This window comes from Heterodontus francisci, chromosome 3 (genome assembly GCF_036365525.1).
Source record: "Heterodontus francisci isolate sHetFra1 chromosome 3, sHetFra1.hap1, whole genome shotgun sequence".
Lineage (NCBI taxonomy): Eukaryota > Metazoa > Chordata > Chondrichthyes > Heterodontiformes > Heterodontidae > Heterodontus > Heterodontus francisci.
This window is the reverse complement of record NC_090373.1, coordinates 169,197,059-169,268,948: the sequence shown is the minus strand read 5'-3', so window position 1 is coordinate 169,268,948 and position 71,890 is coordinate 169,197,059. Positions and strand designations below refer to the sequence as shown.

At 44.7% G+C, this 71,890-nt stretch overlaps 1 protein-coding gene across 1 annotated transcript; it reads left to right on the top strand.

Annotated features, from left to right (window-relative positions):
- Positions 1-11,603: 11,603 nt before the first annotated feature.
- LOC137353298 (myelin and lymphocyte protein-like) lies at positions 11,604-39,106 on the top strand. Its single transcript, XM_068019421.1, has 4 exons — positions 11,604-11,690; positions 19,438-19,605; positions 30,855-30,977; positions 39,029-39,106. Exons 1-4 carry the CDS (start codon positions 11,604-11,606, stop codon positions 39,104-39,106), a joined length of 456 nt encoding a protein of 151 aa, XP_067875522.1.
- The last annotated feature ends 32,784 nt before the right edge of the window (positions 39,107-71,890 follow it).

Here is a 71,890-nt window from a genome sequence, read left to right as displayed (position 1 = left end):
TGTTCCTTGTATAATCACAGTTGTCTCGTGCACACAGTTAACACATCCAGAGGGAGAAAAACAATTTTAACACTATGAACTCTGGTAACCCTTTACTTCCCACAGCAGTCCCTCCTCATGGCCTCTGGACAGATTGTATGTGATCCAGGTGGGCACAACCTGCTAGTGGAATTCTCAGCCACAGGGTTGTCCAGGGATCCTGCTGGACTCCTGTGGGTGTTAAATCCTTTATAATTTGGAATTCTCTTCCAGCTTTATTGGTCATCCTCGTGATGTCCAGCTAGGCTCAGAATATGGTGAATTGAATCATATGCTATAAATGTCGTCTAGGTTTGCCTTCTCTGGAGGTGGTTTTGGGAAGGTTGATACTGGGGCGTATCCCCGGCTGGACATCATTACCATCTGCAAAGCTTGTGAAATTATTATGGACTCAACCGTAACTACTACCACGGAATTGCCACCTATAGGTCTTAAAGTGTTACATGTGCACACTATGTAATGTTGTGAATTGGTACAGCACTCATCTGTATTCATGGGCAAGGTTCCATCAGTCCCATTCACCACATATCCATATGATCCTGTAAACCGTGGCACGGAGTCAACTCCACCTTGTCCCCTTTATTCCCTATACCCAGTTGATCCTGGTCGTCACGTGGGATTGAAGTCCTCTTAATTCAGGCTCAGGCTGAGTGTTTGGGATATCGGATTTCAAGAGAGCCACCCTCCAGCTTAATCCACAGATACAGTTAATGGTTTAGTACAAAGAGGAGGAACTCAGTCCTTTCTTTAACTATCAATTTACTTTATTCACGTTGTTGTACAATGTAAGAATAAGGCTTATACACTTAGTTAGACAAAAGCATACAACTCCCACTGAGTTATATAGTTAATAACAAAACTAGCTAGAATTCATAAGCACACCCACTAGGTTCCTCTGACCTTTCCCTGACCTAGTCACAGAATACAAAGGATATTACCCGAAAAAGGGAGAGTTAATGCTGGCCAGGCGTTCCGTTCTCTCTCTCTCTTCTATGTCGTCGCCGCGTCGCTCACGCAGGGTCTTCTGTTTCCACGATGGTTGATCTCCGGAGTTTTCGCTGGCTCTATGCCCAAAAAGCTCTATTCTTATCCTCACTCTTATCTCTCCAAATCTGAGCTGTGTCTTTCCGGTTGGCTTAAGCTTGCTCACCTCATTCACAGCTTCTCTTAATTGGCCCAGGCCCAAAGACCGTGTCCAAATAAGGCCCTTTTCCTGTGATCGATCCTTTGTCTTGTCTCATAAAGTAACTAGTTCAAACTGGTTTTTACCAGCACAGGCCAGTGTCCGAGCTCCAGGTTACTACAGGTCAAACAATCCCAGCAGTTTGTAACTGATTCTGTGTTTCTTGCAGCCCCTGGCTAACAATCCTACTCTATACACCCATTCATCTTGGACCATCCCCAGAGATTCAGCTTTATACCCTCCCGAATAAGTGCCATTCTTAGTGCCGTCTGGCATTATCTGGCATTATAAATTTGAATATACCATTCTCCCCATCACGTGTTGGTTGAGTCACCAATAGTTCCCTCCTTCCTGCTTCCAGATTAATTACACCCTTAAAAAACTCTAATAACTTTGTCAAATACAATTTCCCTTTTGTAAAGCTATGTTGGCTTTGTCTGCTCATACTATGATTTTCTAAGTTAGTGGTTAAGACTTCCTTAATAATAGATTTCAACATTTTCCCAATGGACTGATGTCAGACTAACTGGCCTGCAGTTCCCTGTTTTCTCTCTCCCTGTTTTGAATAGTGATGTTACATTTGCTAACTTCTAATCCACTGGGACTCTTCTGGAATCTAGGGAATTTTGGAAAATCATAACCAGTGCATCCACAATCTTTGCAGCTACTTCTTTTAGAGTCCTAGGATGTAGGCCATCGGGTCCTGTGGAGTTGTCAGCTTTTAGTCCCTTAAGTTTTAGTTCCTTAAGTTTTTCCAATACTTTTTCTCTGTGATATTAATTGCCGTAAGTTCCTCACTCTTATTAGCCCCTTGGTTATTCTCTATTTCTGGTATGTAATTTGGGTCTTCTACTGTGAAGACAGATACAAAATATTTCTTCAATGTCTCTGCCATTTCCTCGTTCCCCATGATAATTTCTCCTTTCTCTGCCACTAAGATACCAGCATTTCCTTGAGCTACTCTCCTCCTTTTTATATACTTGTAAAATCATTTTCAATCTGTTTTCATATTCCTAGCTTGTTTACTTTCATATTTGAATTTTTCTTTTTTATCAACTTTTTGGGATCTTTTTCTGGTTTCGAAAGCACTCCGAATCTTCTGTTTTACTACTATTCTTTGCAACATTATAACCCTCTTCTTTTAATCCAATACTACCCTTAACTTCCCTAGAAAGCCATGGATGGATCTTTCTCACTGAGTTTTTGTTTTTGATGGAATGTATTTTTGTGGAACATTTTGAATTGTTTCTTCAAATGTCTCCCACTGTTTATTTATCACCATACCCTTTAGTATATTTACCCAATCGACCGGCTCTTGCCTCATACCGATGTGATTGGCTTTGATTATGTCCAAGATTCTTGTTTGGTACTGGAGTATGTCACTTTCAGACTTCATATGAAACTCAGTTGTATTATGATCACTTTTTCCCAGAGGATCCTTAACAATGAGATTACTAATTAAATCTGCTTGATTGCACAATCCCAGATCTAAAATAGCTTTTTCCCTCGTTGCTCCTAACACTTGTTGTTCCAGGAAACTGTCACGAAAGCATTCTACAAATTCATCTTCCAGACAACCTTTGCAAAATTGATTTGTCCCATCTATATGAAGATTAAAATCCCCCAATTACAACATTATCTTTGTTACAAGTTCCAATTATTTCTTGCTTAATGCTATGTCCAATTATAATTACTGTTGGAGGCATATAACCACTGTTTTCTGACACTTTATATCCCTAGGGCTGGATTTTACAGGCCCCCCCCGAAGTCAGACGTTGTGGCGGGGTGGGGCGGGGGGTGCGGGAAAATGGCTCCAGCAGAGGCACACCATGGGCCTCGACACTGGGAAGGCCCGGCCCCATATTGCTGGCGGTAGCGAGGCCTCATGGCGGGACCCTCGCCCCTTGGTGATGGGAGCCAAATCTAAGTATTTAAATCAATGTCAATTAATGAACAAATGTCCTACCCACTCCTGCCATCCGTCCCCCTCCAGATATTGGTGCTGGTGACCGCCAGTCCTGCACCTTCGGATGTCCGTCCGGAGATCCGAGGCAGGGCATTGGTGGGAAGGGGAGAGCAGGTAACTTTCTCTATGCTGGAAATGTGGGGAGCGAGGTCAAATTCCTCTGATTGGTTTAGGGGATGGTGGGAAGGGGTAAAGTGCATAGTTTGTGACCTTTGTGGGGAGGGGAAGGTCAAGTGAACAAGGTAGTATTTCAGAGAGAGAGAGGGCAAGGAATCAATTATATGGCTGTTGGCGGGGTACTAGAAACATTTATTTAATTTTTCCTCCTCGGTCATTTAAATGAACTGCCATGTTTGCCAGCGAAGCTTGGCCCGTGCGTGTGGGCCGCCATTGTTTACGCCCACCACTGTGGACAGCGGCGGCAACATAAATTTGAGGGCCTAACCTCCACCCATTCTACTTCCTGATCTTCTGAACCAAGATTCTTTCTCACTACTGTCCTTATGTCATCCTTTACTATGAGACCTACTCCTCCTCCATTTCCATTCCGTTGGACTTTTCAAAATGTTGTGTACCCTGGAATATTAATTTCCAACCTTGGTCATCTTGCAACCATTGGACTGTAATGGTGGTTAGATCTAAACCATTTATGTCTATTTGTGCCACTAGTTCATCTATATTATTGTGAATGCTTTGCGCATTCAGATAAAGAGCCTTTAATTTTATTTTACTACTATTCTTTGCATGGGCCTTATTTGCTGATACACTACTACCATTAAACGCTGTATCGCTAACTGTCCTACTCTGCTTGTCTTCACGCAAATCGTTACAGTGCTCTATTGCCTCAACTTTTGTCTTTAGATTTCTAAATCTCCCTTAAGCTGTCTCCTCCCCCTTTTTCATTTAAAGTCCTATCCACAGCCCTAGTTATATGATTTGCCAGGACACTGATCCCAACCTGGTTTAAGTGGAACCCATCCCAACGGAACCTCTTTCCAGAGTACTGGTGCCAGTGCCCCATGAATGGGAACCCCTTCTTCCAACACCAAACTTTGAACCACGCGTTTAATTCTCTAATCTGCTTGACCCTATGCCAGTTGGCACTTGGCTCAACTAACATCCAGAGATTATTACCTTCGAGATATTGTGTTTTAATTTGGTATATCCTCTCAGTTCTGATCAACATGAATCTTTTTTTCACATTCTCCAGTGCCTCTATATCCTTTTTATAATATCAAGGACATAACTATGCACAGTATTGCAAATATAGTCTAACTAAGGTTCTATACAAGTTTAATGTAACTTCCTTGCTTTTCAATTCTCTCCCCCTAGTTGTTATAAATGCTGAACCTTGTAACATGACTATGTTTTGAAAATTATGATTTTTAAAAGCTCCAGAAGTCTGGAATGTCAGGTGACCTCACCTCCACTCTGTAAAAGGAGAAGATAGAAATTTTGGTTACCAGGACAACAGAAAACACAGATCAAAGATTTTCTTTTGAAACGCAGACACTTTTGGGTCATAAAACAAGGAGTAATTCAGAAGATGTAAATGTACCAGGCAGCTGTGAACAGCTGGGAAAAGTGAATGGCCCAAGTGGCTTTGTAAAACCAGACTTCTGGACTCTGCATTTTTGAGCAGTACAATAAGCTATTTGCTGATGATGCTGCTTTAACATCTCACACTGAAGAGTGCCTGCAGAGTCTCATCGACAGGTTTGCGGCTGCCTGCAATGAATTTGGCCTAACCATCAGCCTCAAGAAAACGAACATCATGGGGTTGGACGTCAGAAATGCTCCATCCATCAATATTGGCGACCACGCTCTGGAAGTGGTTCAAGAGTTCACCTACCTAGGCTCAACTATCACCAGTAACCTGTCTCTCGATGCAGAAATCAACAAGCGCATGGGAAAGGCTTCCACTGCTATGTCCAGACTGGCCAAGAGAGTGTGGGAAAATGGCACACTGACACGGAACACAAAAGTCCGAGTGTATCAGGCCTGTGTCCTCAGTACCTTGCTCTATGGCAGCGAGGCCTGGACAACGTATGTCAGCCAAGAGCGACGTCTCAATTCATTCCATCTTCGCTGCCTCCGGAGAATACTTGGCATCAGGTGGCAGGACCGTATCTCCAACACAGAAGTCCTCGAGGCGGCCAACATCCCCAGCTTGTACACACTACTGAGTCAGCGGCGCTTGAGATGGCTTGGCCATGTGAGCCGCATGGAAGATGGCAGGATCCCCAAAGACACATTGTAGAGCGAGCTCGCCACTGGTATCAGACCCACCGGTCGTCCATGTCTCCACTTTAAAGACGTCTGCAAATGCGACATGAAGTCCTGTGACATTGATCACAAGTCGTGGGAGTCAGTTGCCAGCGTTCGCCAGAGCTGGCGGGCAGCCATAAAGACGGGGCTAAAATGTGGCGAGTCGAAGCGACTTAGTAGTTGGCAGGAAAAAAGACAGAGGCGCAAGGGGAGAGCCAACTGTGCAACAGCCCCGACAAACACATTTCTCTGCAGCACCTGCGGAAGAGCCTGTCACTCTAGAATTGGCCTTTATAGCCACTCCAGGCACTGCTTCACAAACCACTGACCACCTCCAGGCGCGTATCCATTGTCTCTCGAGATAAGGAGGCCAAAGAAGAAGAAACAATAAGCTATTGACTTTTGAGTCCAGATAAATTTAACAGACTTTCTGAAGGCAGACAAGCTGTAAGAGAAGAAACCAACTGTTGTGGCCTCAAGGCAGGCTGCAAGAAGGGAACTTAGCCGTTGCAGCCTCACAGCAGGCTGTAAGAAAGGAAGACAACCAGCAGTGGCAGCTCGAGAGAGGAGAGAGGGAACACGTACTCTCGGAAGCCTGATACAGCAAAATACTGCGAAGACTCAAATCTCTTTGAAAGTTGAAGCTTGTGGAGAAGTAGAAGACCAGCAGGATCACCAGGAAATGACTTATTCACTGATGTCCAAGTCGGAAGTGCTTGGAGAAGTGAGTGGAGAGGACATTGATTTTTGGAATAATCTGGGAGATCCAACCCATTGCAACTGGGAGGAGTTTGGGACTTCGGCAAAGGGATTTCGCCATCAAAAAGGACTGTGTAACTTATAAGTGTGGTGTAAGGTTTTCAAGTATTTTAATGAGTAAAGAAAATACCTTTCTTTGTAACTTGGGGTATCAGCTACTTGCAAAGTACTATTTGGTTAATGAGGATTTCTTTTAGTTTCATTGTTATAATAAGTCTTAAAACATGTAATCTTGTGCAATTCTTGAAATTAGTCTGGGGGCTTCATAGCTCATATATTTGACATTAATGATCTCACTGAGGTCATAACACTGGTAAAGAACCCTAGTGTTTGCTTTGTCTTTTTAATGGCCTTTTTACGTGTGTCGCTACTTTTAGTGATTTGTGTATCTGTACCCCTAGATCGCTTTGCTGCTTGACACCATTTAGAGTCTTCGGGTGAAATATTTTGACCTTAGTCCCTGCCGGTACGGCAGAACCATTTTAGGGTCATGAACCCGACTGCCTGATTTGCACACCTTGACGTTCCCTGATCAATCAGAGAGGAGCATTGGGATGACTCACCTAATGCAGCAATGAAGGATCTCTCTTTAAAGGGAGCTTGGCAGGACTCACAATGGCAGCAGCATTTTCAGGAAAACTTCAGTGTGAGGGAGGAAAGAGCTGCAGCATGGACAGAAGATGTGGAAAGGTTGCAACCTGCTTCATGGACTCATCCCTGGAGGTGATGATTGATGCAGTGATAGCACGGAGAGAAGTCCCCTTTCTTGAGGATGGCAGGAGGAGGCTAGCTAGCAGGCTAAGTTGCTGAGACAGTCAGTGGAAGTGTGGTGCCAAAGAGCTGGATTCGGTGCTGGAAAATGTTGCATGAGGTTCGGCAAGGTGAGTGTCCTGTAACTCTTAGCTGGAAGCCATCACTCTCTCACCTCACTAGCAGTCTTCTGCACAGCATTCCTCTTACTGACACACCTTACTGTCACACACATCCCTTTCTCTCCAGCCTGCTCTTCAAATCTCCAACTCAATTGACAATACTCACACTCACCCTCATCCTATTGCCCTCTCTCTGCCATTCCTCACAGCCACCCTCCTCAAATATGTCCCCTCCATCCTCAGCAATCAGTTCACTCCTCATACTCCTAACTCTCGGCCTTTTCTCATTACAGGAGAAGAGAGTCAATAATTCCAGGTAGAGGGAGTGAAACGGGGATGGAACTGCAGGCATGGTCACCCTGATATCGATGGAGGAGGATGTCATGGATATTGGCAGGGTGGCACCAGTACAGGCTGTTATCGATGTGGAGATAGGGGTGGCTCAGACACCTGGGGCAGGATTTTCCCTGTGGGCTTTGGACCCCTATGTCAGGGTCAAATGGGGTCACAACCCTGCATTGTTTGAAACAGTCACCCAGCAGTGATTTTCCCCGAATTGGCCAATTAGTGGCCAATGGTGGGCTTGCTGTCCAATGAAGGATAGTGTGTGGGCTCTCGAAGCTGGAGGGCCAATGGGAGACCCTCGAGCACTGAAGGCGCAGCAGCTTGCAATTCAGGTATGAGAGAGAGAGAGGACTCCTCCATTTTGACGCACACACTCTCCAACTTATTAAACTTTACATTAAAAAAAATGTCTTTAGCAGCTGGACCACCATCGTGGCGGGGGAACCCTTTCACATTGTGGCCTGTGGCTGCAGCTGAGACACAACAGGCAGGTGGGGCATCAAAGCCATCTTGAAGTGCTGCTGCCCCTTCCCCAACAGTCTGCCAGGGGGAGGCTGCCTACCAGCAGCTGGCCTAGTCCCCAACTACTCTGGAGACTGGGAGGCCAACTGGAATGTTCCAGTCGGCCTCTGACAATAGCCTTTAAAGAGCCTTAATTGGCTATCCACCTCCACTGGCCCTGAAAATCAGAGGGCTGGCATGTCTTTAGTCCCAGCAGCACCACTAGGAGTGGGGTTGGGGATTTCTGGGGCCAATCAGGCAGGTACGGGCAAGGGGCTGGGGTGGGGTGGGGGGGGGGGGGGTGGGTGCAGTGGGGAGGTGTGTGTGTCAATCGCAAGGGCATTAGGACCTTACAGCAGGACAGCACTTACCACTTGGGGGGACTCTCTGTGGGCACAGAGTGCCTGATCAGAAGGGACCCCCCCCACTGAGGCTACCCGGTTTAACTGGGTGGCCTCCCCAGATGGCGGTGACTATCTGACGCTGGCAAAATACCAGAGGTGGCGGGAAGAGGGCCTCAATTGACCCAGGGGCAGGCAGGTCACTTGCTACCTCCCCGCAGCTGGCAAAATACCACGGCACCCTCTGCCATCCACTTGATTTTACATCCCCCACCTCCCAGTCTACTCCCGGAGGTTTCAGTGGTGGGGGTGGGGGGTAAAAGTCTTGCCCATATGTGAGCAAGAGTAGGTGCTGGAGACAGGGACAGCTGTGGAGAGTCCCCATTGGCGGGTGAAGAACACTCCAAACTCTGCTCAGCTGGACACAGATGCTGAGCCTTGGGTGTCATAAACTAAATGGTTACTAGTGGAACAGCAACAGATAATGTGAGTGCATCTGTCAGAATTTCCAGACGCGGTGCGCAACCTTGCACAGAAAATGGAGGAGTCTATCTCTGGAATGAATGCAGTTATGGCTCAGACATTTGAACTGATGACCACCTCCATTGAAAGAGTGGTCAACCTCATGAAGAGTCATACACAGCATGTTATTGAGTGCACGCTGGCTCACCCCAATGGCCTGCACACAATGGTTGTCAGTTTTCACAACATGGATCAAAGCTTTGCCTTGGTTGCTGAATGCCACACTCAAATGCAGCCAAGTGTTCTCCTGCTCTTGTTTATTAGGAATGTGCAGGTGGGTCATGAGAGGGAAGATGGAGAAAGGGCTGATGGCAGTGGGGCTCTTCCCAAGATTCCCCCACTTTATGGTCCTCACCTTCGCCCCTGTAATAGAGCTGCATACGCTGTGTCCCTGCCCCAATGACTGAGACTACCCCTGCACAGAATCAGGTGGGGTAGTCTTTGGCGGGGCTCTCACAGGCTCCAAAACCCAGAAGATGTCCTCCATGGGCATCTCGTGTCAGAGCAGGGGAACGAGCAGCCTGCCTCCAGCTCTGCTGAAGCTACAGGTGTAGCACCATATAGATGCAATAGAAAACGTGTGAGGAAAAGGTCTTAGTTGCACAAAGGGAATCACTTGGGTGCTTATTACAATGTTAGTGTCGCATTGATGCTCATTATTTGAATGAAAGAAAGAGTTTTTGTGAATTACTTATTGTCATGGCCTCAACTTTTCTAGATCCTCCATTGACCCTTATGGTTGATGTCACAGGACTTCATGTCGCATTTGCAGACGTCTTTAAAGTGGAGGCATGGACAACCGTAGGGTCTGATACCAGTGACGAGCTCGCTGTACAATGTGTCCTTGGAGATCCTGCCATCTTCCATGCGGCTCACATGGCCAAGCCATCTCAAGCGCTGCTGGCTCAGTATGGTGTATATGCTGGGGATGTTGGCCGCCTCGGGGACTTCTGCATTGGAGGTACGGTCCTGCCACCTGATGTCAAGGATTCTCCGGAGGCAGTGAAGATGGAATGAGTTGAGACGTCGCTCTTGGCTGACATACGTTGTCCAGGCCTCGCTGCCGTAGAGCAAGGTACTGAGGACACAGGCTTGAAACACTTGGACTTCTGTGTTCCGTGTCAGAAAAGTCCGAGTGTGCAAAATTAAAGCACATGGCATGGATTGAGAATTGGTTGACAGACAGGAAACAGAGAGTAGGAATAAACGGGTCTTTTTCTGGGTGGCAGGCAGTTACTGTTGGGGTACCGCAGGGATCAGTGCTTAGGCCCCAGCTATTCACAATATATGACTTGGGTTAGGGAACTAAATGTAACATTTCCAAGTTTGCAGATGACACAAAGCTGTGGGGGTGGAATGTGAGCTGTGAGGAGGATGCAAAGAGGTTCCAATGTGATTTGGACAAGTTGGGTGAGTGGGCAAATGCATGGCAGATGCAGTATAACATGGATAAATGTGAGGTTATCCACTTTGGTTGTAAAAACAGAAAGGCAGAGTATTATCTGAATGGTGATAGATTGGGAAAGGGGGAGGTGCAACGAGCCCTGGGTGTCCTTGTACACCAGTCACTGAAGACAAGCATTCAGGTGCAGCAAGCAGTTAGGAAGGTGATTGGTATTTTGGCCTTCACTGCAAGAGGATTTGAGTACAGGAGCAAGGATGTCTTACTGCAGTTATACAGGGCCTTGGTGAGACCACATCTGGAGTATTGTGTGCAGTTTTGGTCTCCTTATCTGAGGAAGGATGTTCTTGTCTTGGAGGGAGTGCAAAGAAGATTTACTAGGCTGATTCCTGGGATGGCAGGATTGACGTATGAGGAGAGATTGAGTCGGCTAGGCCTATATTCACTAGAGTTTAGAAGAATGAGAGGGGATGTCATAGAAACCTATAAAATTCTCACAGGACTAGACAGGCTAGATGCAGGGAGGATGTTCCTGACGACTGGGGAGTCTAGAACCAGGGGTCACAGTCTCAGGATACGGGGTCTGCCATTTAGAATCGAGATGAAATTTCTTCACTCAGAGGGTGTTGAACCTGTGGAATTCTCTACCACAGAAGGCAGTGGAGGCCAAGTCATTAAATATATTCAGGAAGGAGATAGATATATTTCTTAATGCCAAAGGGATCAAGGGATATGGGGATCAAGGGATCAAGGAACAGGGTACTGAACTAGATGATCAGCCATGATCATAATGAATGGCGGAGCAGGCCCGAAGGGCCGAATGGCCCACTCCTGCTCCTATTTTCTATGTTTCGATGTTTCTATGAAGGAGGTTACAGAGGTAGGGAGGGGTATGGCCATGAGGGGATTTGAAAACAAGGATCAGAATTTTAAAATCAAGGTGTTACTGGACTGGGAGCCAATGTAGGTCAGTGAGAACAGCAGTGCTGGGTAAATAGGACATGGCACGAGTTAGGATACGGGCTGCAGAGTTTTGGATGAGCTCAAGTTTATGGAATGTGGAAGATGGGAAACCCACTAGGAGAGCACTGGAATAGTCAAGGTTAGAGGTAATAAAGGCATGAATGAGGATAAATGAAACAGCAGGTGAGGGAATACTCACCTCCGAAACATTTAGCACAATCATTCTCTCTGTTTCTCCTCTGCAGACTCACCTGAGAGGAAGCATTGGTGCAATTAAGATAAGATGGGAGTGTAAAGGGCTAGGTCTGATTGACACACCTTCAAGAGATTCCTAGTATATAAGTCTTGATAACTCTGGTTTATAACTTCAGAGTGTCACTTAACTGCGCTTGTACGCACCAGGCAATCGTTTTTGCATCTTCTTGTGGGCTACAGTAACACCATGTCAGCTGCAGCTTCAGGTAGTCCCATACCATCTGGGTGGAAAGTGTTTACGACATTTCCAGAGTTCCTGATGATAGGTGAATTTGTGAGTAACATTGCATTATTTTATTAAGTTGTTGCTGAAAATGTGTTTCTTTGTTCATTCTCTAATTGCTGTGTGTCTTTGCCTTGATCCTTGGTATTCCAATATGGACAGACAGTATGTAATGGTTAACTGGGGCTCATAAAGCAGAGAATTTCATCAAACAGTGTGGAAAAAATGAGAAGCATCAAGAAAATCGAAAGAGACAAAGGAACACCAGAACAGTGGAGAAGAATAGACAGAGAGAAGGGGATAAAAATGACCGAGATCAAAAAAACATGCACACAAAAGGGACATTCTGATCAAAAGGAGAGGGACAGAGGGGTAGAGAAAGAGGGGAAAGAAAAAGGAAGGAAAGAAGAGAGCCAAGGAAAGAGAGAGAGAAGGGAGAGAGAGAAGGGAGATAAAGAAACAAGAGGGGGCGGGGGGGTGGGGGGTGGAGAGAACATAGAATCACAGAATGGTTACAGCACAGAAGGAGACCATTTGGCCTGTTGTGTCTGAGCCAGTTCTCTGCAAGAGCAACTCAACTAGTCCCATTCTCCTGCCTTTTCTCTGTAGCCCTGTCAACATTTTCCCTTCAGTAAATTATACAGTTCTCTTTTGAAGGCCTTGATTGAATCTGCCTCCACCACACTCTCAGTCAGTGCATTTCAGACCCTGACAACTTGTTGCCCTAAAAAATTTTCCTCATGTCGCCATTGCTTCTTTTGCCAATCACCGAAAATTGGCATCCTCTGGAAAAAATTTTAAGAAAAAATCATTAGATTTAGAATGAATCTTCTGCGTGTATTTTGGTTCAAGATAGTCAAACGTGCCAAACTTTTAGTTTAAGATAAAAGAACTACAAAAAAAGTTAAATTATAATTAAAATTAACTGTGCTGAGTCATTGATCCTTTCATCAATGGGAACAGTTTCTCCCTATCTACTCTGTCCAGACCCCTCATGCTTTTGAACATCTCTGACAAATCTCCTCTTAATCTTCTCTTTTCAAGGACAGCCCAGCTTCTCCAACCTATCCACAGAACTGAAGTTCTTCATCCCTGGAACCATTCTCGTCAATCATTTCTGCAACCTGTCTAATGCCTTAACATCCTTCCTAAAGTTTGGTGCCAGAATTGGACACAATACTCCAGTTGACATGTAGAGGGAGAAAAAGGATAGAGAAGTGGACAGACAGAGAGAGAGAGAGAGAGAGACAGTGAGAGAGGAGTGACAGCAGAGGAATATAGGGAATTACAATAGAACGGGGGAATGGATAGCGAAGGGGTAGGATCTTAGCTTTGTGCAATCATGTAAGATGGGTGATAATGAGTTGACTGCCCTTTCTACATCTCTCCTGATTTTTATTTCTATTGCAGACGCATATCGAATGAAAAAAAAATACTGAAGAAAGGGCAGTTTAAAATTGGAACAATGCTGTTAAAAAGGCAAATTATTCCAAATAAAATAAACTAAATATAATTTATTGAACATAAATGTTTACCAGGTATTCCTGTACTCTCCCAACTAATCTGCATATGCTCAGTTTAGGTGTGACAGAGAAAAAAGCTGTTTTTTCTGCTGTTAGTGGTCACTGCAACAGGTTACTGATGCATCGCAGTTCTGCAGATTGCAAACAGCAGGGGTCGACGACATGCCCATATATGGACACCATGGTAACAATTTTGGGGTCCATGACTGGTAATTTTTGGAATGTGAAATTTCCCATTGGCTTCTTTTTTCCAGACAAGTCCGACTTAAAAAGTTCACAGCCGTCACTTTCACAGCTGACAGGTGCTGGGAGCAGAGTCCGCTGCTTCCAAATGCAGGACAACTTGGTGGTTTTCCGACGGGCACCAATTTTTTTTAAAAAGCCCGCCGAAAACTCCAAACTTGTCCTGAGTTTGGAAGCTGCTGTTCCCGATCCTAGCACCTGTCAGTCGTTAAAGTGACAGCAGTTAATTTTTTTTATAAATGCACCAATCACAAAACTGCTCCGGGGAGAGTTCCCATTCTCTGCAACTATCAGAAAGAGAGAGGAAAGAGAGGGAGGGAGAGAGAGAGAGAGAGGGGAGAGAGAGGGAGAGAGAGAGAGGGATGGGAGAGAGAGGGAGAGAGAGAGGGAGAGAAAGGGGGGCAGAGAGAGAGAGGGGAGAGAGATAGAGGGGAGAGAGGGGAGAGGGAGAGGAGAGAGAGGGGAGAGAGAGGGGAGAGAGAGGGGAGAAAGAGGGGAGAAAGAGGGGAGAAAGAGGGGAGAAAGAGGGGAGAAAGAGGGGAGAAAGAGGGAGAGGGAGGGGAGAGAGAGAGGGAAGAGAGAGAGGGGAGAGAGAGATGGAGGGGAGAGAGAGAAGGGGGAGAGAGAAGGGGGAGAGACAGCGAGGGAGATAGGGGAAGAGAGAGAGATGGGGAGAGGAAGGGGAGAGAGAGGAAAAATAGAGGGGAGAGAGAGAGGGAAAGAGAGAGAGGGGAGAAAGAGGGAGAGGGAGAGAGGGAGAGAAAGAGGGAAGAGGGAGGGGGAGAGAGAGAGGGGGGAGAGAGAAAGGAGAGAGAGGGAGAGTGGGGAGAGAGGGAGATCAAGGGCAAGGGAGACAGAGGGGGAGGGAGGAGAAGGGGAGAGAGAGGGAGGGAGGGGGAGAGAGAGGGGGAGGGAGAGAGAGAGGGGAAAGGGGGAGAGGAATGGACACAGAAGGGGGAAAAGAGAGAGGGGAGTGAGAGAAGGGAGAGAGAGGGGGACAGGGGAATGGAGAAAGAGAGAGGAGAGTGGGGGGAGGGGTGAGGGAGGAGAGCGAGGGAATGGGAAAGAGGGGCGAGAGAGAGGGGAGAGAGAGAGAGGGAGAGAGGGTGACGTGGACACAGGGAGGGGAGACAGAGGGAGAGATAGGATAGTGAGGGAGGGGGGAGAGAGAGAAGGGGGGAGAGAGAGGGGGGAGATGGATGGACACCGATTTTGAGGGTGAGGGCATCGATTTTGCCGCCTGTTCAATTAGAGCATTACCACTTTAAGATCGTGATGCATTAGTTTTGCAGCTGAGGAGCAGGGCTGGGACACGGAAATCATCCGGGCATCGAGTTCTCGACCCTGATTTGAAAATTCAGTTCCTTTTTTCTGCGGGAAGTATCATCCTTTGCATGAGGCTTTTGCTTTTTTATACATTCAGTATCGGCCATGGAGGTCTGCAGTAATATAAAAGAGTTGGGGTAAATTTATCTTTGAGCTATTGTGTAAATCAGGCGATATCGGACTAGTCCCTAGTTATGCATCTCTCCAATGATTTGAAATGTAAACCAGGAGAGATGTATAATGGTTGGCTCAAAGTCAAACATCGACTTCCTCCTCCATGCCTGCTTCTATATATCCATATATATATATTTATATATATGGGACGATGTTGCTGTTTATTGCAGTGGTGGATCACACAGATTGCTTCTTTGGTGTTGTCACTTGGTTGGTACTCTTGTATGAACCTTGTTTAGTTCTGGTGGACCAGCTTGGACATCACTAAATCTAGTTGTACGCCCAAGATTTCAATGAATGCTGTTGAGTAAGGATATGAACCTATAGGATGTGTATAAGGTGATATCTTTTCCAGTTTGTGCATGTGTGAGATTGTGGCTGATTGGAATGATGACAGCACTCCTTGGCTTCGAATTCACATTATGAAATAAAATACATTTTCTGAAAGAAAACAGATTTTTTTTTTTAAGAATCCTAGAGCCTCTGTTGGTATTTTAGGTTTTGCACTTGTTAATAGTGAAATTGTTGCTGTATTCATACTCATACTTAACAGACAGGAAGCAGAGAGTAGGGATAAATGGGGCATTTTCAATTTAGCAGGCTGTGAAAAGTTGAGTGCCACAGGGCCTCAACTATTTGCCGTCTATATTAATGACTTAGACAAAGAGACCAAAAGTAATGTATCTAAGTTTGTTGACGATACAGAGCTAGGTAGGAATGTAAGTTGTGAGGACACAAAGAGGCTGCAAAGAGATATAGACAGACTAATTAAGTTGGCAACAAGCTGGCAGATGGAGTATAATGTGCGGAAATGTGAAGTTATTCACTTTGGTAATAAGAATAGAAAAGCAGAATATTTTTCAAAAGGTGTAAAAACGTGTAAATGTTGATGTTCAGAGACACTTGGGTGTACTTGTACAGGGAACACAGAAAGATAGTATGCAGATATAACAAGCAATTAGGAAGGCAAGTGGCATGTTGGCCTTTATTGCAAGGGCATTGGAGTACAACAATAAGGAAGCCTTGCGACAATTGTGCGGGGCTTTGGTGAAACCACACCTGGAATACTGTGTGCAGTTTTGGTCTCTATATTTAAGGAAGGATATACTTGCATTGAAGGCATCACAGAAAAGGTTGATTAGATTGGTACCTGGGATGAGAGGGTTGTCCTATGATGACAGGCTGAGTCATAGAGTTATACAGCACAGAAACTGGCCTTTTGGCCCACCGTGTCCGTGCTGGCCATCAAGCCTATCTATTCTAATCCCATTTTCCAGCACTTGGCCCATAGCCTTGTATGCTATGGCGTTTCAAGTGCTCATCTAAATACTTAAATGTCGTGAGGGTTCCTGCCTCTACCACCCCTTCAGGCAATGAGTTCCAGATTCAAACCACCCTCTGGGTGAAACATTTTCTCCTCAAATCTCCTCTAAACCTCCTGCCTCTTACCTTAAATGTATGCCCCCCGGTTACTGACATCTCCACTAAAGGAAAAAGTTTCTTCCTATGTACCCTATCTATGCTCCTCATAATTTTATATACCTCAATCATATCTCCCCTCAGCCTTCTCTGCTCTAAGGAAAACATCCCTAGCCTTTCCAGTCTCTCTTCATAAATGAAATGCTCCAGCCCAGGCAACATCCCGGTGAATCTCCTCTGCACCCTCTCCAGTGCAATCACATCTTTCCTATAGTGTGGTGCCCAGAACTGTACACAGTTCTCCAGCTGTGGCCTAACCAATGTTTTATACAGCTCCACCATAACCTGTCTGCTCTCATATTCTATGCCTCAGCTAATAAAGGCAAGTATCCCATATGTCTTCCTAACACCTTATCTAACTGTGCTGCTGCCTTCAGTGATTTATGGACAAGTACACCAAGGTCCCTTTGACCCTCTGTACTTCCTAGGGTCCTACCATCCATTGTATATTCCCTTGCCTTGTTAGTCCTCTCAAAATGCATCACCTCACACTTCTCAGGATTAAATTCCATTTGCCACTGCTCTACCCATCTTACCAGCCCATCTATATCATCCTGTAATCTAAGGCTTTCCTCCTCACTATTAACGACACCACCAATTTTCGTGTCATCAGCAAACTTACTGATCATACCTCCCATATTCTCGTCTAAATCATTAATGTACACTACAAACAGCAAGGGTCCTAGCACCGATCCCTGTGGTACACCACTGGTCACAGGCTTCCAATTGCAAAAACAACCCTCGACCATTACCCTCTGCATCCTGCCACTAAGCCAATTTTGGATCCAATTTGCCAAATTGCCCTGGATCCCATGGGATCTTAACTTCTTAAACAATCCCCCACGCGGGATCTTATCAAAAGCCTTACTGAAGTCCATGTAAACTACATCAACTACTTTACCCTTATCTACACGCCTAGTCACCTCCTCGAAAAATTCAATCAAGTTTGTTAGACATGATCTCCCTCTAACAAAGCCATGCTGACTATCCTTGATTAACCCCCTGCCTCTCCAAGTGGAAAGTAATCCTGCCCCTCAGAATTTTTTCCAATAGTTTCCCTGCCACTGATGTTAGACTCACTGGCCTGTAATTACCTGGTTTATCCAGGCTACCCTTCTTGAATAATGATACCACATTCACTGTCCTCCAGTCCTGGCACTGCTCCTGTGGCCAGAGAGGATTTGAAATTTTGTGCCAGAGCCCCTGCAGTCTCCTCCCTTACCTCACATAGCAGCCTGGGCCTGGGGATTTATCCACTTTTAAGCCCGCTAAAACCACTAGTACCTCCTCCCTTTCAATGCTAATTTTTTCAAGTATATCACAATGCCCCTCCCTGATTGCTACACCTACATCGTTCTCCATAGCGAACACAGATGAAAAGTTATCATTTAAAACCTCACTTTTGTCCTCCGGCTCCACACACTGATTGTCACTTTGGTCCTTAATGGGCCCTACTCTTTCCCTGGTTATCCTCTTGTCCTTAATATACTTATAAAATGCCTTAGGATTTTCCTTTATCTTGTCTGCCAGTGTTTTTTCATGCCCCCTCTTCGCTCTCCTAATTACTTTTTTAAGTACCTCACTACACTTCCTATACTCCTCTAGGGCCTCCGCTGTTTTCAGCCCTCTGAATCTGCCTCCCTTTTTTTCCTTATCCAATCCTCTATATCCCTTGACATCCAGGGTTCCCTGAACTTATTGTTCCTACCCTTCACCGTTACGGGAACATGTTGGCCCTGAACTCTCACTATTTTCTTTTTGAATGACTCCCACTGGTCTAATGTAGACTTTCCTACAGGTAGCTGCTCCCAGTCCACTTTGGCCAGATCCTGTTTTATCATATTGAAATTGGCCTTCCCCCCAATTCAGTACCTTTATTTTCGGTCCATCTTTGTCCTTTTCCATAACTACCTTAAATCTTACAGAGTTATGGTCACTATTCCTGAAATGCGCCCCCACTGACTCTTCTACCACATGTCCAGCTTCATTCCCTAGGATTAGGTCCAGTAATGCCCCTTTTCTTGTCGGACTTTCTACGTGCTGGCTCAAGAAGCTCTCCTGCATGCCCTTTAAGAATTCTGCCCTCTTTAAGCCTTTTGCACTAAGACTATCCCAGTTGATATTGGGGAAGTTGGAATCCCCCACTATTATTACCCTATTATTTTTACACCTCTCTGAGATTTGCCCACATATCTGCTCCTCTATCTCTCCCTGACTGTTTGGAGGCCTGTAGTAAACTCCTAGCCAAGTGATTGCCCCCCTTTTTGTTTTTAAGTTCTACCCATATGCCCTCATCTGAGGAACTTTCTAAGATATCATCCCTCCTTACTGCAGTAATTGACTCCTTGATCAACAGTGCAATGCCACCTCATCTCTTACACCCATCTCTGTCACACCTGAGGATTCTATACCCTGGAATATTGAGCTGCCAGTCCTGTCCCTCCCTCAACCATGTCTCTGTGATAGCAATAATAGTAAATCTATGCGCTCTGGAATTCAGAAGAATGAGAGGTGATGTAATTTAAATATACAATATTCTGATGGGACTTGATAGGGTAGACACAGGGAGGTTTTTCCCCCTGGCTGGAAAATCTTGAACATGGGGGCACAGTCTCAGGATAAGCAGCTGATCATTTAGGACTGAGATGAGGAGGAAATTCTTCATTCAAAGGGTTGTGAATCTTTGGAATTATCTACCTCAGAAGGTTGTGGATGCTCCATTGTTGAATATATTTAAGGCTGAGATAGACAGATTTCTGGTCTCTCAGGGAATTAAGGGATATGGAGAGCAGGCAGGAAAGTGGAGTTGAGGCCGAGGATCAGTCATGATCGTATTGAGTGGCAGAGCAGACCCGAGGGACCATATGGTCTACTCCTGCTCCTATTTCTTATGTTCTTATCCATTGCCCATCAATTAAGTAAAACAATGGGTATTGAGTGCTCTGAATCACTCGTCAGAGGGTATTATGAGTGAATCACATGGTATGGAGTCACATATAGGCTAGACCTGGCTAGAGGTTTTATATCTAACTTTTTTGTATTTGCCTTTTTAGGTTTTTGGTGGTCTAGTTTGGATCCTTGTGGCTTCTACTAAAATTCCAATTTCAGACCTTCAAGGCTGGTTGATGTTTGTTTCCGTCTTCTGCTTTAGTATAACTACATTGCTGTTCATACTATACATGATTGGAGTTCAGAAGAATTCATCTGGGTGGACTGCAGTGGTACGTATGTGACCTTCTAGGAAATCCATATTACACAGCAGAATAGTCTGTTCATTTTTTCTTTCCATAATGGAAAAAATTGGGAGAGATGTACAGAATAGACTGTCGACATGCTATTATATACTATTGTACAATTTCAAGAACTACCCCACTGGGTGAAGAGGTGTATTTTAACTCCCAGCATGTTTTGGCCAGGTCAGGTGGAGTTGGGTGGGGGGGTGAGATGGTGGTGAGTTGGGGAACAAGGTGAAGGCGGGTGCAAAACTTAACACCTAGCCCAAAATTCAGGCTGATATGTTATAACTGCTGGGTCTGAACTTCATGCTGCCAATGGGTGGGAGCAGAAGATCAGTGGCCAGAGGTGGTCACAGCAATAAAATAAAAGCAAAGTACTGCGGATGATGGAAATCTGAAATAAAAACAAGAAATGCTGGAAATACTCAGCAGGTCTGGCAGCATCTGTGAAGAGAGAAGCAGAGTTAACATTTCAGGTCAGTGACCCTTCTTCAGAACTGACAAATATCAGAAATGTAAAAGGTTTTAAGCAAGTAAAGCGGGGGGTGGGGCAAGAAATAAAAAAAGAGAAGGTGTTGATAGGACAAGGTCACAGAGAATAACTGACCAGAAGGTTATGGAACAAAGGCAAATGGTATGTTAATGGTGTGCTGAAAGACAAGGCGTTAGTGCAGAGAGGGTGTGAATTGACTGTAAAGCACAAAGCACTCCAAGCACAAACATAAAAAAAAAACACAGAAACAGTGGGTAGGCACAGTAGAAACAAATTAAACAAACTAAAAAAAGAACTAAAATGAAGTAACCAAAGAAAAAAGAAAAAAGAAAAAAAGACTAAACATAAAAAGGCGGGTGTGGCACAGATGCACATGAGTAAGGTGGTGTTTAACTTGCAGGACTTTTCTTTTTGATATCATTTTCATGGAACTGACATTATTACTTGTATCCCAGTGATTGGCTCTGCAAGAGTATTTGAAAATATAAAACTATTTTACCCGCATTACAAGATAGAAACTGCTTTGAAACACATTGTTGAGTGACCTTAGATCATTATTAAAGCAGCTTTATTGATCAAATAAATGAGGGAAAACTATTTCCATTGGTTAGTGAATTGATAACTAGGAGATATAAATTTCAGATAATCACAAAAAGAATGAGGGCAGAGGTTAGGAGAATTTTGATATAGATTTGATAGTTAGGATATGGAATGACCAACCAGCAACAGTGGTGAAGGCAGAATTTGTAATAAGAGGTGGATTTTGGGGAGAAAAAAAAATTAAGAATAAAGAAAGACTTCCATTTATAAAGTGTTGTCCATGACCTCTGGATGTTGCAGGGTGCTTTACAACCAATTAAGAGCTTTTGAAGTGTCGTCACTGTTGCAGTGTGTGAAATGCACAGCAATGTCCCACAAGAAACAATGTGATAATGACCAGAGAATTTGTTTTGGTAAAGTTGGCTGAAGGAAAGTGCAGGGAAATGTGGATTGCTCTTACAGAGACACAGCACAGGCACGATGGGATGAATCATAGAGTTACTGCAGCATTGAAGGAGGCCATTTGGTCCATTGAGTTGATGCTGGCTCTCTGCAGAGCAATCCAATCAATCCCATTCCCTGGCTCAATCACAGGGCCGGCAGCTCAGCAGTATCATCAGCGCCACTGGGACCAATGGCAATTGCCGGTGCTGCAGAGGCTTTGGACCCAGCACTGGAACCCAGATCCAAGGTAAGCAAGGCAGGGTTGGTCAGGGACAGACCGGCAGACCCTGCTGATGGGGCGGGAGGGGTGCGGGAAGGGTGGGCATTTAGTGCAGTGGGGAGGGGTGTCCAGGTTGATGCAGGTATTCCTGGCAGGAGCCTTCTGTGGGCCACAGATTGCCCACAGAGGAGTCCCCAGCCACAAGCCGCAAGGAGGTCACCTCATTTTACTAGGCAACCTCCCCGCGTGGCAGAGGCGCCCCGCTGCTGGTTAAATCCCAGCGGGGGTAGGAAGAAACCCTTATGTGGCCGTTACTTGGCCACTTAAGGGTCTCAATTGGCCTCTGAGTGGAAAGGCGATCTACCCTGCCTCCCATCACAATTCTATGGGCCCCTCCTGCCTCCAAACCCATCTCAGTGGGGCCCATAAAATTCAGCCCATTGAGATAGAAGTTAGCAAGCATGTGAAATTACTAGAATCCATTATTAAGGAAGTTATAGCAGGATACTTAGAAAATCATAATGGGATCAGACAGAGTCATCGTGGTTTTGTGAAAGGGAAATTGTGTTTAACTAATTTATTAGAGTTCTTCAAGAAAGTAACAAGTAAGGTGGATAAAGGGGAACCTGTAGATGTGGTGTACTTAGATTTTCAAAAGACATTTGAGAAGGTGCCACATCAAAGGTTACTACACAAGATAAGAGTTTGGAGTAACATATAAAGGATTGGTTAGTTAATAGGGAGAAGAGAGTAGGGATAAAAAGGGTCTTTTTCGGATTCGCAAGCTGTAACTAGTGGAGTGCTACAAAGATCAGTGCTGGGACCTCAACTATTTACAATTTATATCAATTACTTGGATGAAGGGACCAAATGTATCGTACCTAAATTTGCTGATGACACCAAGATAGGAAGGAAAGTAAGTTGTAAAGAGGAGGTAAAGAGGCTACAAATGGATATAGATAGGTTAAGTGTGTGGGCAAATATTTGGCAGATTGCGTATAATGTGGGAAAATGTGAACTTTTCCACTTTGGAATGGAGAATAGAAAAGATGTATACTATTTAAATTGAGAGAGATTGCAGAATTACAAAGGGATCTGGGTGTCCTGGCATATGAATCACAAAAGATTAGTATGCAGGTACAGCAAGTATTTAGGAAGGCAAATGGATGTTGGTGTTCATTGCAAGGGGAATTGAGTATAAAAGTAGAGAAGTTTTACTGCAGCTGTACAGGACCTTGGTGAGACCACATCTGGAGTACTGTGTATAGTTTTGTTCTCCTTATTTGAAAACGGATATAATTGCATGAGAAGTAGTTCAGAGAAGGTTCACTCAACTAATTCCAGGGATGAAGGGCTTATCTTATAAAGAAAGGCTGAACAGATTGAACCTATAACCATTGGATTTTAGAAGAATGAGAGGAGATCTCATGGAAACATAGAAGATCCTGAGGTGATTTGATAGAGTGGATACCAGGAGGATGTTTCCTCTTGTGGGGGAGACTAGAACTAAGGGACACTGTGTAAGAATAAAAGGTCTTCCTTTTAAGACAGAGATGAGGATTTTTTTTCTCAAAGGGTCATTAGTCTATGCAATTCTCTTCCCCCCAGAAAGCAGTGGAGGCTGGATCATTGAATTTATTCAAGGCTGAGTTATATAGATTTTTGATAGCCAAAGGAGTCAAGGGTTATGGGGGGCAGACAAGAAAGTGGAGTTGAGACCACAACCAGATCAGTCACAATCTTATCGAAAGGCACAGCAGACCCGAAGGGCCAAATGGCCTACCTCTGCTCCTAAGTCCTATGTTCCTATGGCTTTCTGTTTTCTGTCCTGAAGTCAAGCTTTTATCCAAGCTGACACTGAACCTCCTGTTCCATGAGCCTCAATTTTGTTAACCAGCCTTTTATGTGTTACTTTGTCAAATGCTTTCTTAAATTTCATACAGATAACATCTGTCACATTCCCTTCATCAAACTTCTCTGTTACTTCATCAAAAACTTCAATTATAGTCAAGCATGATCTGCCTTTGACAAATTCATGCTAGCTCTCCTTAATTAACTCTCCAAATGTCTGTTGATTTTTTTTTCTCTGCCCATTGTTTCTAAAACCATACCCAGCATTGATGTTAAACTGACCAGCCTGTAGTTATTAGGAATGCCCTTACACCCTTTCTAGAATCCAATCCACTGGCACCTGCCCCCTATCTAGGGAAGATTGGAAGATTATGGCAGCCCTTCCACTACCTCCATTCCAACTTCTTTTAGCAACCTGGGATGCAAGCCATCCGGACCGGGCAACTTACCCACACTAAGTATAGCCAGCCTTTCCAGTATATCCGGCCTATCAATTTTCATCCCATCCTGTACCTCTACCATCTCTGCTTCTAACGATATTTTGTCAATATCCTCTTCCTTAGTAAACACCGATACAAAGTATGATTTAAGTATTCTGGCCTTGCCCTGAGCCCCTAAGTATATATCACCCTCTTTGTCCCTATTAGATCTCACCTCACCCACTTATTATTTACATGTCAGTAGAAGACTTTGGGTTCCCCTTTATGTTAACTGCCATTCTGTTTTCACATTTTCTCTTTGCCAGTCTTATTTTCCTCTTCACTTCCTCTCTCAACTTATTATATTTGGCCTGGTCCTTGCTTGAAGAATTCACTTGACATGCATCATACACCCTCATTTTTGTTTCATCATATTCTCTATCTCCCTCGTCATCCAAGGAGCTCTGACCTTGGTTCCTTTTTAACCTGGCTAGATTCCCTCTCATCCCATTGAAGTTAGCCCTCTTCTACTTTAGAATTTCTACTTTATTGTTCCTTGCTCTTCTCCATTACTAATCTAACCTTATGATATGATGATCACTCTTACCCAAGTATTCCCCCACAGACACTTGGTCCACTTGGCCCACCTCATTTGCAGCTCCAGATCCAGCAATGTCTCCTTCCTAGTTGGACCGAGAACATACTGGGTGTTACATCTTCTGGTTGTTTTCTGGTTCCCAGATGCTGGAAATAATTATATTTTAAACTTGGAAAGGCTGGAGTCTTTGTTTATTCATTCAGCCAGCATACTGCCTGGTGTAGGACTGTCTGAGACTGATTCCCTGTTACACATCACATGACTCTCCAGTGCAGCCATGAATGTGGTCCCACTGGAACACTTATACCTAACAATTAGTTCCTAACACTTTCAAGAGAATATAACAATATATAACATCGCTCTTCCTTTAAAACATAATGCCCCTGTCTCAATATAACTGTCCCAGTCATTAACCTTCCTTTAAACTAAAGATTATCAATTGACTTTTGGAAATAATCTGAACCCCTTTTTAGGGGCTTTTCTACCAATATTATTCATGGTATCGTTTAGGTGGCAACATGTTGTGCCTCCATCTTGTAGATTTGGCATTCGTTGCTCTCAGTGGTGAATTGGCACACTGCACAGGCGATGTTGTGTCACTTGCTGGCGATGTTATTAATGTTGTCTCACTGGATAGTGATATTTCCAGTGTTATTGATGGTCTTTTCTGTTGTTCCAGCTCAGATGTAGGTCGAATTCTGTTTCCTCTCATTTGGTTACCAGTTTCAGTCTCAATGTCTAACTTCCCCAACAACTTGTGCTGGGCTCCAGGTTTTCATGATCGGATCCTGTACATGTGCAGTTTGTCTTTTCAACAGCTCAGCGAGAGACTTAGCATGCTTGTTGAAGTGTTGCTCTCCTCTTACCTGTGCTTCAGTCAGTTGTTGTCTCACTTCCTCCTGGTTACTTGAAGGATGCATTTTGCTTGGCAAAGTTGATTTATATTTTCTTCCAATTAACAGCTCTGCTGGTGATTTCATGTCGGCCTTCAGAGGTGTGGATCGGAGTGACAATAAGGCCAGGTTTGGGTCTTCCTTCGTCTCTTAGCATTTCACAAGGGTCTTTTGACCATCTGGACGTGTCTTTCTATGAACCCCTGTACCCGTGGGTAGTGTAGTGATGAGTTGAACCCATACTGGTCAGTGAATTACTTAAATTCTCTGGATGTAATTGGGTGCCATTGTCACATATTAATCTTTCAGGAATCCCTTGCTCAGCAAATAGAGCTCATACTGCTAAGATGATTGTTGTGGCTCTCAAGTCTTTTACCTTCTGAATAAAAGGGAACTTTGAGTAGTAGTCTGCAACGATGAGATACCATTCTTCATTATGAGTGAATAATTCGGCTCCTACAGTATGCCATGCTCTTGGTGGTAATTCAGTAGCTATCATCTCCTCTTTCTGCTGTGTGTTTCGGTACTTCTGGTATACATTGCATGTAGACACCATATTTTCGATGTCTTTGTATATGCCTATCCAGTACACAGCTGAGCTGTCTCTGAGCTTACACTTCTCCATTCCCATGTGGTCTTCCTGTATCTTTTGGAGAGGTTCTTCCGGCATTGTTTTGGTATGATTATTCTGGATCCGGCCAGCGGAACACCATCTTCTAGTGAGATGTCATCACTGATGTACCCAGAGTGTTTTGATGAGAAGGTTATATGCTTTGAAGATTTTGAGTATCACATCACTATTATGCTTGCTGTATCTTATCAGGCCATCCCTGGATCACTTGCTGAGACAGCATCTGTAACTCCTCGTCCTTGCTGGTCTTATCTCTAATTTTACTAAGTTTCGGTGGTGTTACATTCACTAGGTGATGAATCTTTATACCTAGATCTTCTATCTCAAGTTTCTCCTGTGGCGACAACTGAGATAGGGTATTTGCCAGCACCATTTCTCTTCCTGGCTTTCATTTCAGAATGAAATTGTGACTCTGTAGACTAAAGAGTAACCTCTGTAGTCTTGCTGGTGCTTTACATAGATATTTCTTGTCGATCTGCTCCAATGGATGATGGACTTTATGTGGGGGATGAATCACTGGTTTCATCACTGGGTCAATAGTGATGTGATACTCAAAATCTTCAAAGCATCCAACCGTCTCATCAAAACACTCGGGTACATTTGTACAGATCTTCTTTGCTTCTGATCGGAGGGTGCTTTTCAATGGGTGTACTGTCTTCAACCCTCAGTGCTGCCTCCTTCAGCTCATGGTTTACTGAGATAACCTGCAGCTGTTTGCAACTGCACAACCCCAGGATAGCACGACCATGTGTTTCAGTGACATAGAACATAGAGTTAACATCTTCTCCTTTGTGTGTTCCTAGCTGTTGAATCTCAGTTCCCTTGTATGTTTGACGTTGTTTGGTTTCAGAGCACCTTTCATTGGATAACCATTTTCCTCCAAATCTTCAGGAAAGATCTTCTGGTATAGTCTGAGCGGGATGATGTTACTCTGCGCTCCAGTATCAATCTTCACCTTCAGATTTTTTCTTTTGGGCTTATTTCTCACCCTCTTCCTGATCTGAATGGTCATGTGAATTTTTTTGCTTCAGGACCAATCACATCCAGAAATTTCATGCAATTTTATGGTTCCTATGTCTATCATGTTCTCAAACCTATCGTCATCTTCCAGGGCATGGATATTTTGGTTTCTTTCACTACTCATTTGCCCTGTTACTCTAGCTCTAATGACTCATCTACCTCCTTCTTGCCTTGTTCTGCACATTTTATCCCAGTGATTGGTCTTTCCGCAAGCTCTAAAGATTGATCCTTATGCAGGACATTTCCTTCTGTCTATGGATTCATGTGATCATCCACTGCTCCTGTACATATTCCTCTCTGTTTGGTGGTAGGTACACCCACAGTGCTGTTAGGAAGGGAGTTCCAGGATTTTGACTCCGCGACAGTGAAGGAACCGCGATATAGTTCCAAGTCAGGGTGGTGTGTGACTTGGAGGGGAACTTGCAGATGGTGGTGTTTCCATGTATTTGCTGCCCTTGTCCTTCTAGTTGGTAGAGGTCGCGGGTTTGGAAGGTGCTGTCGAAGGAGCCTTGGTGCATTGCTGCAGTGCATCTTGTAGATGGTACACACTTTTGTCACTGTGCGTCGGTGGTGGAGGGAGTGAATGTTTGCAGATGGGGTGCCAATCAAGTGGGCTGCTTTGTCCTGGATGGTGTCGAGCTTCTTCAGTGTTGTTGGAGCTGCACCCATCCAGGCAAGTGGAGAGTATTCCATCACACTCCTGACTTGTGCCTTGTAGATTGTGGACAGGCTTTGGGGAGTCAGGAGGTGAGGTACTCGCCTCAGGATTCCTAGCCTCTGACCTGCTCTTGTAACCACGGTATTTATATGGCTACTCCAGTTCAGTTTTCGGTCAATGGTAGCCCCTAGGATGTTGATAGTGGGGGATTCAGCGATGGTAATGCCGTTGAATGTCAAGGGAAGATGGTTAGATTCTCTTTTGTTGGAGATGGTCATTGCCTGGCACTTGTGTGGCGCGAATGTTACTTGCCACTTATCAGCCCAAGCCTGGATATTGTCCAGATCTTGCTGCATTTCTACACAGACTGCTTCAGTATCTGAGGAGTTGCGAATGGTGCTGAACATTGTGCAATCATCAGCGAACATCCCCATTTCTGACCTTATGATTGAAGGAAGGTCATTGATGAAGCAGCTGAAGCTGGTTGGGCCTAGTATACTACCCTGAGGTACTCCTGCAGTGATGTCCTGGAGCTCGGATGATGGACCTCCAACAACCACAACCATCTGCCTTTGCGCTAGGTATGACTCCAGCCAGCGGAGGGTTTTCCCCCTGATTCCCATTGACCTCAGTTTTGCCATACTCGGTCAAATGCTGCCTTGATGTCAAGGGCAGTCACTCTCACCTCACCTCTTGAGTTCAGCTCTTTTGTCCATGTTTGAACCAAGGCTGTAATGAGGTCAGGAGCTGAGTGGCCCTGGCAGAACCCAAACTGAGCATCACTGAGCAGGTTGTTGCTAAGTAAGTGCCACTTGATGGCACTGTTGATGACACCTTCCATCACTTTACTGATGATTGAGAGTAGGCTAATGGGGCGGTACTTGGCCGGGTTGGACTTGTCCTGCTTTTTGTGTACAGGACATACCTGGGCAATTTTCCACATGCCAGTGTTGTAGCTGTACTGGAACAGCTTGGCTAGGGGCGCGGCAAGTTCTGGAGCACAGGTCTTCAGTACTATTGCTGGAATATTGTCAAGGCCCATAGTTTTTGCAGTATCCAGTGCCTTCAGTCGTTTCTTGATATCAGTGAATCGAATTGGCTGAAGTTTGGCATCTGTGATGCTGGGGACTTCAGGAGGAGGCCGAGATGGATCATCAACTCGGCACTTCTGGCTGAAGATTGTTGCAAATGCTTCAGCCTTATCTTTCGCACTGATGAGCTGGGCTCCCCCATCATTGAGGATGGGGATATTTGTGGAGCCACCTTCTCCAGTTAGTTGTTTAATTGTCCACCACCATTCACAGCATGAATGAATTAAAAAAAAAATTCTGTCTTTTGGCCCGAAGGACATCCTCTCTTTCCAACACTGCAATGTCTTACCTAATCAGTACTGCCACCACACCTCCCTTTTCTTCTTCCCTATCTTTTCTGAGCAATTTGTTCCCTCGAATAGTAAGTGCTGATTTCTCACCAATTTTAAGCCACTTTTCTATCATTGCCACTGTATCATATGCCCACACAGCAATTTGTGCTTATAGCTCACCAACCTTACTTGTCACACTTTGTCCAATTTGTCCTTCTTAGTCTGCTCTGATCTAATATGGTACAACTTCCTTTTTTAGTACTAGCCAACTCTCTCACTCCTTTATGCACCTTATTCCACTTTTCTACTTCTATATGCTGGTGCCCACCCCTCTGCCAATTTGGTTTAAACCCTTCCACCCACACCAGTGAACCTCCTCACAAGGGCATTGGTCCCAGTCCTGTTCAGGTGCAACACATCCGTTTTGAATAGGTATCTACTGCCCCGGAACTGGTCCCATGAATCTGAAGCCCTCCCTCCTGCACTATGTCTCAAGCCAGGCATTGATTGTGCCTATTTTCCTATTTCTACTCTCGCTAGTGTGTGGCACTGGGACTAATCTAGAGATTACTACTTTCGAGGTCCTACTTTGTAACTTCCTCCCTACCTCCTGAAAATCTAACTGAAGGACCTCAATACTTGCGCTCAATGTCATTGGTACTGATATGTACCACAACTTAAGAAGTATTTGGATGAGCACTTGAAACGCCATAACATACAAGGCTACGGGCCAAGAGCGGGGAAGTGAGATTAATTTTGGACGGGTACTTGATGGTCAGCACAGGCACGTTGGGCCGAAGGGCCTGCTTCTGTGCTGTAAAACTCTATGACTCTATGTTTCTATAACTTCTGTCTCACTCCTTCCCCCCGCAGAAAATGCTGCACCCTCTCCAAGATGTCCTTTACCAGGAGGCAACACACCATGGGGGAATCATGATGACGGTTACAGAAATGCCTGTTCATCCCCCTAACCAAAGAATTTCCTGCTCTCCTCTTCCTCTGGTGCAGTCCTTCTCCCATTTGTGCCATGGTCTGGAATGCACTCCTTCAAGGTGTTGTCACTCCCGACAGTCTCCAATGCTGAGTACCTGTTTGGGAATGACACACCTCCTGCCTCTTCCTACTCTTCTGGATGACCACCCGTCTACTATCCTGAATTCTTACCTCCAGTGGGGTGACCACCTCCTGGCATGTATGATCCATCCTCCCTGATGCTCCGCAGTGACTCCAGTTGCCCCTCAAGTTCATAAATCCTGAGGTCGAGCTCAAGCAGCTGGAGACACTTCCTAATATTCACCAACCAATTACCAACTTGCTGTCTTGTGACATCATTCCTTGCTTTTTTGGAAATACACCAATCAGGTCCACCCTGTTCCCCTGCACTCTTTCTAATTTGCTGCTGCTAGTGTCTCCGATCACATCTGTGCTGTGCTGTAAAATTCTATGATTACCTGTGTTGACAATGACAGAAAGGCCTTGTCTAGAATCCCAAGCCTTCTAGTTATTTCAGCCTTACATAACTGCGAAAGTTTTGTACAGTTATTTTTATCTGCAGGTATGCAAATTCCTTAACGAGAAAGTGGGAGGAAAAGAACATTGTCGAAAAAAATGAATAAAAGGAATTAAGATTTAAAAATCTTAAATTAGTTAGAAATTTGTGCCGGGGACAATCATAAAGTATAAACAGTACTGAAAGAAGCTACTCATTACACAATTGTATTTTGTAAATGTTTTTTGTTGGCAATTTTATTTTGGACCCTTCTGTTTCCTCCTATCCTCTCCTGAAGGTGCTGGCTCTTACTAGGATACAGTTCAGTGATACCTGCTGCCCTCTGGTATCTCAGCCAACTTGCCATTTTTCAAATGTAAGGCTGGTGAATTCAAGTTAGTGAATTCTTTGATTGTGCTGTCCTCACACCTGCACTTTCTAGTAAAGGGAAGGACCAAAAGTGGAAAGTCTAGCTCAAGGACAACTATTGCAGTGTCCCTACTGGGACCCCTTTGGCTTATCTCCATGCATTTACCAGCTGAAACTTTCAGGGAGCCAATTGTAAAATGATTGTGTGAACTAGTTTCTCATTCTGTGATTGTTCTTCTCTTGCAGGATGTTTTCTACCACTTCATCGCGGCTCTGTTTTATTTAAGTATTGCAGTTATGGAGGCTAGAGACACAAGGTTCAATTTTATCAGCGTTGGTAAAATTTACAAAACCAACATTGCTGCCTCAGTAAGTCATCATGCATTTGCTGATATACTCGCTCTCACTTGTGCAGAATCTTTGCTGTTTAGGGGATTAGTACAAAGTTTAACAAACAGACAAAATAAGCCCAATCATTTTGAGTAAAGAATCATCAGTATCAAACAGAAGAACATTAACCAACAGTTTGCCAATATTTTTTAACCGGAAATTGAAGTGACAAAAGACAGCTTGTGATAATAGTAGATGCACACTGAACCTGTTTTTATCCCATTCCTTAATCATTTTTAATGCAGATGTAGACTGCCTGCTTCCACCTCTGTAACTATTTTTAAATTTGTTTTATTAGACGTGAGTGGTGCTGGCTAGGCCAGTGTTTGTTGCCTATCACTAATTGGTTTTGAGAAGGTAGTGGTGAGCTGCCTTCTTGAACTGCTGTAGTCTATCTGGTGCTGATAGGGAGGGACTTACAGGATTTTGATCCAGCGACAGTGAGGAATGGCAATTTATTTCCAAGTTAGGATGGAGTGCACCCCCGCCTCAGCTCTCATCTCTGCTGAAACTCTCATCCATACTCTAGATTTGAATATTCCAACACAATCCTGGTCAGCCTTCCATCTTCCACCCTCCATAAACTTGACCTCACACGAACTCTTCTGCCCACATCCTAATTCGCTCCAGGTTCCATTCACCCATCACCTGCTGATATACATTGGCACCCGGTTCGGCAAAGCCTCAATTTTAAAGTTCTCATCCTTGTTTTCAGCTCCCTCCATGGCCTCGCCCCTCCCTATTTCTGTAACCTCCTACAGTACTCCAAGATGTTCGCACTCCTCCATTTCTGCCCTCTTCTGCATCTGCTATTTTAATCGCTCCACCAATGGCAGCCGTGCTTTCACCTGCCTAGGCCCTAAACTCTTCAATTTCCTCCATAAACCTTTCCACCTCTGCCTCCTCCTTTAAGACACCCCAACCTACCTCTAATTGGGCCTAGTAGCTCTTTATATGGCTCAGTTTCAAATTTTGTTTGACAACTCTCATGTGAAGGGTTTTAGGACATTTTTACGAGATCAAAGGCGCTATATAAATGCAAATTATTGTTGCTGTTGTAAAACAGTTTAATTTAAATAGGTTAACACTTCCAGTAAGTAATACAGGAATGAACATAGGAACAGGATAACTTGTTTAACCCCTCAAATCTGTTCAAGCATTCAATTAGAGCATGCCTGATCTGTTCGAGGAAAGGATCAGATAGAGGAAAGTTATGGAACAGACAGAGGAATGATATTATAACGCAATAAATGTTTGTTTGCTGATATTAATTTCTAGGTGAAAGAGAACCCATAAATGATGATGGTTAGGGACTGAGCTAAAGTTTAGTGATTTCACACTGGAGCATAATCTTTTTAATTTTCGCCCTTCCTCTCCTGAAAGCACCAACTTTACCGGGTACATTTCCACATATGCCTGCTGCTGTTCTTCATGTGAACCTGGGCGTCAATCTCAGTATAGGCAGCTTGAGATACCCGATAGTGATTGAGACCAGGAAACTAGGACACAGGAACATAGGAGCAGCAGTAGGTCATTCAGCCCATTGAGCAGGCCCCACCATTCAATATGATCATGGCTGATCATCCAGTTTATCTTTATCCAACACTATCCTCATATCCACTTATGTTATTTGTATTTAGAAATCTGTCAAACTCTATTTTAAACATACTCAATGACTGAACTTCCACAGTCCTCTGGGTAGAGAATTCCAAAGAATCACGACCCTGTGAGTAAGTGGGGAGGTGGGGGGTGGTGGCACAGTTGTTAGCACTGCAGCTTCACAGCTCCAGCAACCCAGGTTCAGTTCTGGGTACTGCCTGTGCAGAGTTTGCAAGTTCTCCCTGTGACCACATGGGTTTCCATCAGGTACTCCGGTTTCCTCCCACAGCCAAAGGCTTGCAGGTTGATAGGTAAATTGGCCATTGTAAATTGTCCCTAGTGTAGGTAGGTGGTAGGAGAATGGTGGGGATGTGGTAGGGAAGATGGGATTAATGTAGGATTAGTATAAGTGGGTGGCTGTTGGTCAACACAGACACATTGGGCCAAAGGGCCTGTTTCAGTGCTGTATCTCTCTATGACTAAGAGAAATTTCTCCTCATCTCTGTCCGAAGTGGCTTCCCCCTTATTTAGAAATTGTGTTCCCTGGTTCTAGACACCCCAACCAGGGGAAACATCTACCCTGTCTATCCCTTGAAGTATTTTGTAGGTTTCAATCAGATCACCTCTCATTCTTTGAAACTCTAGAGTATACAGGCCCAGTTTCCCCACTCTCTCTTCATCGGACAGTCCCGCTATCCCAGGAACAAGTCTGGTGAATCGTCATTGCTCTACCTCTTTGGCAATAATATCCTTCCTAAGGTAAGGAGACCAGAACTGCACACAGTATTCCAAGTGCGGTCTAACCAAGATTCTATACAATTGAAGCAAGACTTCACTACTCCTGTACTCAAATCCTCTTGCGATTAAGGCTAACATACCATGAGCCTTCCTAATTGTTTGCTGCATCTGCATGTTAGCTTTCAGTGATTTATTAACAAGGACACCCAGGCCCCTTTGTACATCTACACTTTCTAATCTCTTACCAATAAAGAAATACTCTGCATATCTGTTCCTCCTACCAAAGTGAATAACCTCACATTTTTCCACATTATATTCCATGTTCTTGCCCACTCACTATGTCTGTCCAAATCCCCTTCATAGGGTAGGCGGTGGTGTAGTAGTATTATCACTGGACTAGTAACCCAGAGACCCAGAGTATTTCTCTGGGGACATGGGTTCGAATCCCACCACAGCAGAAGGTGGAATTTGAACTTAATAAAAATCTGGAATTAAAAACTAGTCTAATGATGGCCATGAAACCATTGTCGATTGTTGTAAAAACCCATCTGGTTCACTAATGTCCTTTCGGGAAGGAAATCTGCTGTCCTCACCTGGTCTGGCCTACATGTGACTCCAGACCCACAGCAATGTGGTTAACTCTTATATGCCCTCTGAAATGGCCTAGCAAGCCACTCAGTTGTACCTAACCGCTACGAAGTCTATAAAAAGGAATGAAACCAGACGGACCACCCGGCATCGACCTAAGCACCGGAAACGACAACGGCAAACCCAGCCCTGTCGATCCTGCAAAGTCCTCCTTACTAACATCTGGGGTCTTGTGCCAAAGTTGGGAGAGCTGTCCCACAGACTAGTCAAGCAACAGCCTGACATAGTCATACTCATGGAATCATACCTGACAGATAATGTCCCAGACACTGCCATCACCATTCCTGGGTATGCCCTGTCTCACCGGCAAGACAGACCCAGCAGAGGTGGTGGCACAGTGGTATACAGTAGGGAGGGAGTTGCCCTGGGAGTCCTCAACATCGACTCCGGACCTCATGATGTCTCATGGCATCAGGTTAAATATGGGCAAGGTAACCTCCTACTGATTACCACCTACCGCCCTCCCTCAGCTGATGACTCAGTACTCCTCCATGTTGAACACCACTTGGAGGAAGCACTGAGGGTGGCAAGGGCACAAAATGTACTCTGGGTGGGGGACTTCAATGTCCATCACCATGAGTGGCTCGGTAGCACCACTGCTGACCGAGCTGGCCGAGTCCTAAAGGACATAGCTGCTAGACTGGGTCTGCGGCAGATGGTGGGGGAACCAACACGAGGGAAGAACATACTCGACCTCGTCCTCACCAATCTGCCTGCCGCAGATGCATCTGTCCATGACTGTATTGGTAGGAGTGACCACTGCACAGTCCTTGTGGAGACGAAGTCCCGCCTTCACATTGAGGATACCGTCCATCATGTTGTGTGGCACGATCACCGTGCTGAATGGGATAGATTTCGAACGGACCCAGCAATGCAAAACTGGGCATCCATGAGGCGCTGTGGGCCATCAGCAGCAGCAGAATAGTACTCAACCACAATCTGTAACCTCATGGCCCAGCATATCCCCCACTCTACCATCACCATCAAGCCAGGAGACCAACCCTGGTTCAATAAAGAGTGCAGGAGGGCATGCCAGGAGCAGCACCAGGCATACGTCAAAATGAGGTGTCAACCTGGTGAAGCTACAACCCAAAACTACTTGCATGCCAAACTGCGTAAGCAGCATGCGATAGACAGAGCTAAGCGATTCCATAACCAACGGATCAGATCTAAGCTCTGCAGTCCTGCCACATCCAGCCGTAAATGGTGGTGGACAATTAAACAACTAACTGGAGGAGGTGGCTCCACAAATATCCCCATCCTCAATGATGGGGGAGCCCAGCACATCAGTGCGAAAGATAAGGCTGAAGCATTTGCAACAATCTTCAGCCAGAAGTGCCGAGTTGATGATCCATCTCGGCCTCCTCCTGAAGTCCCCAGCATCACAGATGCCAAACTTCAGCCAATTCGATTCACTCCACGTGATATCAAGAAACGACTGAAGGCACAGGATACTGCAAAAGCTATGGGCCCTGACAATATTCCGGCAATAGTACTGAAGACCTGTGCTCCAGAACTTGCCGCGCCCCTAGCCAAGCTGTTCCAGTACAGCTACAACACTGGCATCTACCCTGCAATGCGGAAAATTGCCCAGGTATGTCCTGTACACAAAAAGCAGGACAAATCCAACCCGGCCAAGTACTGCCCCATTAGCCTACTCTCAATCATCAGTAAAGTGATGGAAGGTGTCATCAACAGTGCCATCAAGCGGCACTTGCTTAGCAACAACCTGCTCAGTGATGCTCAGTTTGGGTTCCGTCAGGGCCACTCAGCTCCTGACCTCATTACAGCCTTGGTTCAAACATGGACAAAGGAGCTGAACTCAAGAGGTGAGGTGAGAGTGACTGCCCTTGACATCAAGGCAGCATTTGACCGAGTATGGCATCAAGGAGCCCGAGCAAAACTGAGGTCAATAGGAATCAGGGGGAAAACCCTCCACTGGCTGGAGTCATACCTAGCACAAAGGAAGATGGTTGTGGTTGTTGGAGGTCAATCATCTGAGCTCCAGGACATCACTGCAGGAGTACCTCAGGGTAGTGTCCTAGGTCCAACCATCTTCAGCTGCTTCATCAATGACCTTCCTTCAATCATTAGGTCAGAAGTGGGGATGTTCGCTGATGATTGCACAATGTTCAGCACCATTCGCAACTCCTCAGATACTGAAGCAGTCCGTGTAGAAATGCAGCAAGACCTGGACAATATCCAGGATTGGGCTGATAAGTTGCAAGTAACATTCGCGCCACACAAGTGCCAGGCAATGACCATCTCCAACAAAAGGGAATCTAACCATCTCCCCTTGACATTCAACGGCAATACCATCGCTGAATCCCCCACTATCAACATCCTAGGGGCTACCATTGACCGAAAACTGAACTGGAGTAGCCATATAAATACCATGGCTACAACAGCAGGTCAGAGGCTAGGAATCCTGAGGCGAGTAACTCACCTCCTGACTCCCCAAAGCCTGTCCACAATCTACAAGGCACAAGTCAGGAGTGTGATGGAATACTCTCCACTTGCCTGGATGGGTGCAGCTCCAACAACACTCAAGAAGCTCGACACCATCCAGGACAAAGCGGCCCGCTTGATTGGCACCCCATCTACAAACATTCACTCCCTCCACCACCGATGCACAGTGGCAGCAGTGTGTACCACCTACAAGATGCACTGCAGCAATGCACCAAGGCTCCTTCGACAGCACCTTCCAAACCCGCGACCTCTACCAACCAGAAGGACAAGGGCAGCAAATACATGGGAACACCACCACCTGCAGTTCCCCTCCAAGTCACACACCACCCTGACTTGGAATTATATCGCCATTCCTTCACTGTCGCTGGGTCAAAATCCTGGAACTCCCTTCCTAACAGCACTGTGGGTGTACCTACCCCACATGGACTGCAGCAGTTCAAGAAGGCAGCTCACCAGCACCTTCTCAAGGGCAATTAGGGATGGGCAATAAATGCTGGCCTGGCCAGCGATGCCCACATCCCGTGAATGAATTAAAAAAAAGCCACTTTGCATCTTCCTCACAACACACATTCCCACCTAGTTTTCTGTCATCCGCGAACTTGGAAATATTATATTTGGTCCCCACATCCAAATCGTTGATACATATTGTGAACAGCTGGGGCCCAAGTACTGATCCCTGTGGTACCCCACTAGTCACAGCCTGCCAATGCGAGAATGACCCGTTTATTCCTACTCTCTGCTTTCTGCCTGTTAACTAATCCTTAATCCATGTCTGTATATTACCTCCTATCCCATGTGCTTTAATTTTGCTAACCAACCTCCTGTGGGGGACTTTATCAAAAGCCTTCTGAAAATCCAAGTATACCACGTCCACCAACTCCCCTTTATCAATTCTATTAGTAACATCCTCAAAAAACTCCAACAGGTTCGTCAAACATGATTTCCCATTCATAAATCCATGTTGACTATGCCCAATCTGATCATTATTATTCCAAGTGTCCATGAATCACATCCTTTAGAATAGATTCTAGCATTTTCCCAATGACTGATGTAAGGCTAACAGTTCTGTAAATCCCTGTTTTCTCTCTCCGTCCCTTCTTAAATAGTGGGGTGACATTAGCGACCTTCCAATCTGCAGGAACCACTCCAGAATCTATAGAATTTCGGAAGATGATCACCAATGCATCCACTATCTCCATAGCTACCGGTGTTGAGGTCAGATGTAACATCTCAGTTGCAGCCACAGCTGAATCAGCAAACTTAGCAGAGACCAGGAAACAAACCCGTCACGCTTTGGTCTGTGCATCTCAGTGCTACAGTGCTAATTTCAGGAGTTTTGTTCCGGTCCACACATGCTGTGGAGTTGTAACTCTACATCATGCATTACTGTTTTCGAGTAGATTCCCCTCCCAGAAGCCAGCCTGATGGACAGGCTTTGTCCCCTTGTGGTTGGGGAATACACTGGAGGAGGCCGCAGCCCCAGGAGCAGATAAGCTGCCTGCAACTGAGTTAGTGTCTTCGTGGTTGGGGGGCAGATGGTACTGGGTCTGGATCCTTGAGGGGGTGGTCCCCAATCCCTGGAGGAATGGTCTAATCCATGATCCCAGAATAGGGATCGGCACTGGGAATCTTTGGATGGGGGATTCTGATGGCATGATAGGGTCCGATGTTGGGCAAGGAAGAAGATTGGAACAAAACAAAATACTGTGGATGCTGGAAATCGGAAATAAAAGCAAAAAATGCTGAAAATACTCAGCAGGTCAGGTAGCATCTGTGGAGAGAGAAACAGAGTTAACGGATCAGGTCAATGACTCTTCATTCGAACTCCTGATGAAAGGTCATTGATCTGAAATGTTAACTCTGTTTCTTTCCCCACATATGCTACCAGTGAAATCTAATGTAATTTGTTAAATTGTTCTGGGGATTCATATCTCGTATTTTTCACATTAATATTCTCTCTGAGGTCCTAACGACTGGAAAGTGGAATTAAGATGGGAACCTCTTTTTCAGCTGGCACAGACACAATGGGCTGAATGGCCTCCTTCTGTGCTGTAAATTTTCTATGATTCCATAATTCTATTATTTTCCAGCATTTCCTACTTTTATTCAGGAGGAAGGTAATTGGGCAGGAAGAGTGTTGGTTGTCCACCACTCCGTCCTATCACCATTAAAACTGGAAGTAGGTGTGTTGGAGGCAGGTTGGGCAGATTTAAACATTTTAACATTTCACCCAATTCCAATCCAGTGGTTAGAATTAGCCCCTGGATGTCCAAAGCAGAAAAGCCTTCCTCAGCACAAGTGATGTTCACCTTGAAAGGTAAGAAGTGCATACAAATTTCTTTCACCATAATTGAAGCTGAAATTCTTTTCTTCCCTTGCCTGTTCTGTGCCATGTTAACAGCTCCAGGCAAGAAGGTGGTAGTAATGATGCTGCTGATGATATAGCAGCGTCACTGGATAGTGATGATCAGCAGAATAGAAAGCAGATTGTAAGATGGCACAAATCTGCTCTGGGTAAAGCTTTCTTCATAATATATTATTTTCCTTTCAAACATTCATGTGTTTTTCTGTTTCAGGTGTTTGCATTCTTAGCCACCTTACTTTACATGGTGCACGCAATGTTGTCGATACGTAGATGGAAATCCTCCTCATGAGCGTCAAGACAAGCAGCAAATGTCAGCAACTTGCCAGAAGATTTTGCCCCCTTCTCAAAATTACTGATTGCTCTCTCCTTAATATTGTTTTACATTATTCTCATTGCAACTGTAATTACAGCATTTATATATAACCGGGTTTACACAATAGAACAAATAGGATATGAAATGCGTTTAATATGTAAAGGGTGGGAGTGTTAAAGGTTGCATATCTTATGGATAGCTTGTACCTTGTTTATACCACACCTCTCAGTGAAACATGTGAAAAGTCAAGAGATCCTCCAAGCAATTTATAAATTGTTTGTAGTCCATTCTATAAACTTTTGTGTGGATGAGCTTCTTTAGAGTTGAGACTATGGAAGGAATTCCCAATGACTGATTAATCTTGTAGCCTGAGAGACCAGTAGGGTAATCTGATCAATATATACAGTGGATTTTCCTCTCACAGTGTTTGTGCACAGTGGGTAGAGGGAAATAGGTCAGGGAAGATCACATGCCCGTAAAGAAGCCTATCTGACCTTCTTCCCGTTAAAGTGGATGTAAAACAAGGAATGCTCCATAAATGCTGTGCAATCCCCTGTGACTCGATTTTCCTTCATACAGTTCACCAAGGAGAGTCTTTACACCTCAGCAATGCAAGAGAATAATCTCCCTGCAGTTTTCAACCCTTACCCTTGCATTTATAATAATCTGATTGTGCTAGTTTTTACTTTTTAATAATCTGATAATCTATCATTTATTTTGTTTAATTGGATTTGCAACAATTTTTTATTTTATCGACAGATTTGTACCTTTGCATTTTGGCTGTAAGATTAGTTGACTTGAATTGTCACTTTAAGCCTTGCTGATATACGTATCAAGCAATTTTTGGTTTCCATTATTTGTTAATAAAATGTATAAAAATATGTTGTCAATACATTGCATTGTTAGCTGTTAGCAAAAAGTGATGCAAAGAAAGTCTTAAGAGATGCAAAAAGATAAATAAGGAACATCAAAACTATCATTTATAAATATATTGAGAGACAGGAAGTAGTAAAGTAGAACATGGGTCTATTAAAAACAAGTGATACTGTAAATGAAAATAGAGAAATGGAAGACCTGTTAAATTACCTCTTTGTATCCTTCGCCACAACAGAGGAAGAGGATAAAAGGGAGTATAAGTGAAATCTAAAAATGTCAAGGATGGTACCTATTAAACTGTAAAGATATGTTACTGGAACTTGAAGCAGATAAATATCCAGCATTTGATGGTTTCCATCCAGAGTTTAAAATTGGATTTAAAATTGGAGGTATTGGATAGGCTAGCTGTACTTAAAGTTGATAAGGCACCAAGACCATCCAAGGACACCAAGGGAAGGGAGAGTGGAAATTGCAGGGGCACTGGCCATAATTTTCCAGTCTTCCTTAGATTTAGGAGTAGTTTCAAAGGACGGGAGAACTGCAAATGTTATACCCTTTTTCAAAAAAGCGTATGAAGATAACTCCAGCAGCTACAGGCCAGTCAGTTTAACCTCGGTGGTGGGGAAGCTTCTACAAATGATAATTTGGGACAAAATTAATAGTCACTCGGGAAAATACAGGTTAATTAGGGAAAGTCAGCATGGACTTCTGAAAGGCAAATTGTGTTTATTTAACTTGCGGGAGTTTTTTGATGAGATAACAGAAAAGGTAGATCAGGGCAATGCTGTTGATGTGGTGCTGTTATGCTCGGCCTCCACCTGCCAAGAATGAGGCATGTTAATTTTGTCATGAACATTAATCTTAAACTGTTGCTGGAGCAAGGAAATGACTTGTTAAGCAGACCAGCCGTGGCTGGAAAAGATATTTGCATATTAACAGACAGTGCTTGGAAAGACAAAGGACCATTCCCTGACACATTTAACCCACAATGGACCTTGATCACCAGGTATTCTGTGTAAGAGGAGCACTCCAGAGACTGCTAAGGTGATAGAATCCAGGATTGGTTAGACTATCTGGTCACATGACATGTTCCAGGGTATTTTGAACTAGCCACAGAGAGTTTGGAAAAAGAAAGCCTGTTTGCTCCCGGACTGAGAAGATCTCCACTCCTCCTGTATGCTCCCATATCTTTCTCTCAAGCCTCTGAAATCACATGAACCCCAAGAAAGAAAAGTCTCCTACAGTGAACAAGGTTTAAGAAGAATACTGGGCTCCAACGAAATGCAAGATCTACCTACAATCAAGGACTCTACAGTGAGCTCAAAGAACCATAACAAAAGCTCTTCAGATATTGCCTCAAACTTTTCCACTTTATTTTTCTTCTGCACTTTTCTGTCTCTATTTGCATGTGTGTATCACGTATACATGCTAGCGTGGGCACATCGTGTATCTGTAGGCCTCAGCCGAATTAAAGTTTAAGTTCAAGTTTAATAAATTTCAACCTTTCTTCTTTATACCTAAGAAAACCTGTTTGTACTGGAAGGTTTGTAATGGAGCTCCCCAGGGGTCAGTGTTAGGACTCTTGCTTTTCCTGATATATGACCGAGACCTTGATGTAGAGGGCACAATATCAAAATTTGTGGATGATATAAAAGTTGGAAACATTGTGAACTGTGAGAAGGATAGTGTAAAGAACTTAAAAGGACATAGGCTGGTGTAACGTGCAGACAAATGACTGATGAAATTTTATACAGAGAAGTGTGAAGTGATTTATTTTGGTGGAAGAACGTGGAGAGACAATATAAAATAAAGGGTACATTTCTAAAGGGGGTGCAGGAGCAGAGGGAACTGGGTGTATATGTGCATAAATTATTGAAGGTGGCAGGACAGGTTGAGAGCGCGGTTAATAGAGCATTCAGTATCCTGGGCTTTATTAATAGGGGCATAGAGTACAGAAGCAAGAAAGTTATGTTAAACTTGTATAGAATACTGCTCAGCCTCAAATGGAGTATTGTGTCCAGTTCTGGGTACCACACTTTAGGAAAGATGTGAAGGCATTAGAGAGAGTAAAGAAAAGATTCATGACAATGGTTCCAAAGAAGAGGAAATTCGGTTGAGAGGATAGATTGGAGAAGTTGGGACTGATTATCTCGAGAAGAGAAGGCTGAGAGAAGATTTAATAGAGGCATTCAAAATCATGAGGAGTCTGGGCAGGGTAGATAGGGAAAAACTGTTCTCATTGGTGGAAGGAGCGAGAATAAGAGGGCATGGATTTAAGGTAATTGGCAAAAAAAGCAATGGTGACATGAGGAAAAACTTTTGCATGCACCGAGTGATCAGGATCTGGAATGCCTTGCCTGAGAGTGAGGAGCAGGCAGGTTCAATCAAGGCATTCAAGAGGAAATTGGATTGTTATCTGAAAAGGAAGAATGTTCAGGACTATGGGAGAAGGCTGGGGAATGGCACTAGTTAAATGGCTGTTTTGGAGAGGCAGTGCAGACACGCTGGGCCAAATGGCCTTAGAATCATAGAATCATTGAAAGCTTAAGGCACAGAAAGAGGCCACTTGGCCCATCGTGTCTGTGCCAGCCAAAAAACGATCCACCTATTCTAATTCCACCTTCCAGCATTTGGTCCATAGCCCTGCAACTTACGGCATTTGAGGCGCATATCCAGACTCCTTTTGAATGAGTTGAGGGTCTCTGCCTCAACTACCCTTTCAGGCAGTGAGTTCCAGACCATCACTACCCTCTGGGTGAAAAAGTTTTTCCTCATCTTCCCTCTAATTTTTCTACCAATCACTTTGAATCTATGCCCCCTCGTCACTGACCTCTCTGCTAACGTGAATAGACCCTTCGTCTCCACTCTGTCCAGGCCCCTCAAAATTTTGTGTATTTCAATCAAATCTCCCCTCAGCCTTCTCTGTTCCAAGGAGAACAACCCCAGCCTATCCAATCTTTCCTCGTAGCTGCATTTCTCCAGTCCTGGCAGCATCCTCGTAAATCTCCTCTGTACCCTTTCTGTAATGAGGTGACCAAAACTGCACACAGTACTCAAGTTGTGGCCTAACCAATGAGTTAAACAGTTCCAGCATAACCTCCCTGCTCTTATATTCTATACTTTGGCTAATAAAGGAAAGGATTCCATATGCCTTCTTAACCACCTTATCGACCTGTCCTGCTACCTTCAGGGATCTGTGGACATTCACTCCAAGTTCCCTTACTTCCTCTACACTTCTCAGTATTTTCCCATTTATCGTGTATTCCTTTGCCTTGTTTGACCTCCCCAAATGCATCACCTCACATTTCTCCAGGTTGAATTCCATTTGCCGCTTTTCTGCCCATCTGACCAGACCATCAACATCTTCCTGCAGCCTACAACTACTTTCCTCACTATCTACCACACAACCAATCTTTGTGTCGTCTGCAAACTTTTTGATCATGCCCCCTACATTTATGTCCAAATCGTTAATATATACTTGATGGATGCCGTAACAATTCTGTGATTCTGGGTATTAAAAGAAAGAGGTGGGGAATTGTAGATGTGATAGCCATAATTTTCCAAAGATCTTGTTATTCAGGAATTGGATTGGATTGGGAAATTTCAAGTATCACTATTATTTAAGGCAGCAGGGAAAGAGAAACCAGGTGACGATAGAATCATTAGTCTAAGTTGTGAGGAGGTTATGGGAATTTGTCATCAGGGACAGAGTGAATGAACATTTGAGATAAAGTACTTGTGAAACGTGATGGTCATATTGGAAAACAAACAACTCCTTATGACATCCAACCATTTGTTGCGACCAACACAAAAGGATCAATGATCACTGCTAAGTGCGGTTGATAAATCTTCACAAGAAACATTTCATGAGTCGATTGAAAAGAGTAAGCATGCATTTGTAAAGAGTCTATGGATAATTTAGTTGCATATCTTGAGGTCTCTAACTTGGTGGATATGGGGGTGTCTAAGGATGATAGCTGTATAGACTTCTGGAAGGCATTTGATAAGGTTTCACACAAGAGATTATTAGTGAAAATGTAAATGTAAGGATTTGGAGACAACCTTGTTACATGGGTTGGAAATTGATTGGGAGGTAGGAGGCATAAAGTAGGGATGAAGGCAATGTATTCTGATTGACCTGATCTGACAAGTGGTATCTCTTTGGGATCTGTGCTAGGGTCTCAGCTTTTCACTATACATATTAATGACCTAGATGAAGGAATTTAAAGTTGCACAACCCCTCACTGATGCCTTTGTTACCTCTAGACATTACTATATCAATGCACTCTTGGCTGACCTCCCACATTCTTGCCTCTGCAAACCTAAGCTCATCCAAAACTCTGCTGCCCATGTCCTTACTTCATACCAAGTTCTGTTCACCCATCACCCCTGTGCTCGCTTACCTACACTGGATCCTGGTTAAGCAATACCTCGATTTTAAAGTTCTCATTCTTGTTTTCAATCCCTCCGTGGCCTTGCTCCTATCTATATCTGTAATCTCCCCCAGCCTGGCAATCTCCCAGATATCTGCGCCCCTCTAATTCTGGGCTCTTGAGATCCTGATTTTAACTGCTCCACCATTGGTGGCTGTGCCTTCAGCTGCTTGGACCCCAAGCTCTGGAATTCCCTCCCTAAGCCAGTCTGACTCACTACATCTCTTTCCTCCTTTACCACGCTCCTTAAAAACTACCTCTTTGACCAAGTTTTTTGTCATCTGCTCTAATATTGGCTCAGGTGGCTCGGTGTCATGTTTTGCTTTATAGTGTTCCTGTGAAGCGCCTTGGGATGTTTTACTACATTAAAGGTGCTATACAAATGCAAGTTGTTGTTTTTGTTGTTGTATATCCAAGTTTGCTGATGACATTAAGTTAGGGGGCATGGGAGGTTATGAAGAGACATAAACAGATTCAATGAACAGGCAACATTTCAGCAAATTGAGTTCAATGTGGGGAAATGTGAGGTCATCTACTTTGGATCCTGCTGTCCTCGAGATTTGAGTGACGTTTAGCAGAGTTTGGTATAGGATATAAATGCATAGACGGAGAGACAAAGGCTGCAGCAGCTGAACATAAAGGCTTCTCCTGTTATTCTGTCTGTTTTAATTTCACTTTGCACTTGAATATACAATGAACAATACAATTGCAATTTCAAAATACTACGACAATACATCCCTCCTATTCTTAGTAAATGAGAGACATAGCTGTTTTAATGGTTTGTATCTAAAACTGTAAACAATAAACTTAAATATAAAGAGTTCATCTCGTAACACAGTCACTTAAGTATGGTGAGCGTTTTTTCTCACGAGTAGGATATCGTCCAATATCAGATGTAGTCTCATTTGACTCATGTTCGTTATTGGAATTGGATGCAATGCTTGCAAGTGGTGTTTTCAGTGCTTTGAAGAATGAAATGTTTCTTGTGAAGATTTATCAACCGCACTTAGCAGTGATCATTGAACCTTTTGTGTTGGTCACAACAAATGGTTGGATGTCATAAGGAGTTGTTTGTTTTCCAATATGACCATCACGTTTCACAAGTACTTTATCTCCAGGCTTTAGCTGTGTAGCTCTGAGTTTCATGTTTTACACTGCATGTACCTTCATTTGATCCTTCTGTTTGTGATCGTGTTCACATACATGCTGATCATTAGCTCCGCAGGGTAGCTCAGGAAGACGTGCGCACATAGGATGTGCAAAGATGAGTGTAGTTGGAGGGTTTCCAGTAGTCGATTGATGTGTTGCTATGTAATTACAAAGAAAGTGAGAAAGATCTTGCTTCCATGACTTGTTCTCAGCTATAGCTGTATGTATCACATTTTGGAAGGTTTGTGTAAATCTCTCGACTTCACCATTAACTCTTAGCCAATGGGGTGTGATTTTTCGATGAATGAACTCTAGGTAGTTTATGAATTTACTGAATTCATTGTTGTTCAATAGGGGTCCATGTCACTTTTTACCGTTTGAGGGATTCCAAACAAAATGAAGATGTGGTCAAGCTTTGGGATGACTGCCTTTGTTGAAGTTGACAAACTAATTCCACAATTGGGAATCTGCCATAGTCGTCAGTGACAACAAGCAGGTGATCACCAGTGGGCAAATTTGTGAAATCAACACTAACTTTAATCCACGGTCCTGGAGGCAGTTCAGACATCTTGAGAGTATCATGAAGATCTGACATTGTGGTTGCTTGACGTGTCAAACACTGATTAATTTTGTGCTCTACCATACGGTTTATTCCTGGGAACCATACCTTTTCCCTAAGGAGTTTTTAAATTTTGACTATTCCCTAGTGACCTTCATATGCTATGCCGACAACACATTCCCTTAATGAGTGTAGAATGACAATATAGTTGTGACATAAGACAAGATCAGATGTGGTTGTAACGGTGAGCTCATTTTGAATATTGTGAAGATCTTGGAGTGTGTGAGTGATTTTATTTGTTGACTCTTTCTCAATCACGTCTTTCCAGTTTCATGATTCCATAGCCTTCATGCATAGTTGTAAAGCTTCATCTTATTTTGTTGCTGCTTTGCTGTTGTCTAGTTTTAGCGGCTTTGCCACCACATTTATGCTTATGCAGTTAAGATGTTGTTCAGCAACCTTTTCCTCACGACTAGTAGGACTGACTGTCGGCAGCAAATGTCGCGAAAGATAGTCCGCTGGGTTGCATTTGCCTGACTGTTACTCAACCTGGAACTCATACTCTTTTAGTTTGAGTATCCAACGTTCTATTCGAGTGGGTGGTTTGTTATGTGGATTGTTGAACAAGCTCCCTAGTGGCCCAAGATCGGTTATCACTTTAAACTCGCTTCCATATAAGTAGAGACGAAAGTGTAATATCCCACATGTGACTGAGAGCGCTTCTCTCTCTGTTTGTCTGTCACAGGAGTGAACGATCTGCTTGCCACGGCAATGATTGATTACCTGTCTTGTATTTCTGAACAAGAACTGCACCTAAGCTAAGTGGGCTTGCATCCACGACTAACTGGGTGATTTTCTCAGCATTTGTGTGCAACTTGCTGACAAACGTCATTTGATCTGCTGTACCGCCTGCTGTGTGATTTAGTCCATTCCCATTTGGTGGTCTCTTTTGTCAGATCGCGTAGGGAGGCAGATAGCGTAGCGAGGTCAGGAATGAAATGACTGCAGTACGTGACAAGTCCTAGCAGACTCCAGACTTCCTGCATGTTTGTAGGATCTGCAGTGTTTGCAATGGCTTCAACTTTTTGTGGATCTGGATGTTGCTCCTTCATCACTGAACACATGACTGAAGAATTCAATTTTACTTTCATTGAATAAGCTCTTGTCTTTGTTCAAGATGAGGTGACATTCTCTGAGACGTTGTAGGCATGCATGTAAGTGTGTCTCGCATTCCTTTCGGCGCAGCCATAGATGAGAATGCCATCACTGATGTTCAGTGTGCCTTCAAGTCTTTGAAGTGCAGACTGAATCAAATGCTAAAATACCTCAGCCGCAGAGCTGACTCTTGTTAAACCTCTTGTATTGAAAAAGTCTGATGTGAATGGAAAATACAATAAGGTATCTCGGTTCTTCTGCAAGATGGATTTGATGGTAGCCTGCATTGAGGTCAAGTTTAGCAAGTGTTCAGCACCATTCACTTTCTCTATGATATCGATTGTCAGCATCAAGTGTCTTTCTCATTGTCTGGTTTGGTTTGGTAATCGCATATCAACACAGATTCTAATCTGGTTCTTACTCTTGGGTTTCTTGATGACTTGCATGGGTGAGATCCAAGGGGTAGGCTCATCCCCAACAATAACATCAAGGTCAAATAGGCGTTGAGGTTCCTTCTCTGTCTGTTTTCTGACATGAAATGTTATTCGTCGCTGTTCATGTGCAACTGGGGACACATTAGGGGCAACAGCCAGCTTGCAAGTAACACCTTTCAGCTTACCAATATCAGTGAAGCAAGCAGCATACAGATCGAGGATTATTATTATGTGAAGGAATCACGCATGTGATCTGTTGCTGTGTGGAAACTGATAAGCGTATCACATTCTCCAGAATACAACGTTCATTCTAGTGTCTTTGTACGAGACTGGCATTTTAAAAGTCCCGAGGATTTTCAGCAGTTTGTCACTGTTGTAAGGGAATGGGACAATTCTGAAGTTTGTTGAACGTTTTGTCTCTCATGACATTGACAGATGCTCCTGTGTATTAGAGCATTTACATCCAAGCAACCAATGGTCACTGTCACTTGTGGCTGTTTGCTGTATCTGAGAGAGAGCTCAAAAAATGTTCAGGGTCATCTGCCTCCACATTGACTACATTCTTTTGCCTTTTTGCTGAGTTATGCATATGTGACACCCTTCTGTTGGTATTGGTCTTAGTAGTTGATTTTGCTGATGAGCGACAAGCACAAGCAAAGTGGTTGGGTTTTCCACAGGCTTTACACTGTTACCAGTAGAAGGACCCTCTGTCTGGTGTGGGTAAGCATCGCTTCAGTGGAAACATTCTTTGGATACGTCACAGCTCTGCTTGTGAGACGGCAGTTGTTGCGTTGCAGGTGGTTTCCTGGCACGTGAGCGATGAATAATGTTCACAGGAGTTGAACTTGGAGTTTGGTAGCTACCATTAGCAGCTTATAACTCTGAGAGCAAAAGTGATCTTGCTAACTCCAGCAACTCTGACAGCTTTCTGTCTTTCTAGAATGTTTTTCGGCGTAGTTGACTAGAGAGACAGCCTTCAATTATTTGTGTTTTGATTTCTTGTTTGACATGTTCAGCATCACTGAAGTCACATCTGGTTACTACTTTCCTCAAACGTATGCAATATTGGTCAATTGTTTCATTTGCTGCTTGCTTAATGCATTGGAAGACAATGGTTTCATAAATGGTGTTTTCCTTGGGTGGGAAGTAGGTCATCAGTACATTTTTTTTACTGAGTTCTAGTCAATTTGCTCAGGTGTAAGCGTCTCAAAGATATCTCCTAATCATTCACCTCCATAGTGTAGAAGTAAGGCCTTATTCCTTGTGTCGTCTGTGATTGTTGAACCGTCCATCGCACCTTCGAAATGTCACAGCTAATGTAGGGATACAGATAATGGCTCTGAATGTACATCGAAATGTGATAGCTTGGGCATAGACAACACCATACTGATCAGCAGCGCAGTGATAATGGATCTGGGATTGTATTCTTTTTCAGTCGAATCTTCTGGCAGTGATTTGAGATTATATGTGAAAGTAGACAAAAACCTTCCAAAATTTTCATTCCAGAAAGCAATGTTTCTGGTTTTTTTTCATCCTTTGCTGTTTACCACATTGCCATTGTGATGTCCTTGGGACTTGAGTGAGGTTTTGTGGCGCTTGGTATAGGATATGAAGCAAAAACAGAGAGAGACAAAGACTGCAGCAGCTGAACAGAAAGGCTTCTCCTTTTATTGTGCCTGCTTTAGTTTCACTTTGCTAGCGTGCGCGTTCTGCAGCAGCCTCTAGAGTACACAATGTACACAAAGAGACAAATTATAATATTTTGTTAATAGTGAGAAACTAGGAACTGTGGAGGAGTAAAGTGATGGGCGTGAATGATCTACTGCCAGAGGATGTGACGGCCCAGGCCACTGACAGTCAGAGGGCTGTGGGAGGCCAGGTCCAGGCTGAGCCCAGGCTCATGACATTCCACTGGTGTCAGCAGCCTCATGGGAAATGCTGCAGTGAGAGTTTTTAAAATTCTTTCATGGGATGTTTGCGTCGCTGGCTAGGGCAGCATTTATTGCCCATTCCTGATTGTCCTTGAGAAGGTGGTGGTGAGGTCAGGCAACATCTAGCAGAGATGCCAGAAGCTATGTGTGCCCAAGCGTGGACGATGCAGGAGTCCATCCAGGCCTTAAGTGCTGCACTGTCTCTGACTGGTGCACGAGTGGCGTCCTCCATCGAGAGATTGGTGGCTCTCCTGGAGAGCCGGATCCAGCACAGCACTCAGTGTCTGCAGGACATTTGTGTAGACTTGCATACCCATGTCTTGACTACGAGCTCAAGGACACAGTGGCAATGTGAGAGGCCCTGGACTCACCATTAGGTCCTCCACCCTCTCAGGTCAGCAGGGAGGCACAAGTGTGGGAGGAGGAGTGGCTGCCCACTGCTGCCAGGGTCTCCTCTCAGGGTGTTCCTGGTGCAGGGAGCAGTTCCTCTGCCCCTCTACCAATGATGCCAGGGCTTCCATCATCCCTGATGACAGAGGGTGGTACTGTTTCTGTGCAGGAGGTTCTTAGCATGCCCGGGCCCTCCAGGCCTAAGGGTTAAGGTATCCAGAGGACACCCGCCAAGGTCATTCCTGTGGCATCTTTCCTGTTGCCCCCGGGGTCCTTCATCTGGCGATGCTTGGCCAGCTTCCTTCTCAGCATCCTCATTCCCTGAGGAGGCATCATGCTCCTCAATATCCTCATTGTTCAACCCCCCCCTCATCTGTAGTGCCAGGTTGTGAAGTGCACAGCAGACCACTACGATACATGAGACCCTTGCCGGGGCACACTGAAAGGCTCCATTGGATGATTTAGGCACCTGAATCTCAACTTGAGTAGACCAATGGTTGCTCTATGGTTGCTAGTGATGTCCCATGGCAGGTGTTGCAAGTCTCCACTGCATCTATGCATGGGTTCCTGACAGGCATCAGTAGCCATCTCCTCAGTGGGTAGATCTTGTCTCCAAGAATCCATCCCTGAAACCTCCGGGGAACCAGAAAATATCTGGCACCTGGGGCTGCCTTAAAATGTAGGCATCGTGTCAACTTCCCAGGAAGTGTGCACAGTCCTGCAGGATCCGCTTACGGTGGTCACAGACAAGTTGTACATTGAGGGAGTGGAAGCCCCTCCTGTTGATGAAGGCTGCTGGCTGGTGTGCAGGAGCCTTGATAGCCATATGCGTGCAGTCAATGACACCCTGCGCCTAGGGGAATCCAGCAATGGCCCTGATCCCGATGGACCTCTTTGCTTCTGGTTTGGGATCTGTGCGGAGGTGCACATAGTCACCAGCCATCCTGAAACGGGTGTTGGTGACCTCCTTGATGCACCGATGAGACAGTGACTGAGGCCCCTCACATATCCCCAGTGGATCCCTGAAATGATCCAGGGGTGTAGAAGTTCAGCACCACGGTGACCTTCAGCATCACTGGCATTGAATTTCCACCAAGTCCCCTGTGGCACAGCTCATCCTGCATCATAGCATTTATGTCAGTGACAGCCTCTCTGGAGAGGCGGAGTCTTTGTTGGCACTATCTCTCAGATATCTGTAGGTAGTTGAATCTTGACTGGAAGATAGCTTCTTCTGTGTGAAGGAGGCTGCTGGCTTTCCACTCTGCGCCCTTCCCTATCATCTGGAGGCTGATGCTGAGCCTCCTGTGGCACACAGGTTGTTCCTGTTCTGATGCCGGTGCCTGGACCTCCCTCCTGCTCTGTTGCACCTCCTCTTCAATGGGGTCCCCAAAGCCTGGATGAATGAGGCCCATGATAGGTGGCCTCCCCCTAAGTTCAAGGCCTTCACTGCCAATGGCAACCCCTCCTTCCTTCCCCCCACTTGTCACTCTGATAAGGTGGCATTTGCCCATTGCCTTCCAGTATGGCACTCTAGCAGTGCTGGCACCTTTGCCTCCCAGTTCTCAGATGATTTATGATGCCCTCTCTTCTCCACCCTGCCTGGCAGTTGATACTACCTCTCCTGATGGCCTCCCTTTGTAGACAGCAATGAGCTCCCATCTCCATGTCGCCTCCCTCAACCAGGTGAGACTCTGAAGTTCCATGATTCCCTAGCCCCTTTAATAAACGTCAATGTTCATCACCAAGAGGGATTCGGTAGCAACACTACTGATCGAGCTGGCCGAGTCCTAAAGGACATAGCTGCTGGACTGGGGAGGTAGTTAGGGAACCAACAAGAGGGAAAAACCTACTTGACCTCATCCTCACCAATCTGTCTGTCGCAGATGCATCTGTCCATGACAGTATTGGAAGGAATGACTACCACACAGCCCTTGTGGAGACAAAGTCCCGTCATCACATACACCATCATGTTGTGCTAAATGGGATAGATTTTGAACAGATCTAGCAATGCAAAACTGGGCATCCATGAGGCGCTGTGGGCCATCAGCAGCAGCTGAATTGTATTCAACCACAATCTGTAACCTCATGGCCCGGCATATCCTCCACTCTACCATTACCATCAAGCCGGGGGATCAACCCTGGTTCAATGAAGAGTGCAGGAGGGCATGCCAGGAGCAGCACCAGGCATACCTCAAAATGAGGTGTCAACCTGGTGAAGCTGCAACACAGGACGACCTGCATGCCAAACAGTGGAAGCAGTATGCAATAGACAGGGCTAAGCGATTCCACAATAAACGGATCAGATCTAAGCTCTGCAGTCCTGCCATATCCAGTCGTGAATGGTGGTGGACAATTAAACAACTAACTGGAGGAGGAGGCTCCACAAATATCCCCATCCTCAATGATGAGGGAGCCCAGCACATCGATGCAAAAGATAAGGCAGAAGCATTTGCATCCATCTTCAGCCAGAAGTGCCGAGTGGATGATCCAATTTGGCCTCTTCCTGAGGCCCCCATCATCACAGATGTCAGTCTTCAGGCAATCTGATTTACTCCACGTGGTATCAAGAAAAGGCTGAAAGCTATGGGTCCTGACAACATTCTGGCAATTGTACTGAAGACTTGTGCTCCAGAATTAGCTGTGCCCCTAGCCAAGCTGCTCAGTACAACGACAACACTGGTATCAACCCGGCAAGATGGAAAATTGCCCAGGGATGCTCTGTGCATAAAAAGCAGGACAAGTCCAACCTGGCCAATTACTGCCTTATCAGTATACTCTTGATCATCAGCAAAGTAATGGAAAAAGCTATTGACAGTGCTATCAAGTGGCACTAGGTCAGCAATAACCTGCTCACTGACACTCAGTTTGGGTTCTGCCAGGGCCACTCAGCTCCTGACCTCATTACAGCCTTGGTTCAAACATGGATAAAAGAGCTGAACTCAAGAGGGGAGGTGAGAGTGACGCCAAGGCAGCATTTGACCGAGTATAGCATCAAGGAGCCCCAGCAAAACTGGAATCAATGGGAATCAGGGGAAAATTCTCTGCTGGTTGGAGTCATACCTAGCGCAAAGGAAGATGGTTGTGGTTGTTGGAGGTCAATCGTCTCAGTGATAGGATATCACTGTAGGAGTTCCTCAGGTAATGTCCTCGGCCCAACCATCTTCAGCTGCTTTATCAATGACCTACCCTGCATCATAAGGTCTGAAGTGGGGATGTTCGCTGATGGTTGCGCAATGTTCGCGACTCCTCAGATACTGAAGCAGCCCATGTCGATATGCAGCAAGACCTGGATAACATACAGACTTGGGCTGATAAGTGGCAAGTAACATTCGTGCCACAGAAGTGCCAGGCAATGAGCATCTCAAACAAGCGAGAATCTAACCATCTCCCCTTGATATTCAATGGCATTACCTTTGCTGAATCCCCCCACTATCCACATCCTGCGGGTCACCATTGACCAGAAACTGAACTGGACCAGCCACATAAATACTGTGGCTACAAGAGCAGGTCAGAGGCTGGGAATTATGCAGCCAGTAACTCACCTCCTGTCTCCCCAGTTCCTGTCCACCATTTGCAAGGCACAATTCAGGAGTGTTTTGGAATACTCTCCGCTTGCCTCGATGAGTGCAGCACCAACAACACTCAAGAAGCTCAACACCATCCAGGACAAAGCAGCCCGCTTGATTGGTACCCCATCCACCTCCTTCAACATTCACTCCCTCCACCACCAACGCACAGTGACAGCAGCGTGTACCATCTACAAGATGCACTGCAACAACGCACCAAGGCTCCTTAGACAGCACCTTCTAAACCCGTGACCTCTACCAACTAGAAGGACAAGGGCAGCAAGTGCATGGGAGCACCACCACTTGCAAGTTCCCCTCCAAGCCACACAACATCCTGACTTGGAACTATATTGCCATTCCTTCAGTGTCACTGGGTCAAAATCCTGGAACTCCCTTCCTAACAGCACTGTGGGTGCACCTAACCACATGGATTGCAGCGGTTCAAGAAGACAGCTCACCACCACCTTCTAAAGGGCAATTAGAGATGGGCAATAAATGCAGCCAATGATGCCCATATCCCAGAAACGAATAAAAAAAAGGCCCTGCAGTCACAATCTTTCAGGATTCACTGAATGGATGGTAGTGATGGTAGGTGTAAGGGAACAAGGAAATAAGATCTGAGACTCTGTTCCTATGTGCAAGCATTACAAAATATATGTAATTGGCATGAATGCTGTCAAATAATTTAGTTTCTGGGATAAGACCACAGGTCTACATGATACCTGAAAGAACAGCGCTTGTGCATTCTGCCAGTGAATATGATTCAGTTACTTTCCTTGTTATTTATATGACAACACGTTTACTCTTGCTGACCTTGAGAGGTCATTAAATGACTTCTAAAACTATAAGGTGTCCTTGGAGTTATGGAAGTCCTACTCTCAGACACAGCAACCTCTTTCCGTATGGCTCATTCTACTTCTTCTTCCCTGGTACTTCAACGATTGCATCCATCCATTATCTTTGTGGATCAGCAGCATTTTCATATCAGCCTTTGAGAAGTTCAATGCTCACCTTTTCTGTTCTGCTGTAACCAACATTTCATTCTTTTTTTCATGTGCTTGTTTAGCTCGTTAACTGTAAGTTGCCCTTTAAATTACAATATTGATCTTCTGCTCTGCCCTTCCTGAATTTTCAGCAATCCAGTATATCTGGCTTCCTGCTGGTATGACTCATACCCTTATCCCGCCAACACTATGGAAAATAGCTGATCTCGGGATTTCTCACATCAGCATTTTTGGATATCAACAAACATTATCTCCACCTCGCTGCACTTCCCCCACCTCATTGGATACCCAGGAATTTTGGTAACAAAATATAAATTGGGTGTGAAGGTCCAAAGTCAATCAGAGTGAGACTCTTCCCACTCCTCCAGAGAGTCACATTCTGCTTCATTCTGGTCTCGGATCTTGCCATGCCATTGGATTCAAGCTGTGTTTAAACTATAACTACAATTGCAGTGTGAATGCACCCTTACACTGAAACACTCACACTATTCCGCAGGACCTGTAGACTTGTAAACTACATTTGAAGCAGGCTATTGTTACGAGCTCACAAGACACCAGTCTAGTGCGTACTGAATTTTTATTGAAACTGACTGTAATGGTTGCCTGCAGTCAGAGAGCCTCATAGTAGAGCTTACATGACTACGCCAAGCCAGGAGGCAGATTAGTACAGTATTGTATTTCTATCCCAAACATCCCCCTTTTCATACAAAAACAAAACAAAATTTGCATGCATTCTCATTTACACTGTGAGTTGCCCAAGTTACCCACTACACACACAAGTCCTCATGCACTAGTAGTTCGACATTCTTGTCAGTTTCTGCACATGCATTGCACACATAGTCATTAAATGGTGCTGGTCTCCTAATGGTGCACGTGCGTGTTGTCGTTGGTTGTTCACCTGGTTGATGTTTCTTCTCCAGCGTGTATTGTTCCCTTGTCACTTGTTGCCGTGGGAACTGTTGTTGTTTCATCTCCATTGTTGTGGTGCTGTGGACCTCTGGGACTGATGGTTGTTCTGTGGTCTGTGCAGTTGGTGAGTTCTCATCTTTCTGATTGGCCGCCTGCTGTGACGGAAGAGCTTCTCCAGTTGTGCGTATATGTCTGCGGTTGCGACGGTATATCTGGTTGTTCACTTACACCGCGTACGATCAAGGTGACAACTGCTCTACGCAGATCCCAAATTGCCACTTGGGCTGATTCTTGTTGAGAGCATTGAAGGATTGTATGCCTACTGGCTCTCCAATGCTCAATTCTGGTAATGCTTTGGCAGTTTTGTCAGAGTGAACTTTGGCTTTCTGCCGTTTCACCTTGATTTTGTCACTCACACCTGTTACTACTTTTGGCTTCAGTAGCTTTTTTGCTATTGGAAGAGTAGTTTGAGTGCGGCGTGACATTAGTCTTTGTACCAGACTACTTTCCATGCTTTCCGTAGGTGTATTTCTCCACTCGAGGATTGCCTTGTATACATCTGTGCCAGATTTGCTCGATTTCTTTATGATCCCTTTGGCAATATTTACTGTCGCATCAGCCTTTCCATTGGACTGGGGGTAGTGTGGAGATGATGTATGGTGTTAAATTTCCCAATCCTTTATGAAGCGACTGAAGTCTTCGCTTGTGAACTGAGGCCATTGTCGGTCATCACAATGTCTGGAATGCCGTAACGACCGAAGTGTCCTTTCAGGCATTCTATGATCTCACCGGTAGTCATTGAGGTCAGCTGGTCTACCTCCCAGTCATCAGAATAGTAATCTACGGTACAAGATAATCAGTTCCTTTGAGAGTGAAGAGGTCTACTCCCAGCTTCATCCAATGTCTGCCTGGGATGTCATGTGTCATCAGCAGCTCTTTAGCTTGCTTAGCTTGGTACTCATTGCACGCACTGCACTGGCCGATGTGGTCCTTGATTTCATTGCTCATGTTTGGCCAGTAGAGCACTTCTTTTGCCTTCCTCAGACTTGACTCAATTCCTTGGTGGCTTGCATGGATGCACTTTGGCATCTCTCCTCTTAACTCTTCAGGATAATTACTCTATTTCCTTTGTACAAGGTGCCATCTTCAGCTGTCAATTCACCTCTGTAAGCCCATACACTCTTGTGACCACAGGAGTGTCCTTGATGCTGTCAGGCCATCCTTTCATCACTACTTCATCACCAGGAGAGTTGATGGTGTCGTGGTATTATCACTGGACTAGTAACCCAGAGACCCAGGGTATTGCTCTGGGGATATGGGTTCGAATCCCACCACAGCAGAAGGTGAAATTTGAATTCAATTAATAAAAATCTGGAATTAAAAAGCCAGTCTAATGATGGCCATGAAACCATTGTCGATTGCTGTAAAAACCCATCTGGTTCACTAATGTCCTTTAGAGAAGGAAATCTGCTGTCCTTACCTGGTCTGGCCTACATGTGACTCCAGACCCACAGCAATGTGGTTAACTCTTACATGCCCTCTGAAATGGCCTAGCAAGCCACTTGGTTGTATCTGACCGCTACGAAGTCAATAAGAAATGAAACCAGACGGACCACCTGGCATTAACCTAGGCACTGGAAACGACTACGTCAAACCCAACCCTGCCGACCCTGAAGAGTTCTCCTTACTAACATCTGGGGGCTTGTGCCAAAGTTGGGAGAGCTGTCCCACAGACTAGTCAAGCAACAGCCTGACATAATCATACTCATGGAATCATACCTGACAGACAATGTCCCATACACTGCCATCACCATAATAATAAAAGCAAAATACTGCGGATGCTGGAAGTCTGAAATAAAAAATTTCCAGCATTTCCTGATATTATTATCACTGCCATCGCCATCCCTGGGTATGTCCTGTCCCACCAGCAGGACAGACCCAGCAGAGGTGGCAGAACAGCGGTATACAGTCGGGAGGGAGTTTCCCTGAGTGTCCTCAACATCGACTCCGGACCCCATGAGGTTTCATGGCATCAGGTCAAACATGGGCAAGGAAGCTTCCTGCTAATTACCACCTACCATTCCCCCACACCTCAGATGATGAATCAGTACTCCTCCATGTTGAGCAGCACTTGGAGGAAGCACTGAGGGTGGCGAGGGCATAGCATGTACTCTAGTTGGGGACTTCTTCGTCCATCACCAGGATTGGTTTGGTAGCACCACTACTGACTGAGCTGGCTGTGTCCTCAAGGACATAGCTTCTAGACTGGGTCTGCGGCAGATGGCGAGGGAACCAACAAGAGGGAAAAATATACTTGACTTTGTCCTCACCAATCTGCCTTCCGCAGATACACCTGTCCATGATAGTATTGGTAGGAGTGACCACCGCACAGTCCTTGTGGAGACAAAGTCCCGTCTTCACATTGAGGATACCCTCCATCGTGTTGTGTGGCATTACCACCCGTGTTAAATGGGATAGATTTCAAACAGATCTAGCAATGCAAAACTGGGCATCCACGAGGCACTGTGTAGCCAGCACCTTCCAAACCCACAACCTCAATCACCTAGAAGGACAAGGGCAGCAGGTGCATGGGAACACCACCAGCTGCAAGTTCCCCTCCAAGCCACACACCATCCTGACTTGGAACTATATCGCCGTTCCTTCACAGTCACTGGGTCAAAATCCTGGAACTCCCTTCCTCATAGCACTGTTGGTGTACCTACCCCACATGGACTGCCGTGGTTCAAGAAGGCAGCTCACCAACCTTCTCAAGGGCAATTAGGGATGGGCAATAGATACTGGCCCAACCAGGAATGAATAAAAAAAAGCTACTTCTTGCAACACTTGGAGAGTTGCATCTTGTTGGGTAGTTCACATGACTTGAGCAAGGTGTGCGTCTGTCAGATGAAATGTCTCTGCTGGGTTGATGACTTCCAGAGCATGTCGAGCTGCAGCTTCATGTTGGATCTGGAAGATTTCACACTCTGTCGTAGCATGCTCTACTTTCTTCATAGGGAGTGCTGCTCTCGACGGCATGTCAGTGATGTACATCTGTTTCCCTTGCTTGCATGTCACATCCAGATGATATCTCTGTAACCGGACTAATATCCTTTGCCGACGCTTTGGAGCAGATAATAGTGGCTTGAGGACAATGCTTCGGAGAAGCTTGTGGTCGGTCTCAACTGTTACTTTGCCTCTTCTAAGTAAGTATTGATGAAAATGTTCACAAGCAAGGATAATGGCCAGGCACTCTTTCTCAATCTGAGCGTAGCGTCATTCTGTTTGCGTTAATGCCCTGGATGCAAATGCAACTGGTTGTTCTTGCTGCATTAGGTTGCTCCAAGTCCCGTCTTGCTGGCGTCACACTGCAGGGTGACTTCATGATTTACACACTGGCGTTGCCATCACTAGTTGCTTGTTTTTAGTGAATGCTGCTTCTTGTTCTGTGCCCCAATACCACTGCACGGCCTTGGCAGTGAATAGGCGTAACGGTTCACCCTCCAACGACAAATTGGGCAAGAATTTTGCTAAATAGTGGATGAATCCAACAAATCGTTGCACTGTTTTTACATCTGTTGGTCGTTGCATCGCTGCTACTGCTCTCACCTTTTTGGGATCTGGGCAAAGACTTTTTGCTGCCAGTACATGACCTATGTACTTGACTTCGGGCATCTTTAATTGTAATTTTTTCTTGTTTAGCTTCAGGTTCATCTGGCGAGCTCCGTCCAGTAGTCACACTAGATTTTGATCATGGTCAGCAATGGCTTCTTCCATTGTGTCTCCGCATCCATAAACTAGCAGATCATCCACTATAGCTTCCACTCTGGGAAGATCACTAACTATCTCATGCTAGCTGCGTTGATACTCCTCTGGAACTGTGGAAATGCCCAACAGCATGCCCAACCATCTGTATCTCCTGAATGGCATCCAGAATGTGGTTAGAAAGCTGCTGTTCATCCAGTTTCACTTGCCAGTAACCATTCTTCGCATCGAGGATTGTGAAGATTTTTGCCTTTTCAAGTTGTGGCAAAATTCCTTAGATGGTTGGCATGGGGTAGTCAGATCTCTTCAGAGCTTAGTTTAGATCCTTTGGGTCAATGCATACTCTCAGCATTTCAGGTTGTTTCACTGCTACCATGCTGCTAATCCATTCTGTAGGGGTTGTCACATTCTTGATTACTCCTTTCTTGTCTTTGAGGCTGGCCTTGAGGGCAGCTGAAACTTTTCCTGGCAGATGCTGAATTGGTCTTACCCTCTCATCTACTTCGAGATGATATTCTCCAGGAAGACATCCTAAACCTGTAAACACATCGTTCTACTCCTCTAGGATCTGTTCCGCGGTCAATGGTTTAGTGTGCTGCGACACATTGCAAACCTCTTTTTGCACGTTGAGCATTACCAGTCCAAGCTTTAGGCTTGCTCCAGCTGAGATGAGTGGCATTTGCTTGTCATTTATGATCTGGAACTCCAGATATTCATTCTTGCCATTGCATTGGGTTCTCAGAGTAACTTGCCCTCTTGGCACTTCATTTTGGGATTGCCATGTTAAGCCACTTTGCACAGGTTGTGATGGTCATGATTTTGCATGACGCACCCGTGTCTATCTGGAACTTTATGTTGACTTGATATTCTTCTTCTGCAATCATCATTCCAACAGTCACATTCCATTTACCATCTATCGACCTGACTCAACCAACACTTTATTGGTTTGTGTCATAAACTCCTTAAAGGAATGTTACTAAGTAAAACGTATTGATTGATTACTCTGTCACTGTATAACTAGCCACGCCACCCCCATAAATCCCATCTCAGAAATCTGTTGCGTTTTGGTGTATCCAAATTGCGAAACTCATAGCACAGGGAAAAATATAACTCCACTCCTTGAATTAAAACTTGTTAATGCACTTTGACATTGTTAGTAGGCAATGGGAGACATTGTTAGTAGGCAATGGGAGGGCCGAATGGCCTGTTCCTGTGCTGTACTGTTCTTTGTTCTTTGTTATTTGATTAAGTGAGATTGCGACCTCTTCCCTTTTTACTTTTGCTATGTGTTGCTGTTATTTCTGGACCCCATTGGAGGCTCAGTGAGAAATAGTGGGTTTCTGCATCTCTAATCTCCATTGTTGGGACTGAAGATGCCATCGATCCTAGATTTTCTGTCAACTTTCAATGTTAAAGTACATTCAGTGCGACTCATCTTGCCAGGAAACATGGACTTGATTATTTCCAAAGCACCAGTCCTCCTGTACTGTTGCAGATCAAGATACTAGAATGCTCGACTTAACAGTGCCTTTTCAAAGGAAACTAGGGGTGGGCAATAAATAGCAGCCTTATCTGTGACCTTCACATCCTAAGAAAAGTTTTGTTCTTAAAGTTTACTAAAACTCCGTATCATTAAGTAAACAATACCAGATAAGACTGACTTCAACCTGAAGGTAACAAAAATTAATTGTAGGACCTGGCTGGCCTTGTGCATGAATCACAGAAGGTTGGTCTGTAGGTACAGCAAGTAATTAGGAAGGCAAATGGAATTTTGTCCTTCATTGCTAAAGGGATTGAGTTTAAAAGCAGAGAAGTTATGTTGCAGCTGTATAAGGTACTGGTGAGGCCGCACCTGGAGTACTGTGTGCAGTTTTGGTCTCCTTACTTGAGAAAGGATGTACTGGCACTGGAGAGGGTGCAGAGGAGGTTCACTAGGTTGATTCCGGAGTTGAGGGGGTTGGCTTATGAGGAGAGACTGAGTAGATTGGGATTATATTCATTGGAATTCAGAAGAATGAGGGGGGATCTTATAGAAACATATAAAATCATGAAGGGAATAGATAAGATACAAGTGGAGAGGATGTTTCCACTGGCAGGTGAAGCTAGGACAAGAGGGCATAGCCTCAAGATTAGAGGGAGCAGATTTAGGACTGAATTAAGAAGGAACTTCTTCACCCAAAGGGTTGTTAATCTATGGAATTCCTTTCCCAGTGAAGTAGTTGACGCTTCTTCAGTAAACGTTTTTAAAGCTAAGGTAGATATCTTTTTGAATAATAAAGGAATTAAGGGATACGGTGAGAACGCGGGTAAGTGGATCTGAGTCCACGAAAAGATCAAACATGATCTTATTGAATGGCGGAGCAGGCTCGAGGGGCCGGACGGCCTACTCCTGCTCCTACTTCTTATGATCTTATGATCATGGAATGGTTGCAAAGTTAGAGCCCTATAATGGTCCAGTAAAGCTCTCACAGGTACTCGAACATATTCACTTACATGAGTAACTCACCTCCTGACTCCCCAAAGCCTGTCCAGAATCGACAAGGCACAAGTCAGGAGTGTGATGGAATACTCTCCACTTGCCTGAATGGGTGCGGCTCCAACAACACTCAAGAAGCTCGACACCATCCAGGACAAAGCAGCCCGCTTGATTGGCACCCCATCTACAAACATTCACTCCCTCCACCACCGACGCACAGTGGCAGCAGTGTGTAGCATCTACAAGATGCACTGCAGCAATGCACCAAGGCTCCTTCGACAGCACCTTCCAAACCCACGACCTCTACCAACTAGAAGGACAAGGGCAGCAAATACATGGGAACATTCCACATCCTTCCTATAATGCGGTGACCAGAACTGCACGCAATACTCCAGGTACGGCCGCACCAGAGTTTTGTACAGCTGCAGCATGACCTCGTGGCTCCGAAACTCGATCCCCCTACTAATAAAAGCTAACACACCATATGCCTTCTTAACAGTCCTATTAACCTGGGTGGCAACTTTCAGGGATTTATGTACCTGGACACCAAGATCTCTCTGCTCATCTACACTACCAAGAATCTTCCCATTAGCCCAGTACTCTGCATTCCTGTTACTCCTTCCAAAGTGAATCACCTCACACTTTTCCGCATTAAACTCCATTTGCCATCTCTCAGCCCAGCTCTGCAGCCTATCTATGTCCCTCTGTACCCTACAACATCCTTCGGTACTATCCACAACTCCACCGACCTTCGTGTCATCCGCAAATTTATTAACCCACCCTTCTACACCCTCATCCAGGTCAGTTATAAAAATGACAAACAGCAGTGGCCCCAAAACAGATCCTTGCGGTTCTGTACACCACTAGTAACTAAACTCCAGGATGAACATTTGCCGTCAACCACCACCCTCTGTCTTCTTTCAGCTAGCCAATTTCTGATCCAAAGCACTAAATCACCTTCAATCCCATACTTGCATATTTTCTGCAATAGCCTACCGTGGGGAACCTTATCAAACGCCTTACTGAAATCCATATACACCACATCCACTGCTTTACCCTCATCCACCTATTTGGTCACCTTCTCAAAAAACTCAATAAGGTTTGTGAGGCACGACCTACCCGTCACAAAACCGTGCTGACTATCGCTAATGAACTTATTCTTTTCAAGATGATTATAAATCCTGTCTCTTATAACCTTTTCCAACATTTTACCCACAACCAAAGTAAGGCTCACAGGTCTATAATTACCAGGGCTGTCTCTACTCCCCTTCTTGAACAAGGGGATAACATTTGCTATCCTCCAGTCTTCCGGCACTATTCCTGTCGACAATGACGACATAAAGATCAAGGACAAAGGCTCTGCAATCTCCTCCCTGGCTTCCCAGAGAATCCTAGGATAAATCCCATCTGGCCCAGGGGACTTATCTATTTTCACACTTTCCAAAATTGCTAACACCTCCTCTTTGTGAACCTCAATCCCATCTAGCCTAGTAGTCTGTATCTCAGTATTCTCCTCGACAACATTTTCTTTCTCTACTGTAAATACTGACGAAAAATATTCATTTAACGCTTCCCCTATCTCCTCCAATTCCACACGCAACTTCCCACTACTATCCTTGATTGGCCCTAATCTAACTCTAGTCATTCTTTTATTCCTGATATACCTATAGAAAGCCTTAAGGTTTTCCTTGATCCTATCCGCCAATGACTTCTCGTGTCCTCTCCTTGCTCTTCTTAGCTCTCCCTTTAGATCCTTCCTGGCTAACTTGTAACTCTCAAGCGCCCTAACTGAGCCTTCACGTCTCATCCTAACATAAGCCTTTGGAACCGAATTGGAGCGATTGGAAGTCCATCGTGAAGAGGAGGCGGTAACGGCCAGGAAATTGGAAATTGTCGAAATGACGTAAGGCGTCACGGATGTAGGTGGGAAGTGACTGAACCGGGGCGGGGGGGGGGAAGATAGAGTCAAGATAGGAAGAAATAAGTTCAGTGGGGCAGGAACAGGCTGAAACAATGGGTCTCTCAGGTCAGTCCTGTTTGTGAATTTTAGGAAGGTGGCAGAACGGGCTGTCTGGGGTTGCAGGACTATGAGGTTGGATGCTGTAGAGGGAAGATCTCCGGAGGAGATGAGGTCAGTGACAGTCCTGTGGACAGTAGCTTGATGTTCGGTGGTGGGGTCATGGTCCGGGGAAGTAGGAAGAAGTGTCTGAAAGTTGGTGTTGAGCCTCTGCAAGGTAGAGGTCGTTACGCCAGACAACAACAGCAACACCCTTGTCTGCAGGTTTGATGACAATGTTGGGGTTAGACTTGAGAGAACGGAGTGTAGAAAGTTCAGAGGGGGATAGGTTAGAGTGAGTATCATCCCTGAATTGTAATCAGATTGTGTTCCTCATAGTCCCGTACTGTAATTAGACTGTGTTCCCTACAGTCCCTGCACTGTTATCAGACTGTGTTCGCCTGAGTCCCTGTACTGTAAACAGACAGTGTTTCCCACAGTCCGTGTACTGTAATCAGACAGTGTTCCCCATAGTCCCTGTATTGTAATCAGACTGTGTTCCACACAGTCCATGTACTGTAATCAGACTGTATCCCCCGCAGACACGGTACTGTAAACAGACTGTGTTACCCATAGTCCCGTTCTGCAATTAGACAGCGTTCCCCATAGTCCATGTATGGCAATCAGACGGTGGCCCCACAGTCCCTGTGTTGTAATCAGACTGTGTTCCCCACAGTCCCTGCATTGTAGGCAGACTGTAACGTACTGTACTGTAATCAGGCTATGTTCCGGACAGTCCCTGCACTGTAATCAAACTATGTTCCCCACAGTCCCTGTACTGTAATCAGACTGTGTCCCCACAGTCCCGGTACTGTAATCAGACTGTGTCCCCACAGTCCCGGTACTGCAATCAGACGATGTTCCCACTGTCCTGCACTGTAATCAAGACTGTATTCCCCACAGTTCCTGCACTGTAATCAGACTGTGTTCCCCACAGTCCCTGTACTGCAATCAGACTGTGTCCCAACAGTCCCTGTATTGCAATCAGACTGTGTCCCCACAATCCCTGCACTGTAATCAGACTGTGTTCCCCACAGTCTCTGCACTGCAATCAGACTGTGTCCCTACAGTCCCTGCACTGTAATCAGACTGTGTCCCCACAGTCCCTGCACTGTAATCAGACTGTATTCTCCACAGTCCCTGCACTGTAATCAGACTGTATCCCCACAGTCACTGCACTGTAATCAGACTGTGTTCCCCACAGTCCCTGCACTGTAATCAGACTGTATCTCCACAGTTCCTGCACTGTAATCAGACTGTGTCCCCACAGTCCCTGTATTGTAATCAGACTGTATCCCCACAGTCCCTGTACTGTAATCAGACTGTATCCCCACAGTCTCTGTACAGTAATCAGACTGTGTCCCCACAGTCCCTGTACTGTAATCAGACTGTATTCTCCACAGTCCCTGCACTGTAATCAGACTGTATTCTCCACAGTCCCTGTACTGTAATCAGACTATATCTCCACAGTCCCTGCACTGTAATCAGACTGTGTCCTCACAGTCCCTGTACTGTAATCAGACTGTATTCTTCACAGTCCCTGCACAGTAATCAGACTGTGTCTCCACTGCCCTGTATGTAGGCTGTGGTCTTGCCAATATTTTTTTGGCGGAAATCTCTGCTCATCGCTTACTGGATGTTGGACAAGCAGAGTGATAAATTAGAGAGTGTGGGGATCGAAAATGGGTGGGGGTTGGCGATGGTGAGTTCGTGCTGGTGGCATCTGTGTATGTGTGGAACCGATGTTGAGCTTTCAGATGATGTCACGGAGGGGCAACAGGGAGGTGACAAATAGGAGGGTCAAAAATAGGCCCTTGGGCACTCCAGAGGTAATGGTGTGGAAGTGGGAAGAGAAACCATTTCAGGTTATTCTTTGGCCACGACTGGCTAGATAATAATGGAATCAGGTGACGGCAGTGCCACCCAACTGGATGACGGAGGAGAGGCATTGAAGGAGGATGGTGTAGTCAACCATGTCAAAGGCTGCAGACTGGTCGAGAAGGATGAGCAGTTTAGCCGTAGTCATGTTATTGGTGACTTTGACAAGGATCATTTTAGTACTGTAGCTAAGGTGGAATTCTGATTGGAGGGATTTAGAAAGGAGTTGCAGATAATGTTCAAAACAGTGAAGGGATGATGCTTCCAACTGCGAAAAGATGCCTATTTCAGTGCACTGTTACAAGATTTGACTACCTCGTACCTGCCCTGGAGTGGTCAGTAAACTTCTCCGAGCATTAAATATCACATTAAGTTGATGGGTTTGGTGCTGTAAGGAAGCACCAATATCAGATATTGTGATGAGTCATATTGTTACAGACATGAAATAGCTGCCTTGGCTCTTTCACCTGCTGTAGCAGGACAGGATTTTCCTTAACCCTCTGTCCAGCCCATATCGAGGCTACTAATGGCATCAGGAGCACATTGTGAATGTTTAATGAAGGTGCACGGGGGAAAATAGGCTGGTGGTGATGTAACACTCGCTGGTCAAAGAGCAGTTCACAGTTTATCATACGGAGAAGAGTCTTTTAAATTAACCTTTGAGGAGCGGCACACCGTATGGCCTTTCTTTTTAAAAAGAACACAAGCTGAATTACGTACTTAGAACAGCAACTGAATTTGGGCTCAACTGGTGATGTGCACAATCTCCCTTCAATCTCTCTGCAGGAGTTGAGAATGACCTGAGTTTAAACAAAAATATGTTGAAGTTTGCAAATCTTTTTGGAATTGGGAACTAGAAAAACCAGTTCAGTTCAATGTTTTCTTGTGTGTGCATGCGTGTTTCAAAATCTGTTGAAGCAGAAGGAAAGTTGAGGAGCAGAAGGACCTGCTCCCATATTGTAGAAGAAACTAGCTTGCACACATTAAACTTCACAGTCCATAGAAAAAAATAAACGATGCAGCAAGTGGTTAGGATCTGGAACACACTGCCTGAAAGGGTGGTGGAAACAGATTCCATAATACCTTTCACAAGGGAATTGGATTGCTCCATATGGAAAGGCACTTGGAAAAGAAAGACCAAGATGGCCAGTTCACATGTTTAATGATGTTATTGCACACTGCGCATGCTCAAAACACATGAATACATTACACTGCTTTCACCTTTTAAAGAAGTTTTTTTAAAATAAACTATTTCCTGTTTCACTAACTATACAACTTTAACAGTGGAAAGCAAATAAACAAATCTTTGTGAATATATACACTTGGCATGATTACAGCTGATTCATTTTTTAAACTATGTGATGGAAATCACAACTGCCAAATGGAAACATATTAATTTCATCATATGGGACACTACTGGAATTTTTTTATTGGACATTGCATATAACTTGGTTGTGAACCAGCTGAAAACATGGTTGTACATTTGCATTCTGAGAGACAGTTGAATAGAGAGACAATGGGAGTGTTCATTGATTCAATTAACAAGATTGGTCTGGGCAATTCATTTAGGTGAGGTGTCTTCTCTTGGTGCACCTTTGCTGAAGGCTGTCAAGGCCAATCCTTAAGAGGCAGGTTCTGCTACAAGTGCTGCACGTGAAGCTGTCAAGTGACGCTGTGAGTTGTTGTTTTTGACGTTGGCACCAGTTGCCAAGTTACTGTAGCAGCAACTGGTCATTGTGGTAGTGCACACCAGTCCACAGGATGTGTCGCCACTCCCCTCTTTCACTAGCTAGTGACACGCAGGTGCAATAGTTGATATTTAAGGCATTCATACATACGAACATATGAATCAGGAGCAGGAGCAGGAGTAGGCCACTCGGCCCCGCGGGCCTGCACCACCATTCAACAAGATCATGGCTGATCTGACTGTAACCTCAACTCCACATTCCCGCCTACTCCCGACAACTTTTCACTCCTTCCTTATCAAGAATCTGTCCACCGCTGCCTCGAAAATATTCAAAGACTCTGCTTCCATTGCCTTTTGAGGAAGAGAATTCCAAAGATTCATGACCCTCTGAGAGAAAAATTTCTCCTCATCTCTGTCTTAAATGCGCAACCCCTTCTTTTTAAATAGTGACCCCTAGTTCTAGATTCTCCCACAAGGGGAAACATCCTTTCCACAACCACCCTGTCAAGACCCCTCAGGATCTTATATGTTTCAATCAAGTCGCCTCTTACTCTTTTAAACTCCAGCAGATATAATCCTAGCCTGTCCAATCTTTCCTCATAAGACAACCTGCCCATTCCAGATATTACTTGGGTGCCCCACTGGTCGTCTGACCCCATCTACCTCACCATCCAGAGGTACTTGGGTATGCGACCATCTTCCATCTGGCGGATATGTCCGATCCATAGATGCCGCCTCTGTTTGATTAGTGCCAACACATTTGGGAGCTCTGCCAAATTTGTGGTTTTGTCCTGCCAGGATGTACCCATAATGCACCACAGACAACGAAGATTAAATTCTTGAATTTCTTTGCCTGGTAGCTGTAAATTACCCATGTTTCACAGCCATACAGCAAGGTGCTGAGAACACAGGTCTTATAAACCATCAGCTTGGTCCTAAGGGTCAGCTTGGTGTTATCCCATGTGCATTTCATGAGTCGGCCAAAGGTGGTGGCTGCTTTCCCAATGTGTGTATCGAGCTCTGCATCAAGGGTCAGATTGTCTGTCACCACGGACCCGAGACAGCAGAATTTGCTAACCACTCCCAGTGGGGGTTATCTAGTGTGAGCAGGGGTGGAGATGCAACACCTTGTCCCTTGACCACAGTTTGCTTGATGCCTATAGTCAAGGAGAACAAGTTACAGGCACAGGACAGACAGTCTATGAGTCTTTCTGGCTGATTTTCCATGTGATTGACTAGTGCAGCATCATCAGCGTAGAAGAGTTCTCTGATCAGGAAGCGATGTGTTCTTGTCTTTGCTTTCAGCCTTGATTGATTGTTGAGCTTGCCATCTGACCTAGTGTGCAAGTAGACTTCCATATCTGCAGGGAAGGTGAACGTCAGGAGGATGGAGAAGGAGATGTCAAACAGAGTGGGGCCAAGGACACAACCCTGTTTCACTCCATTTTTCACTCTGAAACTGTCGGAAGTGGAGCCATCAAACTGTACAGTGCAGTGCATGTTGTCATGGAAGGAGTGGATGAGACTGAGGAGCTTCTGTGGACAGCCAATTTTTCCCAAAATCTTGTAGAGCCCAGCTCTGCTCACAGTGCCAAATGCCTTTGTGAGGTCTACAAAAGTAAGGTAAAGGGGTATACTCTGCTCCCTACACTTCTTTTGTGGCTGGCGAATGGAGAAGATCATGTACACAGTAGATCTGCTGACCTGGAAACTGCACTGTGCTTCGCAGTACACTTTGTCTGTAAGTAAATGAAATCTTTTAGCAAAGGCCTGCCCCATGATGCAAAGGAGTGAGATGCCCCTGTAGTTGTTGCAGTCTCCTCTGTTGCCTTCGTTTTTGTATCATGGGATGATTTTGGTGTCACACATCTCCTGTGGAACAGAGACTGCTTTCTAGCAGAGAAAGAGAAGGTTATAAAAACGTGGTAATAAATGGGACTTTCTGTGCTTGAGCAGTTAGGTGGGGATTCTGTCCTTGATTGTATATTTGCTAACCAATTGTTCTAGATCACTGTCTAGACCAGGTCAATAAACAAAAACATACGAACATACAAATTCGGAGCAGAAGTAGGCTACTCGGCCCCTTGAGTCTGCTCTGCCATTCAATGTTCATGGCTGAACTGATTACTCCACATTTCCACCTACCCCCAGTAACCTTTCATCCCCTTACTTATCACGAATCTATCTACCTCTGCCTTAAAAATATTCAAAGACGTTGCTTCCACTGCCTTTTGAGGAAGAGAATTCCAAAGACTCACAACCCTCTGAGAGAAAATATTTCTCCTCATCTCTGTCTTAAATGGGCGACCCCTTATTTTTAAACAGTGACCCTTAGTTCTAGATTCTCCCACAAGGGGAAACATCCTTTCCATATCCACCCTGTCAAAACCCCTCAGGATCTTACATGTTTCAATCAAGTCGCCTCTTACTCTTCTAAATTCCAGAGGATACAAGCCTAGCCTGTCCAATCTTTCCTTTTAAGACAACCCGCCCATTCCAGGTATTAGTCTAGTAAACCTTCTCTGAACTGCCTCCAACGCATTTTACATCCTTCCTTAAATAAGGAGACCAATACTGTACACAGTACTCCAGATGTGGTCTCACCAATGCCCTGTATAGCTGAAGCATAACCTCCCTACTTTTGTATTCAATTCCCCGATAAACGATAACATTCTATTAGCTTTCCTAATTTTGTGCTATACCTGCATACTAACCTTTTGCAATTCATGCAATAGGACACCCAGATCCCTCTGCATCTCAGAGCACTGCAATCTCTCACCATTTAGATAATACGCTGCGTTTTTATTCTTCCTGCCAAAATGGACAATTTCACATTTTCCCACATTGTACTCCATTTATCAGGTCTTGGCCCACTCACTTAACCTATCTATATCCCTTTGTAGCCTCCTTATGTCCTCTTCACAACTTACTTTCCGTCCTATCTTTGTGTCATCAGCAAATTTAGCAACCATACCTTCGGTCACTTCATCTAAGTCATTTATATAAATTGTAAAAGGTTGAGGCCCCAGCACTGATCCCTGTGGCACAGCACTCGTTATATCTTGTCAACCAGAAAATGACCCATTGTCAACCCTCTGTTTCCTATTAGCTAGCCGATCTTCTATCCATGCCAATACGTTACCGCCTACACAATGAGCTTTTATTTTCCGCAATAACCTTTGATGTGGCACCTTCCCAAATGCCTTCTGGAAATCTAAGTACAATACATCCACCGGTTCCCCTTCATCCACAGCACATGTATTTCCCTCAAAGAACTCCAATAAATTGGTTAAACATGATTTCCCTTTCACCAAACCATGTTGACTCTGCCTGATTACCTTGAATTTTTCTAAGTGCCCTGCTATAACGTCTTTAATAATAGCTTCTAACATTTTCCCTAAGACAGATGTTAAGCTAACTGGCCTGTAGTTTCCAGCTTTCTGTCTCCCTTTTTGAATAAAGGAGTTACATTCGCTATTTTCCAATCTAACAGAACCTTCCCTGAATCTAGGGAATTTCGGAAAATTAAAATTAACGCATCAACTATCTCACTAGCCACATCTTTTAGGACCCTAGGATGAAGTCCATCAGGATCTGGGGACTTGTCAGCCTGCAGCTCCAACAATTTGTTCAGTACCACTTCCCTGGTGATTGTAATTTTCTTGAGTTCCTCCCTCCCTTCCATTTCCTGATTTACAGCTATTATCCATTATTAATTGCCCAGACTCACTTTCTATAGGACCAACATTCACTTTGTTAACTCGTTTCTTTTTAAAATATTTTTAGAAACTCTCTTGTTTTAATCTTGATTTAATATTGACTATTCCTGTATGTTCAGTATGGAATTCTGCCAGAAACCTATTTCTCAAAGAGCTAGGCACCACCACTCTGTGACCACACTTAATGCAGCCCTGTTCACATTGCGATGAATATGGATAGGTATCAGTTCCTTGTTTATACATTGGTCAAATTCTGTCCATCCATTCAGTGCCTGTTCATAGACTCTTCTCAACACTGAATCTTTCTGCGTTTCAGCTGCAATTTCATTTGTAGTGATTGGAAAGTCATCACCTATTCCTCATATTATGAAGATTCCACCTTCACAGTCTACTTCTGAGTCCTCATCCGGCAAATGTGGCAGTGTGTCAATGATAGCATTTTCTTTCAAATATTTGATGTTGTACTCATACTGTGAGAGAAGTACAGCCCACTACTGCATCCTTGACACCACCATCATTGGTATTGTAGGCTTTGGTCCCAGAATAGCTATTAGAGGTTTATGATTTGTTACTAGTGTGAACTTTCATCCCAAGAAAAACTGGTGAAAAATTTTGATTCCGAAGATGTTTCCAAGCTCTTCCTTTTCAATCTACGCATAGTTGTGTTAACTCTTGGTCAGGGTTTGCGATGCAAATGCTATGGGCTTCTCTTGACCACCATCTATGGCATGACTGATCACTGCTCTAACACCACAGTTTGAAGCATCACCTATTAA

Bases quoted from the DNA above. Each gene is read 5' to 3' on its own strand.
- LOC137353298 (XM_068019421.1), top strand. From the start codon at position 11,604: ATGTCAGCTGCAGCTTCAGGTAGTCCCATACCATCTGGGTGGAAAGTG. The intron at 11,691-19,437 runs GTGAGTAACATT...TTGCCTTTTTAG, and splicing joins TCCTGATGATAGGTGAATTT to GTTTTTGGTGGTCTAGTTTG. The intron at 30,978-39,028 runs GTAAGTCATCAT...TTTCTGTTTCAG, and splicing joins AAACCAACATTGCTGCCTCA to GTGTTTGCATTCTTAGCCAC.